Source organism: Lolium perenne, chromosome 7 (genome assembly GCF_019359855.2).
Source record: "Lolium perenne isolate Kyuss_39 chromosome 7, Kyuss_2.0, whole genome shotgun sequence".
Taxonomy (NCBI): domain Eukaryota; kingdom Viridiplantae; phylum Streptophyta; class Magnoliopsida; order Poales; family Poaceae; genus Lolium; species Lolium perenne.
The window spans coordinates 111,740,955-111,812,585 of NC_067250.2; the positions used below are offsets into that span (position 1 = coordinate 111,740,955).

The 71,631-nt window shown below is 44.3% G+C and overlaps 5 protein-coding genes across 5 annotated transcripts; 3 read left to right on the forward strand and 2 right to left on the reverse strand.

Annotated features, from left to right (window-relative positions):
• The first annotated feature begins 34,215 nt into the window (after positions 1-34,215).
• Positions 34,216-36,987, forward strand: LOC127315409 (superoxide dismutase [Cu-Zn], chloroplastic). Its single transcript, XM_051345902.1, has 8 exons — positions 34,216-34,507; positions 34,970-35,031; positions 35,107-35,146; positions 35,393-35,488; positions 35,616-35,647; positions 35,752-35,827; positions 35,912-35,965; positions 36,805-36,987. The coding sequence occupies exons 1-8, from the start codon at positions 34,282-34,284 to the stop codon at positions 36,828-36,830; spliced, it is 612 nt and encodes a 203-aa protein (XP_051201862.1). The 5' UTR covers positions 34,216-34,281; the 3' UTR covers positions 36,831-36,987.
• Positions 36,988-37,621: 634 nt separating this feature from the next.
• LOC127315408 (expansin-A32) lies at positions 37,622-38,668 on the forward strand. The gene has a single exon (XM_051345901.2). It carries the CDS (start codon positions 37,684-37,686, stop codon positions 38,497-38,499), a length of 816 nt encoding a protein of 271 aa, XP_051201861.1. The 5' UTR covers positions 37,622-37,683; the 3' UTR covers positions 38,500-38,668.
• A 3,655-nt stretch (positions 38,669-42,323) lies between these two features.
• LOC139833672 (uncharacterized) lies at positions 42,324-42,782 on the reverse strand. Its single transcript, XM_071824010.1, has one exon. The coding sequence runs from the start codon at positions 42,780-42,782 to the stop codon at positions 42,324-42,326; it is 459 nt and encodes a 152-aa protein (XP_071680111.1).
• A 1,266-nt stretch (positions 42,783-44,048) lies between these two features.
• On the forward strand, positions 44,049-47,587 carry LOC127315407 (malate dehydrogenase [NADP], chloroplastic). The gene is made up of 14 exons (XM_051345900.2): positions 44,049-44,272; positions 44,386-44,491; positions 44,910-44,996; positions 45,169-45,253; positions 45,439-45,620; positions 45,947-46,017; positions 46,101-46,191; positions 46,288-46,362; positions 46,469-46,570; positions 46,657-46,779; positions 46,863-46,931; positions 47,016-47,084; positions 47,172-47,225; positions 47,308-47,587. Exons 1-14 carry the CDS (start codon positions 44,124-44,126, stop codon positions 47,359-47,361), a joined length of 1,317 nt encoding a protein of 438 aa, XP_051201860.1. The 5' UTR covers positions 44,049-44,123; the 3' UTR covers positions 47,362-47,587.
• A 191-nt stretch (positions 47,588-47,778) lies between these two features.
• LOC127315406 (uncharacterized) lies at positions 47,779-52,900 on the reverse strand. The gene is made up of 5 exons (XM_051345899.2): positions 52,312-52,900; positions 51,373-51,582; positions 48,830-49,576; positions 48,604-48,730; positions 47,779-48,292 (listed from the first exon to the last, which is right to left on the reverse strand). Exons 1-5 carry the CDS (start codon positions 52,786-52,788, stop codon positions 47,949-47,951), a joined length of 1,905 nt encoding a protein of 634 aa, XP_051201859.1. The 5' UTR covers positions 52,789-52,900; the 3' UTR covers positions 47,779-47,948.
• Positions 52,901-71,631: the final 18,731 nt, after the last annotated feature.

Genomic DNA, 71,631 nt, shown 5'->3' on the forward strand with positions numbered 1-71,631 from the left:
CATAAGACAAGCATGCTTATCATTGTGTAGAATCTTAAGAGGTGTTTCTACTTGTATTAGAGATAGATTTAGTAGAAATGCAACTCAAATTATATTGAGAAGCATTTTCTCGTTCCTAAGTCATTGTGCAAATAGCCCAATCGTTGATTTCAAGGCGTCATATAAAGAAACTCCACACTAGTGAACTATTTCTCAGACCTATTACACTTATCTATTTGATTTATGAACACAAGGATACTTTTAAATATATGGATGGGTACACTCTTCTTATAACTACCTTTTGATTTGTAACAATTAGATACTATGTATACGGAGGCCTAGGAAACCTGAATGGTGCAATATCAAATACAAGCGAGCATCTTTGGCATTATCAAATATGACCATCATCATGGATGTAGACTATGTGCGGGAAGCAATTGTTTGTCGCCGCGTGGTCGAAAAGATATTCACATTTTGAAAATAAAACTATACATTTGATCATTCTAACCAACGAATAAGCATAGATTCACACTTCAGGTATTGGGTAGAGTAGCTGCACCAACTGTGTGCCATGAGGACTAGCTACGAAGGCATGCAAGTTTACGATTGGTAATGAGAAACTTGATAGACTTAGAGGAAGGCCTTATTAGTGTGGTGGTACCCTAACTTGGCACAAACGCTTGGCGGGATGGCGAGGACTCTTAGAGAGGGGAGAGAGAAAGAACGAGAAAGAGAGAAAGTGGCAAGGACCCGACGATTGTATGAGATACCCCGTGGGCAGGGGTTAGGATATACCTTAGGGAGAACAGAATCTCACGGTGTGCAAGGTGTGTATGGAGGCATGAGACATATGACAACATTTTGTGTCTAGAGAAAATTGATAAATAGAATGAGAACATATCGAATAGTGTATTCATATGGTATTTGGTTTATCTAGAAAATCATACATCAAATATATGCATATGGGTTTGGTCTTTCGTCAAAGTTTGAAATGGAAATTTTTGATTCAGTTTGGTAACTTCATTTGTTCGTTTCATGTATGAATTTTCTTGTGACTTGCATTTTTTACCTGGCAAATGATTCTTTGAAAGAATATGGAATCTGTATGAGAACACAGGCACATTGTATATATTCACAATCAAGCCCTAGATTTGACTGGTGTAGTAAAAAAAGGGATGGACATTAAGGTTGCAATTGGCACAAACTAGCCAGTCATGAGTGCAATTTTTTATGCGCATTATTTTAAATGTGTGGAGAGAAAAGAAATTTAAAAAGCATAAATTGGGAGTCATCGGGAGCAAACAGAAGTAAGGCGATAATGGTTGCAACATGGTCATAATGCATATATCGTAATTAAAAATATTTGACAAATGCATCAAACCGTAGCAACACACGGGCATTCAACTAGTTTTCCTAGTTAGCAAGTTTTTGCCTAGAAATTATGGCTATCACATGAGGAAGAGGTTCTTTAATGATTTGAAATATTACTTTTGGGATGATCCTTATTTATATTGACATGGTCTAGATGGGATTATTAGAAAATTTGTGCCCAATCAGGAAATGAATGCATCCTGTAGACTTGTCATGATAGCTCGTATGGAGGGCATCATGGTGTTGATTGGGAAAATTCCAAAGTTTTACAATCATGATTTTATTAGCCCACTTTATTGGAAGAATCTAATAAATTTGACAAAAGTTGTGATGCATGTCAACGAATAGGTAACATAGGTTAGAGAAATGCTTATGAACTATAATTTAGTCATAGAACCATTTGATGCATGGAGAATGGATTACATGGGGCCATTCGTGTCGTCAAATGGAAATACTCATATACTTGTAGCAGCTGAATATGTTACAAAATGGCTAGAAGCTCTACCCACTCCTCTTGCAGATGCGGCTTCGTCAATCAGGATGATTAAAGACACCACTTTCCCAAGGTTTGGAGTTCCTTGCTTCCTTATGTTGGCGGATCTCACTTTTTGAAAGGAACTTTTAAGAAAAATATTACATCATTACGGAGTCACGCATCGAGTTTCTTGACCCATACCATCCGCATACTAGTGGTAAAGTGGAGTTGTCCAACACGGAGATCAAGGGGATCTTAGAGAAGACAATTGCTAGATCAAGAACAAGCTAAATGATGCTTTATGGGCATACCGAGCTGCCTTTAAAAATCATATGGGAATGACGACATACAAAATGGTTTACAGTAAATCTTTTCATTTGCCTGTAGAATTAGAACGCAAAGCTTATTGGGCTATTAAATATTTGAATTGTGACTACAAAACCGCCGAAGAGAAATTCTTACTAGATATTCATTCTCTAGATGAACATAGAAATGAAGCCTACGAGAGTGCCAAACTTTTTAATGAGAAAGTAAAAAATATGGCATGATAGAGTAATTAAGAAACATGAATTTAAAGAAGGAAATAAAGTGTTGCTATACAATTCTCGTCTGAAGTTATTTGTAGGAAAACTTAAGTACAAGCGGGAAGGACCATTCGTCGTCGAAGAAGCCTATAAATCGGGTGCCGTAAGACTGAAAGGGAGTAAGGATGCTCCTTGGATTTTTTATGAACAATGCTTGAAGCACTACCTTGACATGGTCTACCAATGGCACTTTTTTTGTCAACCACTTTTGGTTATGATTATCTTTTCGATCAATTCTTTCTTCCTTGAACGTAGTGATAGCTCCAAAGATTGATGCTTTTTACTGTGGATTATTCCCTATCTATCACTTGGTTTTATTGGATTTTTATTGAATTTTGTGTTTCAACTAATGTTAATATCGCAATCCAGGCGAACCTTGTTTTGATATGTATTGCAAGTAACCATCACCTATGGAGGACACCTGTACGGGTGGGGCTGACCGTACCACCCGCATATACTATGCGCCGCCTTCCTCATATCAATACAAGCCTCTTTCGTAAAGGGACATACATAAGAAATAGAACGCAACAACCACCATTCGTACCAGAACAGAGGAGATCAGATTTGAAGAAGAAGAAGAAGAAGGCCATCATCGACTCCCGCAAAGATCTACCCCCTCAATATCATCCACTCATCCATCACATCCCACTTGTACTGAGAGAGAGATTCATACTTGTAAGATTAGGGACTGAAACATCTATTCCATTCCAATTTGTATTTGATTTGATCTTTAACAATTGTGGCTTGCTATGGTAATATAAAGATAAACTCCATTTACATTTCTATGATATCATTGTGCTTTTCTCCTCTCATGCGTGAGTAGATCCTATATGCGTGGGAGATGTAGGGGATTAGTGAGATGTGTTGTGTCCATTATATTCCATCTATTTGTGAAATTATGGTTAAGATGATTATGTATGAGAATGAATATCTGCGTGCACCTAATGTTGTTATCTAATTTAAGGGTATAGGCAACATGATCACAAGAACTCATAGACAAGAACTTGTTTGCTAGTGAATCGGTGACCCTTGAGTGACATGACCGATATCAAAGAGGAACTAGCAATACTCAAGGAATCACAAGGAACCACCAAGCTTAAAGCTTTGATCTGGTTTAACCATCTTAATAGATGCGCTCATCATGGATTTGGTAACAGGCAGAAGGATCATTGGAGAAAGATGAAATCTACCAACAGGAGTATTTTTCTCTTTTGGGTTGCTTGCCTTCTCAAATATAAATAGGAAGAATCATATTCACTTATCATATTTATTCCACCAGACACATTCACTATCACCATGAATTGAATCTCCCTGCGCCTACCTTTTCATCTTCAGAACTCGTTTTACTTTCTAATAGTTGTTTACTTTTATGCACTTTACTTTATTGCACTTTCAATACTGAAAACTCCCTTATTCATATTCACCGTTTTCAATTCCAATCCTTGCAATCAATTCACCTAAGACTTGTGACACCTTGGGTGCGATAGAAACACCGCAGATAAACGTGCTCCTACGCTCCTCGTTGGGATACGATATAAAAACCGGAAATAATACTTCCATGAAAACATGCACGAATGACCCTATGTTCTTGCAGGACATCACGTAACTGTGGTATGCTAGCTATACTGCCAGTAGAGGTGTTCATGGACAACATCTACAAGTTGCATGTTATGCCACTATCCCTTGTTTTTTATCGAGATCCAGTCTTCACAAGCCAGCTTTGGCAAGATGTTTTTCATGTTGCGAATGAGCACGACAAACCATCCAGAAACGGACATGCATATTGAGAGGATAACTCAATCCATTGAGTGCTATCTGAGGTGCTTCATCAGTTCCTAACCTCATCAATGGCCGAAGTGGTTGTCCTTGTGTGAATTTTGGTATAATACCAATTGGCATTATTTGTTGGGGAAGTCTCCATTCCTTGTGTTCTGTGGCAGGGATCCTCGTTACTTTGGAATTACAACTTCTGACAAAATTGCTCTAGCCGACATTCAGTCATGGCTCTAGGAGTGACATAGGCATCCCCAATGGGCCTACCGAAGATGGTACCCGGGGTTTACTGAAGGCCCACGACCCGAAGGATAAGAGGAACTCGGAAGCCCAACTTGCTAGTTAAGGAAAGCTAGAGTTGTATTAGGAGGGAACACATGTAATATTACGGGAAGAGTTAGAAACCTTCCCGGACTCTGTAACTTGTACATCATGAATCCCTCAGCTTCGCCTCCTATATAAGGGGGAGTCGAGGGACAAAGAAAGCATCGATTCATTGTCTCACAAACCCTAGTTTTCATATCGTCGAGCACTTTTCGGCTAAAACCTTCGAGATCTACTTGCCCTCTACTTCTAACTAAACCCTAGTCTACAACCCGTAGGCATTGACAAGTTAATCCCTTGTCAATTGGCGCCGTCTGTGGGAATTAGAGGCGTCAAGGATCTGATCTCGATGGCACGTTCAAGATCGTCGACTTCATCAATAGCAAGCAACGCGATGGATCGAGGTAAACAGGTCGCAACTGGTCTTGTCGATTTTGTTCCTCACCCGCCCCCCCCCCCGTTTGGATGCATATGCGTATCTGGAGGAGCCTATGGAGATGACGTTCGGAAGGTTCCACTTTCGCGTCGAGAAGGAGGGAGCGTATCGTCTCGAAATTCCGATCTCGTCGGGATTATCGGCGGTCGATTCCGATTTTTCAAACTCAACATCGTCAATCGAGCCAGGCGAAGAGGAGACTTCATCGCCACGCTTCATCAGCACCAGGGCAAGCGAAAAGCTCGCCAAGATCTTCAGCGACATGTCCTTCGAGTCATCTGCGGACTCAGATATAAGCGATGACTCGAATAGCTTCGACAGCTTCAACTTCGTCGAAAAATCCACTACCATTGGCGAGGTCTTCACCAATCTTTATGATGGTGTCACCAAACCCAACATGGTTCAGTATCCAAAATATCATCAGATCTATGCAATCGGAGATCCGAGTCGCCCACAAGAGGAGACATCAGAAAACTTCGACGAGGCAGGGAATCCATATGTCGATCCTGCAGATCTTACAAGAGGTCTAGGGACAAAATATATCGGACCAGGGACACGAGAGATGGTGCGATTTCCACAAGAAGTGTGGGATCGAGTCGCAAGAGCTATTAATGGTACAGAGCCAATGACTGTAATGGCGACACCTGAGGAGTTATAAGCATACCAGTATATGCTCGCACGTACCAGGCGGGAGCTCGAGAAGCAAAAAATCGAGTTGGATAGAAGGCAGGAAGCAGCCTCCGCATCAAGCAGGCGAAGGGCGGAGTTAAGTCGACATTCAGGAACTTCGGGAGATAGCCACAGGGAAGCTCGGAACAGAGCAAGATCAATGCTGCAAAACATACCTGAGGGAGAAAGAGAGCACCTGGTTCAAAACCTCGACATGTCTTTTATGTCGATAGACACGAGAGGGAACATTATCCCCAAGACACCAGAAGCTGGGTATATGGCGACACAGGCCTTTATCCTTGCATCCAGACCACCTGCCGGAGATCCAAGAGAGGCATTGTACAACATGGCGATGGCAGGAGTCGGGGCCATGGGAACGGCGTTTGCAGCAACACCTCCTGAAGGAACAGCAAGGCAAAATAGTCCACGGCCTGCGGCAGCAGCGACAGTTCCCGAGAGAACAAGTGGAGCAAGAGACACAGCAGCGCAAGCGAGGGTGGACAGAGCACGACAAAATAGAAGGGAACATCGGCACTCCCCAGAGCTAGATGACGAGGATATGTGTGGGCTACCGTGCTTCACAAGGAGGGTCCGAAAAACTCGAGTTCCTTCGGGGTTCAAATTGCCTGATAACTTCAAAAAATTCAACGGCCTGCAAGATCCAGAGGATTGGCTAGTTGATTACCTCGAGATGGTGAAGCTGACAGGAGGAACCAAAGCAACAGCTATGCAGAGCATCCAGGTACATTTGAGTGGAGCTGCGCGATCTTGGATAAAGAAGCTTCCTCCAGGATCTATCGACAGCTGGGATAGCTTCGCGGATGTGTTCGTCAAGAATTTCCGGTCCACTTGCAAAAAACTTACATCACTAGAGGAACTGAGGGCGTGTCGACAAAAGCCAGACGAGTCAATGAGAAAATACATCCAAAGGTGGAATATCATTAAAAACTCGGCAAAAAATATATCTGACGAGAGAGCGATAGATGCGTTTGTCGCAGGAATCAGGCGGCGAGATTTCGTCGAGGACCTGGGTAGAACTAACCCAAAGACAGTATCCGCACTAATGGAGATAGCAAACAGATGGGCAAATGGAGAAGATGTTGTTCACAACAAACGGCATAGGTCACCAGAGGAGGACCGCGGTCGAAATTATCAAAATAGGCGACGATTTCCTCGGCAGTACTCGAGCTATGATGCTCCTGGACAAATTTCGGCTGGCTTCCGAGCAAGTGCTGGAGGAAGCAATAGAGATGACTATCTGATACGTCTCCAACGTATCGATAATTTCTTATGTTCCATGCCACATTATTGATGTTATCTACATGTTTTATGCACACTTTATGTCATATTCGTGCATTTTCTGGAACTAACCTATTAACAAGATGCCGAAGTGCCAGTTGCTATTTTCTGCTGTTTTTGGTTTCAGAAATCCTAGTAAGGAAATATTCTCGGAATTGGACGAAATGAACGCCCAGGGGCCTATTTTTCCACGAAGCTTCCAGAAGTCCGAAGACGAAACGAAGTGGGGCCACAGGGTGCCCAAACCCTAGGGCGGCGCGCCCCCCCCTGGCCGCGCCGGCCTATGGTGTGGGGCCCCCGTGCCCCCTCCTGACTTGCCCTTCCGCCTACTTAAAGCCTCCGTGACGAAACCCCCAGTACCGAGAGCCACGATACGGAAAACCTTCCAGAGACGCCGCCGCCGCCGATCCCATCTCGGGGGATCCAGGAGATCGCCTCCGGCACCCTGCCGGAGAGGGGAATCATCTCCCGGAGGACTCTACGCCGCCATGGTCGCCTCCGGTGTGATGTGTGAGTAGTCTACCCCTGGACTATGGGTCCATAGCAGTAGCTAGATGGTTGTCTTCTCCCCATTGTGCTATCATTGTCGGATCTTGTGAGCTGCCTAACATGATCAAGATCATCCATCTGTAATTCTATATATTGCGTTTGTTGGGATCCGATGAATAGAGAATACTTGTTATGTTGATTATCAAAGTTATATCTATGTGTTGTTTATGATCTTGCATGCTCTCCGTTACTAGTAGATGCTCTGGCCAAGTAGATGCTTGTAACTCCAAGAGGGAGTATTTATGCTCGATAGTGGGTTCATGCCTGCATTGACACCTGGGACAGTGACAGAAAGTTCTAAGGTTGTGTTGTGCTGTTGCCACTAGGGATAAAACATTGATGCTATGTCTAAGGATGTAGTTGTTGATTACATTACGCACCATACTTAATGCAATTGTCTGTTGCTTTGCAACTTAATACTGGAAGGGGTTCGGATGATAACCTGAAGGTGGACTTTTTAGGCATAGATGCAGTTGGATGGCGGTCTATGTACTTTGTCGTAATGCCTAATTAAATCTCACTATACTCATCATGATATGTATGTGCATGGTCATGCTCTCTTTATTTGTCAATTGCCCAACTGTAATTTGTTCACCCAACATGCTGTTTGTCTTATGGGAGAGACACCTCTAGTGAACTGTGGACCCCGGTCCAATTCTCTTTCTTGAAATTCAATCTCTTGCAATATCTTTGTTCTACTGTTTTCTGCAAACAATCATCTTCCACACAATACGGTTAATCCTTTGTTACAGCAAGCCGGTGAGATTGACAACCTCATTGTTTCGTTGGGGCAAAGTACTTTGGTTGTGTTGTGCAGGTTCCACGTTGGCGCCGGAATCCCTGGTGTTGCGCCGCACTACATCCCGCCGCAAGGGGAGTCTCCATCAAGCTCTTTTTCTGGCGCCGTTGCCGGGGAGATCAAGACACGCTGCAAGGGGAGTCTCCACTTCTCAATCTCTTTACTTTGTTTTTGTCTTGCTTAGTTTTATTTACTACTTTGTTTGCTGCACTAAATCAAAACACAAAAAATTTAGTTACTTGTTTTACTTTACTTAATATCATGCATGTTTTTATTACACTAGTTTGGCATAATGGACAAGAATGAGCTTCTATTTCTATTTCCTGATTTAAAACATGGATTGTTTGATGCGAAAATTAAAAAACCTGTGGAATCTTATTTGCATGCTGGTAGTAATATTAGTATGAACGCTTTGAACACCATTGTTGATAATAATATAGAAAGTTCTAAGCTTGGGGAAGCTGGCTTTCATGATCTTTTTATTCCCCCAAGCATTGAGGAGAAGATTTACTTTGATGATACTTTGCCTCCTATTTATGATAATGATATTGGTCTTTTAGTACCGCCTGTTATGGAGGATAAATTTGATTATGATTACAATATGCCTCCTATATTTGATGATGAGTACAACTAATAAAATTGATTATGCCTATGTGGAGAGTAATAATTTTATGCATGAGACTCATGATAAGAATGCTTTATGTGATAGTTATATTGTTGAGTTTGCTCATGTTACTACTGAAAGTTATATGAGAGAGGAAAATATGGTTGTGGAAATTTTCATGTTACTAAAACACCTCTCTATATGCTGAAATTTTTGAAGCTACACTTGTTTTATCTTCCTATGCTTGTTACTTTGCTCCTCATGAACTTGTTTATTTACAAGATTCCTATGCATAGGAAGCATGTTAGACTTAAATATGTTTTGGATTTGCTTCTTGATGCTCTCTTTTGCTTCAAATACTATTTCTTGCAAGTGCATCATTAAAACTGCTGAGCCCATCTTAATGGCTATAAAGAAAGAACTTCTTGGGAGATAACCCATGTGTTATTTTGCTACAGTACTTTGTTTTTATTTTGTGTCTTGGAAGTTGTTTACTACTGTAGCAACCTCTCCTTATCTTAGTTTAGTGTTTTATTGTGCCAAGTAAAGTCTTTGATAGTAAAGTAAGTACTAGATTTGGATTACTGCGCAGTTCCAGATTTCTTTGCTGTCACGAATCTGGGTCAACCTCCCTGTAGGTAGCTCAGAAAATTAAGCCAATTTACGTGCATGATCCTCAGATATGTAGGCAACTTTCATTAAATTTGAGCATTTTCATTTGAGCAAGTCTGGTGCCATTTTAAAATTCGTCAATACGAACTGTTCTGTTTTGACAGATTCTGCCTTTTATTTCGCATTGCCTCTTTTGCTATGTTGGATGAATTTCTTTGATCCATTAATGTCCAGTAGCTTTATGCAATGTCCAGAAGTGTTAAGAATGATTGTGTCACCTCTGAATATGTTAATTTTTATTGTGCACTAACCCTCTAATGAGTTGTTTCGTGTTTGGTGTGGAGGAAGTTTTCAAGGATCAAGAGAGGAGTATGATGCAACATGATCGAGGAGAGTGAAAGCTCTAAGCTTGGGGATGCCCCGGTGGTTCACCCCTGCATATTCTAAGAAGACTCAAGCGTCTAAGCTTGGGGATGCCCAAGGCATCCCCTTCTTCATCGACAACATTATCAGGTTCCTCCCCTGAAACTATATTTTTATTCCATCACATCTTATGTGCTTTTCTTGGAGCGTCGGTTTGTTTTTTGTTTTTTGTTTTGTTTGAATAAAATGGATCCTAGCATTCACTTTATGGGAGAGAGACACGCTCCGCTGTAGCATATGGACAAGTATGTCCTTGGTTTCTACTCATAGTATTCATGGCGAAGTTTCTCCTTCGTTAAATTGTTATATGGTTGGAATTGGAAAATGGTACATGTAGTAATTGCTATAAATGTCTTGGGTAATGTGATACTTGGAAATTGTTGTGTTCATGATTAAGCTCTTGCATCATATGCTTTGCACCCATTAATGAAGAAATACATAGAGCATGCTAAAATTTGGTTTGCATATTTGGTTTCTCTAAGGTCTAGATAATTTCTAGTATTGAGTTTGAACAACAAGGAAGACGGTGTAGAGTCTTATAATGTTTTCAATATGTATTTTATGTGAGTTTTGCTGCACCGGTTCATCCTTGTGTTTGTTTCAAATAAGCCTTGCTAGCCTAAACCTTGTATCGAGAGGGAATACTTCTCATGCATCCAAAATACTTGAGTCAACCACTATGCCATTTGTGTCCACCATACCTACCTACTACATGGTATTTTCCGCCATTCCAAAGTAAATTGCTTGAGTGCTACCTTTAAAATTCCATCATTCACCTTTGCAATATATAGCTCATGGGACAAATAGCTTAAAAACTATTGTGGTATTGAATATGCAATTATGCACTTTATCTCTTAATAAGTTGCTTGTTGTGCGATAACCATGTTCACTGGGGACGCCATCAACTACTCTTTGTTGAATTTCATGTGAGTTGCTATGCATGTCCATCTTGTCTGAAGTAAGAGAGATCTACCACCTTATGATTAAGCATGCATATTGTTAGAGAAGAACATTGGGCCGCTAACTAAAGCCATGATCCATGGTGGAAGTTTCAGTTTTGGACATATATCCTCAATCTCAAATGAGAAAATTATTAATTGTTGTTACATGCTTATGCATAAAAGAGGAGTCCATTATCTGTTGTCTATGTTGTCCCGGTATGGATGTCTAAGTTGAGAATAATCAATAGCGAGAAATCCAAATGCGAGCTTTCTCCTTAGACCTTTGTACAGGCGGCATAGAGGTACCCCTTTGTGACACTTGGTAAAAACATGTGCATTGTGATGATCCGGTAGTCCAAGCTAATTAGGACAAGGTGCGGGCACTATTAGTACACTATGCATGAGGCTTGCAACTTGTAAGATATAATTTACATGATACATATGCTTTATTACTACCGTTGACAAAATTGTTTCATGTTTTCAAAATCAAAGCTCTAGCACAAATATAGCAATCGATGCTTTTCCTCTATGGAGGACCATTCTTTTACTTTCAATGTTGAGTCAGTTCACCTATTTCTCTCCACCTCAAGAAGCAAACACTTGTGTGAACTGTGCATTGATTCCTACATACTTGCTTATTGCACTTATTATATTACTCTATGTTGACAATATCCATGAGATATACATGTTATGAGTTGAAAGCAACCGCTGAAACTTAATCTTCTTTTGTGTTGCTTCAATGCCTTTACTATGAATTATTGCTTTATGAGTTAACTCTTATGCAAGACTTATTGATGCTTGTCTTGAAGTGCTATTCATGAAAAGTCTTTACTATATGATTCACTTGTTTACTCATGTCATATACATTGTTTTGATCGCTGCATTCACTACATATGCTTTACAAATAGTATGATCAAGATTATGATGGCATGTCACTCCAGAAATTATGAGGTTTATCGTTTTACCTGCTCGGGACGAGCAGAACTAAGCTTGGGGATGCTGATACGTCTCCAACGTATCGATAATTTCTTATGTTCCATGCCACATTATTGATGTTATCTACATGTTTTATGCACACTTTATGTCATATTCGTGCATTTTCTGGAACTAACCTATTAACAAGATGCCGAAGTGCCGATTCTTTGTTTTCTGCTGTTTTTGGTTTCAGAAATCCTAATAAGGAAATATTCTCGGAATTGGACGAAATCAACGCCCAGGGGCCTATTTTTCCACGAAGCTTCCAGAAGTCCGAAGACGAAACGAAGTGGGGCCACAGGGTGCCCAAACCCTAGGGCGGCGCGGCCCCCCCCCCTGGTCGCGCCGGCCTATGGTGTGGGGCCCCCGTGCCCCCTCCTGACTTGCCCTTCCGCCTACTTAAAGCCTCCGTGACGAAACCCCCAGTACCGAGAGCCACGATACGGAAAACCTTCCAGAGACGCCGCCGCCACCGATCCCATCTCGGGGGATCCAGGAGATCGCCTCCGGCACCCTGCCGGAGAGGGGAATCATCTCCCGGAGGACTCTACGCCGCCATGGTCGCCTCCGGTGTGATGTGTGAGTAGTCTACCCCTGGACTATGGGTCCATAGCAGTAGCTAGATGGTTGTCTTCTCCCCATTGTGCTATCATTGTCGGATCTTGTGATCTGCCTAACATGATCAAGATCATCTATCTGTAATTCTATATGTTGCGTTTGTTGGGATCCGATGAATAGAGAATACTTGTTATGTTGATTATCAAAGTTATATCTATGTGTTGTTTATGATCTTGCATGCTCTCCGTTACTAGTAGATGCTCTGGCCAAGTAGATGCTTGTAACTCCAAGAGGGAGTATTTATGCTCGATAGTGGGTTCTTGAGTGGATTGACACCTGTGACAGTGATAGAAAGTTCTAAGGTTGTGTTGTGCTGTTGCCACTAGGGATAAAACATTGATGCTATGTCTAAGGATGTAGTTGTTGATTACATTACGCACCATACTTAATGCAATTGTCTGTTGCTTTGCAACTTAATACTGGAAGGGGTTCGGATGATAACCTGAAGGTGGACTTTTTAGGCATAGATGCAGTTGGATGGCGGTCTATGTACTTTGTCGTAATGCCCAATTAAATCTCACTATACTCATCATGATATGTATGTGCATGGTCATGCTCTCTTTATTTGTCAATTGCCCAACTGTAATTTGTTCACCCAACATGCTGTTTGTCTTATGGGAGAGACACCTCTAGTGAACTGTGGACCCCGGTCCAATTCTCTTTACTGAAATTCAATCCATCGTGCAATACTGTTTTATCGTTTCGCAAACAATCATCTTCCACACAATACGGTTAATCCTTTGTTACAGCAAGCCGGTGAGATTGACAACCTCATTGTTTCGTTGGGGCAAAGTACTTTGGTTGTGTTGTGCAGGTTCCACGTTGGCGCCGGAATCCCTGGTGTTGCGCCGCACTACATCCCGCCGCCATCAACCTTCAACGTGCTTCTTGGCTCCTCCTGGTTCGATAAACCTTGGTTTCTTTCTGAGGGAAAACTTGCTGTTGTGCGCATCATACCTTCCTCTTGGGGTTCCCAACGAACGTGTGAGTTACACGCCATCACTATCAGAGGAGCAACGAGCAGCGAGGCGACAATAGAGATGACTCCCGAAACAACAGGCAAAATAATGGGCCAAGGTTCCAGAGACCTTTCGTGTCCCCTGAGGAGATGATGAACGGGCCGTGTCAGATACATTTTTATCTCGACAACAACAGAAAGAGGCAGTCAGAACACTTGCAAAAGGATTGCCGAAATTTTCAGGCAATGTTAAGGTGGGCAGGGCACGCCAATGCCCAGGCAACACATAGAAACCCTCAAGGGCCCAGGAGTGAGATCCACCTGCCACCTCCTCCCGCAATTACGGACGAAAATCGACACCAGCTTAGAATAGCGGCAGCACCTGCACCACCACCTTATGTTGATCCCAATTCCAACGGAGCGGTCTCGATGATTCAGAAAGGCAGGCCATCCAATATAACTCAGAAAGTAATCTCGCGACAGGTGTTCATGGCAGAGAAAATGCCTCCACCAACGGTTGAGTACCTTAATTGGTCAGGGCAAGACATTGGCTTCACAATAGCGGATCATCCACAGATAGTTCCTCGACCAGGGCAGTCAGCACTTATCTTACCAGCAGTAATTGCACGATTCGACGTATCTCGAGTATTCATAGATGGAGGCAGCAGTTTAAACCTTATGTATGTAGATACACTAAGGAAGATGAACATATCTCTAGCAAATCTGAAACCAACTGACACACGTTTCCATGGCATCACACCGGAGAAGCCAAGTTATCCGTTGGGGAAGATCAATCTCGACGTTCAGTTTGGGACCCGAGAAAACTACATAATAGAGAGGCTGGAATTCGAAGTCGTGGATTTCCCATCACAATACCACGCTTTGTTGGGACGACCAGCATATGCCAGGTTTATGGAGGTACCACATTACACGTACCTGTTGTGGAGGATGCCTGGACCTAAGGGACCAATCACAGTCAAAGGAAGCTTCGCGCTAGCCGATAAGTGTGACAAGGATTTTCATCGACTATCAGAAACCTTCGGGATGCAAGCAGAGTACATGGCGTCAAGGCTCACGACTGATTATGATGTACTGCCAGATGTAGGAAGGCCCAACAAAGAATCAACCTTTAACACTGAGAAAATTCTAAGGAGGTGCAGATTCACCCGACAGATCCAAAAAAGACGACGTCCATTGCGACAGACATGGACCTCGCATAGGAAAGCGCGCTCGTCGAGTTCCTCCGTGAGCACTGGAAAATCTTCGCATGGTGTCCAGCTGACATGCCAGGAGTACCTAGGGAATTTGCCGAGCACCACCTAAACTTGGATCCATTAGCAAGACCAATAAAACAACCTTTGCGGCGTTTTTCGGAGCCAAACCGCAAGGCTACGCTGTCAGAGATTGATCGACTGAGAGAAGCTAGTTTCATCAAGGAGCTGCATACAGAGGCCACGTGGGTCGCAAACCCAGTATTGGTCCCAAAGAAAAACACTAAAGTCCTTCGCATGTGTGTCGACTTTACGTGTCTCAACAAACACTATCCAAAGGATCACTTTCCCCTCCCGAGGATCGATCAAATTATCGACTCCACGGCAGGATGTGAACGTCTTTCCTTCCTGGATGCATATTCTGGTTATAACCAGATCAGATTGAAAGAAGAGGACGAGGTCAAAACAACGTTCATCACACCCTATGGTGTGTTTTGCTATAGAACAATGCCTTTTGGTCTGAAAAACGCGGGAGCAACGTACCAGAGGATGATGCAGAAGTGTTTAGCAACACAGATCGGAAAAAACGTACAAGTTTACATTGATGATGTCGTGATAACTTCAAAAAAGGGGACAACGCTAATCGAGGACCTGAAGGAAACTTTCGACAACCTCGACAAGTTTTGCCTCAAGTTAAACCCAACAAAGTGTTCTTTCGGCGTCCCTGCAGGAGAACTTCTTGGGTTCCTAGTCTCAACGAGAGGGACTGAAGCTAATCCCGAAAAAATTCAAGCTATCGTAACAATGAGGAAGCCAACAAAGTTGAAAGAAATACAGCAGCTAACTGGGCGAGTCGCAGCTTTAAGCAGATTTGTCGCCAGACTAGGAGAAAAGGCGTTGCCATTCTACGCTTTAATCAAGCAAGGGGAGAAATTCCAGTGGAACGAAGAGGCAGATAGAGCCTTCGAGGATCTAAAGCGCACAATGCCGAAAGAGAAGGAACCTCTCCTGTTATACATTGCAGCCACACCTCAGGTGGTCAGCACGGCGCTAGTCGTCGAAAGAGAAGAAGGAAAACTCCATGGAGTGCAAAGGCCGGTATATTTTATCAGTGAAGTTTTATCGCCTTCAAAACAGCGGTGCCCGCAGTACCAGAAGTTAGCATATGGAGTGTTCACAACAGCAAGAAAATTGCGCCACTATTTTTCGGCACACCCGATAATATTAGTCAATGAAGCACCTCTATCAAATATACTGAACAATCCAGAAGCTACAGGACGTGTCTCCCTTTGGGGAATAGAACTTTCTCCTCGGGACATCACGTATGAAAAAATAAAAGCAATAAAGTCGCAAATTCTGCCAGATTTCATCGCAGAATGGATGGAACTGCAAAATATAGGACCCCCAGATTTATCGAGAACTTGGACTATGAACTTTGACGGGTCAAAAAGGGTAGAAGGAGCTGGTGCAGGTGTGATACTTATATCACCTGAAGGCGACAAACTGAAGTATGTCCTACGGATGATGTTCCCAAACGCATCTAACAATGAAGCAGAATATGAAGCTCTCATACACGGGATGAAGATGGCGAAAGCTTGTGGTGCAACTCGATTAAAAATCTTTGGCGATTCACAGTTGGTGGCTCAGCAAGTCATGAACCAATGTGATGCAGTCAATGACAGCATGGTGTCATACAAGGAAGTGTACAACGAGCTCGAGAAGTTATTTGATGGATGCGAAGTAAATCACATCAGCAGGCTGAGTAATGATGAAGCCGATGTTCTCGCAAACATCGGGTCGCAGTGCCTCGCAATTCCGCCAGGAGTGTTTTGGGAAGAGATAACCGAGAGATCCACCAAACCAAAGAAAGCGCAGAAGAAGGAGAAGGAGGAGAAAATTTCGACGGCTCTCAAAGAAGCATCAGAAGAAGAAGAGGACCAGGAGCTGGTGATGATGGTGGAAGTCCCATGGATGCAAGCATACATATCATATATCTTAAGGAAAGAAATACCCGACGACCCAGTTGAAGCAAGACGAGTTATTCGACGATCGAAAGCCTTTACAGTGGTCAAAGGGGAGTTATACAAGCGCAGTATTTCGGGCGTGCTACAACGGTGCGTCACACCCGAAGAAGGAAGAGTAATCTTAAAGGATGTACACGAAGGAATATGTGGTCATCACGCGAGCAGTCGAGCCATTGCGGCCAAGGTTTTTCGGGCCGGATTCTACTGGTTGACAGCAATCGAGGACGCAAAGGAGATAGTACGAACCTGCGACGCGTGCCAGAGATTCACCGCAAAACCCCACTCTCCAGTGGCAGAACTGATGCCAATACCATTGTCTTGGCCCTTTGCCCAATGGGGTCTCGATATGGTGGAAAAATTACACAAGGCCTCGCCAGGAGGATACGAGTATATGCTTGTTGCTGTCGACAAATTCACCAAGTGGATAGAAGAAAACCGATAAATTCACCCGATGCAGCTGATACGTCTCCAACGTATCGATAATTTCTTATGTTCCATGCTACTTTATTGATGACACCTACATGTTTTATGCATACTTTATGTCATATTTATGCATTTTCCGGCACTAACCTATTAACAAGATGCCGAAGAGCCAGTTGCTGTCTTCTGCTGTTTTTGGTTTCAGAAATCCTAGTAAGGAAATATTCTCGGAATTGGACGAAATCAACGCCCAAGATCTTATTTTTCCACGAAGCTTCCAGAACACCGGGGGAGATACGAAGTGGGGCGACGAGGCGACGCCACACCAGGGCGGCGCGGCCCAGGCCCTGGCCGCGCCGGCCTGTGGTGTGGGCCCCTCGTGGCACCCCCTGACCTACCCTTTCGCCTATAAGAAGCCTTCGTCGATAATAACTCCAGTACCGAGAGCCACGATACGGAAAACCTTCCAGAGACGCCGCCGCCGCCAATCCCATCTCGGGGGATTCAGGAGATCGCCTCCGGCACCCTGCCGGAGAGGGGAATCATCTCTCGGAGGACTCTTCACCGCCATGGTCGCCTCCGGAGTGATGTGTGAGTAGTTAACCCCTAGACTATGGGTCCATAGCAGTAGCTAGATGGCCGTCTTCTCCTAATTGTGCTATCATTGTTGGATCCTGTGAGCTGCCTAACATGATCAAGATCATCTATCTGTAATGCTACATGTTGTGTTTGTTGGGATCTGATGAATATGGAATACTATGCTATGTTGAATATCAATCTATTATCTATGTGTTGTTTATGATCTTGCATGCTCTCCGTTACTAGTAGAGGCTCTGGCCAAGTTTTTGCTTGTAACTCCAAGAGGGAGTATTTATGCTCGATAGTGGGTTCATGTCTCCATTAAATCTGGGGGAGTGACAGAAACCTCTAAGGTTGTGGATGTGCTGTTGCCACTAGGGATAAAACATCAATGCTATGTCTAAGGATATATTTGTTGATTACATTACGCACCATACTTAATGCAATTGTCTGTTGTTTGCAACTTAATACTGGAGGGGTTCGGATGATAACTTTGAAGGTGGACTTTTTAGGCATAGATGCATGCTGGATAGCGGTCTATGTACTTTGTCGTAATGCCCAATTAAATCTCACAATACTCATCATAACATGTATGTGCATGGTCATGCCCTCTTTATTTGTCAATTGCCCAACTGTAATTTGTTCACCCAACATGCTTATTCTTATGGGAGAGACACCTCTAGTGAACTGTGGACCCCGGTCCATTCTTTTACATCGAATACAATCTACTGCAATACTCATTCTACTGTTCTCTGCAAACAATCATCATCCACACTATACATCTAATCCTTTGTTACAGCAAGCCGGTGAGATTGACAAACTCACTGTTACGTTGGGACAAAGTATCTTGGTTGTGTTGTGCAGGTTCCACGTTGGCGCCGGAATCCCTGGTGTTGCGCCGCACTACACTCCGCCGCCATCAACCTTCAACGTGCTTCTTGGCTCCTACTGGTTCGATAAACCTTGGTTTCTTACTGAGGGAAAACTTGCCGCTGTACGCATCACACCTTCCTCTTGGGGTTCCCAACGGACGCGTGTTGTACGCGTATCAAGACTGTTTTCTGGCGCCGTTGCCGGGGAGATCAAGACACGCTGCAAGGGGAGTCTCCACCTCCAATCTCTTTACTTTGTTTTTATCTTGCTTTACTTTTATTTACTACTTTGTTTGCTGCATTATATCAAAAACACAAAAAAATTAGTTGCTAGCTTTACTTTATTTGCTATCTTGTTTGCCATATTAAAAAAAACACAAAAAAATTAGTTACTTGCATTTAGTTTACTTATTTCATCATGTTTCCTCCTAATTTTACTTTAAAAGATATACATGTGGGACAAGGGTCTATAATTGGAAGGGATAATATAGAAGAATTTTTCACCCATGTTAGTATGCATGAAGATCTTGAAGATATACCCCTGGCAAAAGCTGTCCCTACTTATGAAGATGCCTCTGTCTGTTTGGTACGCATGATGGAAACTAGATTTATTAGTCTCAACCCCATTATACAACACATGTTTCTTACACTTTCTGATATGGAGAGGGGAGAAAAGAGATATTTTGTTTTAAAAGTCCTTGATAGGGAATTTAAAGATATAGCTAGAGAGGCTAGAAAAGTTTTCATTAAGCATAAGCGGCTTGGTATGTTCACCGATTTTAAAAGAACACTTGAAAAGATGGACATGGATAGAATAAGGTATACTAATAATGTTAATGATGGTGGGGAAATTAAAGCACCAATACCTTGCAAACTCCTAGGAATACATGAAGCGCTAGATGATAATTATGCTTGGCTTGTCCCTGAAAATTTGTTTGATGATAATAGCAAGCCTAAGACTAATGAAAAGGGAGCCTCTGAAATTTATAAAATACAATGCATGGTTGAGACTCCAAACCCCGCTGTAGATGCATCATCTCTTGATAACACTTGATACACACTTTCTGCGCCTAGCTGAAAGGCGTTAAAGAAAAGCGCTTATGGGAGACAACCCATGATTTTACTACTGCACTTTTGTTTTATATTTGAGTCTTGGAAGTTGTTACTACTGTAGCAACCTCTCCTTATCTTAGTTTTGTTGCATTGTTGTGCCAAGTAAAGTCTTTGATCGTAAGGTTCATACTAGATTTGGATTACTGCGCAGAAACAGATTTCTTTGCTGTCACGAATCTAGGCAGAATTCTCTGTAGGTAACTCGGAAAATTCTGAAAATGTACGTGAGTGATCCTCATATATGTACGCAACTTTCATTCAATTTGAGCATTTTCATTTGAGCAAGTCTGGTGCCTCTTAGAAATTCATCTTTACGAACTGTTCTGTTTTGACAGATTCTGCCTTTTATTTCACATTGCCTGTTTTGCTACGCTTGATGGATTTTCTATTCCATTAACTTTCAGTAGCTTTGTGCAATGTCCAGAAGTGTTAAGAATGATTATGTCAGCTCTGAACATGTGAATTTTGATTATGCACTAACCCTCTATTGAGTTGTTTTGAGTTTGGTGTGGAGGAAGTTTTCAAGGATCAAGAGAGGAGGATGATACAATATGATCAAGGAGAGTGAAAGCTCTACGCTTGGGGATGCCCCGGTGGTTCACCCCTGCATATTTCAAGAAGACTCAAGCGTCTAAGCTTGGGGATGCCCAAGGCATCCCCTTCTTCATCGACAACATTATCAGGTTCCTCTAGTGAAACTATATTTTTATTCCATGTGTTATTTTGCTACAATACTTTGTTTTATATTTGTGTCTTGGAAGTTGTTTACTACTGTAGCAACCTCTCCTTATCTTAGTTTTGTGTTTTGTTGTGCCAAGTAAAGTCGTTGATAGTAAGGTTCATACTAGATTTGGATTACTGCGCAGAAACAGATTTCTTTGCTGTCACGAATCTGGGCTAAATTCTCTGTAGTTAACTGAGAAAATTATGCCAATTTACGTGAGTGATCCCCAGATATGTATGCAACTTTCATTCAATTTGAGAATTTTCATTTGAGCAAGTCTGGTGCCTCAATAAAATTCGTCTTTACGGACTGTTCTGTTTTGACAGATTCCGCCTTTTATTTCGCATTGCCTCTTTTGCTATGTGGGATGGATTTTTTTGTTCCATTAACTTCCAGTAGCTTTGGGCAATGTCCAGAAGTGTTAAGAATGATTGTGTCACCTCTGAACATGTGAATTTTTGATTATGCACTAACCCTCTAATGAGTTTGTTTCAAGTTTGGTGTGGAGGAAGTTTTCAAGGGTCAAGAGAGGAGGATGATATAATATGATCAAGGAGAGTGAAAGCTCTAAGCTTGGGGATGCCCCGGTGGTTCATCCCTGCATATTTCAAGAAGACTCAAGCATCTAAGCTTGGGGATGCCCAAGGCATCCCCTTCTTCATCGACAAATTATCAGGTTCCTTCTCTTGAAACTATATTTTTATTCGGTCACATCTTATGTGCTTTGCTTGGAGCGTCTGTATGTTTTTGTTTTTGTTTTTGTTTCAATAAATGCTTGTGTGGGAGAGAGACACGCTCCGCTGGTTCGTATGAACACATGTGTTCTTAGCTTTTAATGTTCATGGCGAAGGTTGAAACTGCTTCGTTAATTGTTATATGGTTGGAAACAGAAAATGCTACATGTAGTAATTGGTATGATGTCTTGAATAATGTGATACTTGGCAATTGTTGTGCTCATGTTTAAGCTCTTGCATCATATACTTTGTACCTATTAATGAAGAAATACATAGAGCTTGCTAAAATTTGGTTTGCATAATTGGTCTCTCTAAGGTCTAGATAATTTCTAGTATTGAGTTTGAACAACAAGGAAGACGGTGTAGAGTCTTATAATGTTTACAATATGTCTTTTATGTGAGTTTTGCTGCACCGGTTCATCCTTGTGTTTGTTTCAAATAACCTTGCTAGCCTAAACCTTGTATCGAGAGGGAATACTTCTCATGCATCCAAAATCCTTGAGCCAACCACTATGTCATTTGTGTCCACCATACCTACCTACTACATGGTATTTCTCCGCCATTCCAAACTAAATTGCTTGAGTGCTACCTTTAAAATTTCCATTCTTCACCTTTACAATATATAGCTCATGGGACAAATAGCCTAAAAACTATTGTGGTATTGAATATGTACTTATGCACTTTATCTCTTATTAAGTTGCTTGTTGTGCGATAACCATGTTCCTGAGGACGCCATCAACTACTCTTTGTTGAATATCATGTGAGTTGCTATGCATGTACGTCTTGTCTGAAGTAAGGGAGATTTACCACTCATTTAATGGTTAGAGCATGCATATTGTTAGAGAAGAACATTGGGCCGCTAACTAAAGCCATGAATCATGGTGGAAGTTTCAGTTTTGGACATATATCCTCAATCTCATATGAGAACATTAATTGTTGCTACATGCTTATGCATTAAAGAGGAGTCCATTATCTGTTGTCTATGTTGTCCCGGTATGGATGTCTAAGTTGAGAATAAGCAATAGCGAGAAATCCGATGCGAGCTTTCTCCTTAGACCTTTGTACAGGCGGCATAGAGGTACCCCTTTGTGACACTTGGTTAAAACATATGCATTGCAATGATAATCCAGGTAATCCGAGCTAATTAGGACAAGGTGCGGGCACTATTAGTATACTATGCATGAGGCTTGCAACTTGTAGGATATAATTTACATGATACATATGCTTTATTACTACCGTTGACAAAATTGTTTCTTGTTTTCAAAATCAAAGCTCTAGCACAAATATAGCAATCGATGCTTTCCTCTTTGAAGGACCTTTCTTTTACTTTTATTGTTGAGTCAGTTCACCTATCTCTCTCCACCTCAAGAAGCAAACACTTGTGTGAACTGTGCATTGATTCTTACATACTTGCATATTGCACTTGTTATATTGCTTTGCATTGACAACTATCCATGAGATATACATGTTACAAGTTGAAAGCAACCGCTGAAACTTAATCTTCCTTTGTGTTGCTTCAATACCTCTACTTTGAATTATTGCTTTATGAGTTAACTCTTATGCAAGACTTATTGATGCTTGTCTTGAAAGTACTATTCATGAAAAGTCTTTGCTTTATGATTCATTTGTTTACTCATGTCATTTACATTGTTTTGATCGCTGCATTCATTACATATGCTTACAATAGTATGATCAAGGTTATGATGGCATGTCACTCCAGAAATTATCTTTGTTATCGTTTACCTGCTCGGGACGAGCAGAAACTAAGCTTGGGGATGCTGATACGTCTCCGACGTATCGATAATTTCTTATGTTCCATGCCACATTATTGATGATATCTACATGTTTTATGCATACTTTATGTCATATTTATGCGTTTTCCGGAACTAACCTATTGACGAGATGCCGAAGGGCCAGTTGCTGTTTTCTGCTGTTTTTGGTTTCAGAAATCCTAGTAAGGAAATATTCTCGGAATCGGACGAAATCAACGCCCAGCATCTTAGAAATACACGAAGCTTCCAGAACACCCGGGAAGGACCAGAGGTGGGCCACAGGGGCCCCAGGAGGGTGGCTGGCGCGGCCCAAGCCCTGGCCGCGCCGCCATACCCCCTCACCGCCTCGTCGCCCCTCCGACTCCGCCTCTTCGCCTATATAAAGGTCCCTGACCTAAAGCATCGATACGGAAAAGCCACGGTACGAGAAACCTTCCAGAGCCGCCGCCATCGCGAAGCCAAGATCTGGGGGACAGGAGTCTCTGTTCCGGCACGCCGCCGGGACGGGGAAGTGCCCCCGGAAGGCTTCTCCATCGACACCACCACAATCTTCATCAACGCTGCTATCTCCCATGAGGAGGGAGTAGTTCTCCATCGAGGCTCGGGGCTGTACCGGTAGCTATGTGGTTAATCTCTCTCCTATGTACTTCAATACAATAATCTCATGAGCTGCCTTACATGATTGAGATTCATATGATGATGCTTGTAATCTAGATGTCGTTATGCTAGTCAAGTGAATTTTACTTATGTGATCTCCGGAGACTCCTTGTCCCACGTGTGTAAAGGTGACAGTGTGTGCACCGTGTGGGTCTCTTAGGCTATATTTCACAGAATACTTATTCACTGTTATGAATGGCATAGTGAAGTGCTTATTTATATCTCTTTATGATTGCAATGTGTTTTGTATCACAATTTATCTATGTGCTACTCTAGTGATGTTATTAAAGTAGTTTATTCCTCCTGCACGGTGTAATGGTGACAGTGTGTGCATCCGTGTTAGTACTTGGCGTAGGCTATGATTGTGATCTCTTGTAGATTATGAAGTTAACTATTGCTATGATGGTATTGATGTGATCTATGCCTCCTTTCGTAGCGTGAAGGTGACAGTGTGCATGCTACGTTAGTACTTGGTTTAGTTGTGTTGATCTGTCGTGCACTCTAAGGTTATTTAAATATGAACATCGAATATTGTGGAGCTTGTTAACTCCGGCATTGAGGGTTCGTGTAATCCTACACAGTTAGTGGTGTTCATCATCCAACAAGAGGGTGTAGAGTATGCATTTATCTATTCTGTTATGTGATCAAAGTTGAGAGTGTCCACTAGTGAAAGTCTAATCCCTAGGCCTTGTTCCTAAATACTGCTATCGCTGCACATTTCTTGTTTATCTGCGTTACTACAAGCGTTACTACTGCTTGTTTACTGTCCTGGGCAAAGCACTTTTCTGGTACCGTTGCTACTACTTATTTATACCACCTGTATTTCACTATCTCTTCGCCGAACTAGTGCACCTATTAGGTGTGTTGGGGACACAAGAGACTTCTTGCTTTGTGGTTGCAGGGTTGCATGAGAGGGATATCTTTGACCTCTTCCTCCCTGAGATCGATAAACCTTGGGTGATCCACTTAAGGGAAACTTGCTGCTGTTCTACAAACCTCTGCTCTTGGAGGCCCAACACTGTCTACAAGAATAGAAGCACCCGTAGACATCACAATCTACTGCAATACTCGTTCTACTGTTCTCTGCAAACAATCATCATCCACACTATACATCTAATCCTTTGTTACAGCAAGCCGGTGAGATTGACAACCTCACTGTTACGTTGGGACAAAGTATCTTGGTTGTGTTGTGCAGGTTCCACGTTGGCGCCGGAATCCCTAGTGTTGCGCCGCACTACACTCCGCCGCCATCAACCTTCAACGTGCTTCTTGGCTCCTACTGGTTCGATAAACCTTGGTTTCTTACTGAGGGGTAACTTGCCGCTGTACGCATCACACCTTCTTCTTGGGGTTCCCAACGGACGCGTGCTATACGCGTATCAGCAGCGTCAGCAATAAAATTCGTGAAGAGCATGTTTTTCGGTTTGGAGTACCTCATAGCATCGTCATAGACAATGGCAGTAACTTCACGTCCAAGGAATTCAAGGCATATTGCGCAGAAGTAGGCATCAAATTGAACTTCGCGTTAGTTGGGCACCCGCAAACCAATGGTCAAGTCGAGAAAGCCAATGGTGTCATCTGCAACGGTATTAAGAAGCGCCTGCTAGGACCGCTTGAAAAGGCTCGACATACTTGGCCAGAACAGTTGCCAAGTGTTTTATGGAGTATTCGAACAACGCCAAATACAGCGACACAGGAAACTCCGTTTTTCCTGGTCCATGGAGCTGAGGCAGTTTTACCGATCGAAATAGAGCATGACTCCCCGAGAGTCACAGAATATGATGAAGAAACTTCCAGAAGAGCATTAGAGGATGATGTAGATGCACTCGATGAAGCTCGAGACGAAGTACTATCGCGGGTCACCAAGTACCAGCAAGACCTGAAAAACTACCACAGTCGACAACTACGGCCAAGATCCTTTCAGATCGGTGATTTAGTCCTATGGCTCAATCAGCAGAGTACCGAAAAACTCGAGTCGCCATGGTTGGGTCCTTACATCGTCACAGAAGTAATCGAAGGAGGAGCATACAGGATCAAAGACAAGAAGACAGGGGTTCCAGAGAAAAATTCCTGGAATGTGGCGCAACTCAGGCGGTTCTACGCTTAGAGTCGAAATATAGTCCTCCTTTGTAAAAATACAATGTACTGAAACGCCCGCGAGTTTTCAGACGCACTCTTTTCCTTTTCAGGGCACCGAGTGGGGCTGGAATATTTTTAATGAGGCGGGCTCGCGGTGCTGCAATATAGTAAAAGATATTGGTGATATACATCTTTTTCGTCGACAGGCTCGGGGGCTCATAACCCACGACAGCAAAATATATGTATTCTCGCAAAATAGTAAATTCATCGAGACGAAAAAACAGTATAAGCTCCGGCCAAAGGCTCGGGGGCTTCGCAATATAGATTACACTTCACAATATAGACAACTTCATTAACACAAAGAATTCGACAAAAAATATAGACATGATTTCTCCCAAATATAGTACAACTCAGTCAATGCCTAATATACTATCTATGGATAGAACTTTGTTATTTGCAGCAGTCGTCGTATGATCAGCATAGCTCCCCTTGACAAAGAATTCAGAATCCATCCGAAGAAGTTCGTCCATCATTTCTTCGGCTATAGGAGTCACAACGTCATTGATTTTATCGATGTTACTTTTTCGCTTCGATTGCTTGGCCAGGCATTTGGAGACAATCGTCGTCAGATCTAACTTTGGATGACACATCTGTATCATGATCATGGCGAATCTTGCTCCAGCAGTCAACTGAGCTCGTATAAAATTATGAATACGAGGGGCATCCCGAAACTTTTCCATCAAACCAAGAAGAGTGTCGGGCGCCTCATCCCGAGGAAACATCGTCTTATAAACAAGGGACAATGTTCTAGTGCAGAAATCAAGGAATTCGCGAACCTGACAGGCGCGGTCTTGAAACCTGACAATCTGTCGGGTCCGTTCTAGAGTGGCCCAGAATAGAGAACCGTGGTCAAGAGAAAGGTTAACGAGAAGATTTGTCCTTACGTTTACCCTTTCATCTTCAGCAGCAGCGTCGAGAAAGGAACCTATTTGGCGACGACACGAGAAATTCAAACAAGGATACAACAGAAAGATAGAAGAAGTTCTTGGTTGAAAAAGTGTACCTGACATATCCACACTGGCTTCATTCATCAGTTCGAGCATACTATTCTCTCGAGTGGTTGCCTTTTCAGCTTCAGAAACGGCGGCTTCCTTGGCAGCTATGGCTTCTCGAGCTTGTTGAAGGGCAATTTTCTCTTTTTCGGATGCCTTGCGAGATTGCTCCATCATCACAAGTGTTTGCTTCTTCGCATGTTGAAGTTGTTGACGAAGTTCTTTCAAGTCTTGCGATAAACTTTTACTCGAGGAATCTTCATCAAGTTCACTATTCACCAGCGCTTTCTTCGAGCGAGAAGAGGAAGGCAAAACATCGGAAGGAGCAGGAGTTGGAGTATAGTTATCGAACGTCAACCGAAAGAAAAGGCTCGACATCAATCATCAAGCAAGATAGAATTCCATTGATTTTTTATTTACAAGACATTACAATGGAGAAAGCCCTGACAAATTAGTGTGGTAGGCGTCGCCAAAGCTACTTTGGCGACAACATCAAAAGAAACAAGAAAAGAAAGAAAGGGTGGTCTACTTGACCTCCGGCTTGGATGCGCTTGGAGCAGGAGTCGGTTTAACGCCAAGATAGGCAAGTATTGGCTTTGAGGGAGGTTTGTCAGCTCTAATTAGAGATTGCAACTTCTTCGTTTCCATCTGCCCTATGTCGCCAACCTTGGCCCAGTCGACATTTTGCTGGCTATCAACAATCAGCGCGATAGTGCCCTCTACGCCAACTTTCAGGCCTTCTTGGCGAAGTTTCAGCCCAAGATCTTCTGGAACGTTGAAGCTTTTGGCAAGAGCAATAAAGGTGTTGGGCTCCTCTTTCTTCAGGAAGAAGTAGGGGAAAAGCTTCGACAGACCTGCCTCAGCATCAGCAAGGCCTTCGCGTGCTTCATCCCCATGGATTTCAAGAAGGGTTAGCACGTCGAGAAGCTCGTCGCCTTCAGGACCATCCACTTCGTATTCTTGATGAGTTCTCCCTGAAAACAAGCAAAGGGTAGCTAGTAAATAAAGAATGCTCGGATAATGTGAAGCAACCCGAGGAAATGCACAAGGATCCGAGTACTTACTAACAAAACGTCGACTCTGTGCCTCCAAGCGACTGAGGATCTTTTCCTCTCGAGCAGCTTGCTCAGCTATTTTGTCGCTCAAAGCAGTTTCTGCGTCGTGAAGCCTCTTCCGAAGATCTTCAACACCAGCAGCATCTGCCTTGGCCTTTTCAGCATGTGCCTTGGCCTTGTTAGCATCTGATTCAGCCTTCTTACGAGCCTTTTCACTTTCCTCCAATTTTTGAGCAAGTGCATCAGCACGCTTGTTGGTTTCCGCAAGTTTTTCTGCCAAAATAGTCAAAACCAGTCAAAATAACGACAAGAAAGGAGTGAGAAGTCAGGGGTCAGGGGAAGCAGAAAAATATTACCTTCAGCTTTGCTAGCATTTTCACGGTACCCGACGAATTGGGCACCGAAGCGGAGGAATTCATTAATCAAAGGCTGATGAAGAAAGATAGAGAAAGAAGGCATCAATATAGTCAAAAGCTCGACAGCACAAAGCAAAAAAGAAGCAAACAATGAAAAAAAATCGACAGCATCGGACAGTACGCAGGGACTTACATCATCCAAAAGAGGAGTCGTCGAATCACCAAGTTGTGGAGCAGGCTCCTTGGATAATTCAACCCTTGTTCTCTTTGGCGAAGGGGCAAGGGGGCTTGCAGGAGGAGTTGGTTGATCGGTGTTTTGTTGAGGAGGCGACGATTCTTCTCCTTCAACTTGTACTTCAGACACAACTAAAGTACGCGACGTACTCGTTCGAGCAGTCGCGTCAATAGCTTGCGCCTCTTCCTCGTCACCACTACAGTAAAAATGACGACAGTATAAGAAGCAAGATAGACAAAATATGCCAAGAGCAAAACAGTAAGAAGTAAGGGGTAACTTACGAGCTGACGAGGGCATCATCATATGGATTGAAAGCTGTCTTCTTATCGGAAGGACCAGCTTCTTCGGCTTTGGAGGCGCCGGAATCTTCGACTTCATCCCTCTTCCTATTGTTCCTTGGAGAAACAACAGGAGGAAGAGAGTGTGTCGAGGCGGTGGCCTCAGACTCAGCGTCTTTTTCAGAAGAAGCCGCGGATTTGTGAGAACCCGCAACTTCACTTTCAGGACGCGAGGTGCCTTGGTTGTCATCATCGACAACAGCACGGTCTTCAACTTCTCCACCCTCAGGAAGAGGAGGAAGAGAAGCGAGAACAGGGTGGTTTTGAGAAAAAGTGTCGATAAAAAAGAAGTTATGCAAAAGAAGCTAGCAAGACAGTAGTCGATAAAATATTAAAACTCGACGAGACAATATAGCAACTAAGAGGAAAAATTACCTCGGGAAGAGGATTGGCGCCACTGTATGGCGTAATGCGGCAAGAGGATGGAATTGGATCCTTCTTGTTGAGCGATGAGATTTTGCGGATAAGCTTTTCAAAATCCTTCAAAGGAAGGTCTTTTGAGAGCCTGTCGACATCTTCTTCACCAGCATACTTCCAGAGGGGATTTTTGCGAGCCTGGAGAGGCTGCACTCTAATCCTAAGGAAATAGGCAGTAATCTCAATGCCCGAAAGTTCCTTGCCGCGGGTGTTCTGTAGCTCGTGGATGCGAGTCATCAGCGCTTCTGTTGCCAACTTCTCAGCTTCGGTAGCTTCAACATCCCAGGAACGGCGGCGAAGGATTTTGGCCTCTCCGTTGAGAGGGGCGATGTTGTCCTCCACGGGATTGGCGCTTTCTTCGTGGATATACAACCATTTCTTCCGCCAACCTTGGACAGAGTCGGGGAATTTGACATCGAAATATTCGACGTTAGAGCGAACACAGATAACAATGCCGCCAATGTTGTAGGCGACGTTGTGAGAGCCATTACGGCGAAGGCAGAAGATACGCTTCCACAGAGCCCAATTAGGTTGGACCCCGAGGAAGCACTCACACAATGTGATAAAAATCGAGACGTGGAGGATGGAATTGGGCGTCAACTGATGTAGTTGAAGCCCATAGACAAACAAAAGACCCCGAAGAAACTCGTGGATTGGGGGAGAAAGACCTCGGATGAGGTGGTCAACGAAACTGACCCGATACTCGATTGGAGCCTTTGGATAGCTCTCCTCCTTGGGGAAGCAGAGCGAGTTCTCCTTCTTGTTGAACCCCATCTTCTTCAGCAGATTGATGTCTTGGGCGGAGATCTTAGATCTTTCCCACTCCGCGCTTCCCAGATCCGCTGTCGCCATTCTTGACTCCGGAGTGCTATGCCTTGTCAAACGGATGCGAGGCGGCATCAATGAACTTGGCGGCGAAGAGTGTGAGTGTGGTTGCGAGCTTGAAGCAATGGGAGCAATGGAGGATTTGGCAGAGGAGAAGCAGAGGTGCGGCGCGTGCGAAAAGACTAAAGGAGGAAGATGATACCTTTATATAGAGGTGCGGTGAACCGACGTACCGTTGGATTGAAAGATTGCGGAACAGATGGTGTACACGTGGACAAGTGGTAAAAAGTAATTTCATACCGGCGCGAAAGCACAGGAGCTACAGTACGTGCGCCACGAAAAGCGGAGGACGTGTGTCCCCCACTTGCACGACGTGTCAATACAGTGCGTAATTTGGGCCCGCAAGGCAGCGAGAGAGAACTTCTCGCGTTTTCCAGGAACAACGGTTGTGGCTATCGTCAGCAGTGATGTCACTTTGGCAAGAGAAAATTTTGACTCAACAGTTTCATAAAAAAGGCGACAGTAGAAGATTATGGATCATTTTGAGAGCCTTTGATCAAATACAAGTTTTTGATCAAATGCTCGGGGGCTACTTTGGAAAAATGAAAAATTCGAGAAAGACAAAATAGAAATGGCGAGAGTCTATGATTAAATACAAGTATTTGCTCATAGCCTCGGGGGCTACTCCCATCGGGAGCGCTGTTCGCGCACCCGAGAGATTTGAAAATTTCGAGAGAGAAAAAATATAGCAACATAAGGCGTGGAGCCTACACCCAAGCACAAGTACTTGGATGTAGCCTCGGGGGATACTCCCATCGGGAACGCTGTTCGCGTGCCCGATGAAAGTATAAAAAAGAAAGAAAGAAGAACAAGAGAGTATATTTCGAGTTATATAAATAACTCTACATATACTCCCATCGGGAGAGAAATATAAGTCATCCGTTGACTCAATAAAATGTGCTATTCCAACAGCCGAATAAGCACTCGATAATATATTCTCAGAACGCCAAAGTTGCGAACAATTTCTGAATGCCGTAAAACTTTGCGAAGGTAAGACCCCAGATCCGTTCTGTGTGGCGTGGCGCCGTCTCTGACGTCGATTTGCTACTTTTTTTCCGTATCAACAGATACGAAGAAAAATCCTAACAGACGCGTTAGGTACCCGATAAATATGACTGGGACTCGATAGAATGGTAAGACCTTAAGCGGCACCTGTCGAAGTTTACACCAGTATCCCGAGATCATGTCCAGGGACGTGATCTTGAAGTAGGTTTTTGCGGATTGCCACTAAGAGCAGTTAACTAGTACCTGATCCGTCAGATGAACTAGCCCCAACTACCATTATGCCTGTACAATATATAAATTTGTATGCAAAGATATGTGATAAAGTTCAGAGTTATCGAATAAATATAAAGGTGGAGATTTTCCCTGACTCTGCGATTCAAGCAAAATCTCGGGGGCTACTGACATAGGCATCCCCAATGGGTCTGCCGAAGATGGTACCCGGGGTTTACTGAAGGCCCACGACCCGAAGGATAAGAGGAACTCGGAAGCCCAACTTGCTAGTTAAGGAAAGCTAGAGTTGTATTAGGAGGGAACACCTGTAATATTACGGGAGGAGTTAGAAACCTTACCGGACTCTGTAACTTGTACATCATGAATCTCTCGGCTCCGCCTCCTATATAAGGGGGAGTCGAGGGACAAAGAAAGCATCGATTCATTGTCTCACAAACCCTAGTTTTCATATCGTCGAGCACTTTTCGGCTAAAACCTTCGTGATCTACTTGCCCTCTACTTCTAACTAAACCCTAGTCTACAACCCGTAGGCATTGACAAGTTAATCCCTTGTCAAGGAGCGCTCTCTAGTTTTGGAATCTGTCAGACAACACTTGTTACACATATAACAAAGGATGAAGCGCCAAGCGAACAGGGGGAGATCTGAAAGAGTCTTCTTTGTTGGATATAAGGTTTTTCTAAAACTTCAACCGTACATGCAATCTTCAGTGGCTTGCCGAGCTAATAACAAGTTGGCTTACAAGTTCTTCGGGCCTTTTCACATCATTGCACACATGGGAGAAGTGACATACAAGTTGGATTTACCATCATCAAGCAGGGTTCATCCTATCTTCCACATCTCCGAACTCAAACCGTGTTTAGGCCCTAGACAACAGGTTCTTCCTCAACTTCTAGCTCATGGCGATATGTTTCAGATTCCTGTTGTAGTTCTTCAACGTCGACTTTTTCAGCAAGGCTTGCACACGGTGATTCAAGTGTTGATCCAGTGGAGTGGGAGTCCAACATCCATGGCTACCCGGGAGGACATCGACATTCTTTGCCAAAAGTTTCCAAGAGCATTTGCTTGGGGACAAGAAGACTTACACGTAAAGGGGATTGTCAACGACCCATCTCCTTTTGTCAACGTCGATACTCCTGAAACTAACGATGAACAAGGCCCAACCCAAGAAACTCGCCCAAAAAGAATGAAGAAAAAGCCAGATAGGACTTGGGCCGTAAGAGGGCCATGCAATATCTTAAGATGGGTTTTGAGTTATATTAGCTTTTGTAATGCTTCATCTAGATTTGGATAGTGTGATATCTTGGCCCAAGGCTTAATAGGATTGATAGAGTACTCATACTAACAAGTTGCAACTTCTTTTCCGCAAGCTCATCCCCAAAGAACTTCAAGATTAAGCGTGCTTAGCCCAGAGCGATTTGAGGATGGGTGCGTGGATGGTGGAACTTGCTCGGAGGTGGTTGGGAGGGTAGCAATACATTTCAAATTCTTCCTAGTTCTAGAGAAATTCCACTGAAGTGTAGATCCTTAGGAATCCTACATATACATAGTCGCTTTGTCTGAACTTACAAGGCAGTCATTTATTAAAATAAAAACTTTAACCATTATTTTAATCATTAGTGTGAATCATATATGAAAACATATTATTAGATTGTATTTTGTCGATCAAAAGGTAAATGATCAATCTTCTTTAAAGTAACCTTACAAACCAGAGATAGCTTTTTTTCTTTGATAAAGAGCATATATTATTATCGCGTAGATACCAATTACACCAAGCCTCGGGAGGTCGGGAGCACCTACTTCTTCTAAATATGTCCAACATAGACCGGAAAAAACCGAACCGGCGTCTCCACTAGTCTGTTAGGCGTACTGGACCGGACAAGGAATCGAATCGGATTTTTTGCGGTTGAACCGCCGGTTTTCACCCGAACCAGCGTAAACCAGAGACTGGTCCAACCGATCAAACGGAATTCCTATGCCGGCGAACGGGAAAAGAACACATGACGTGAAGTTAGAGTGCATGCTCTGCTCCTGTACGTGGTGACCATCTATTCCATGCACCTTTTTTGATTATAATACTGAAGTCAATCTATTTGACACAATATTTCCCTACTATATAACTAAAAATAATAATAAAATTTTCAATTACCGGTTCAACTATTGAACCGAGTAGACCAGCGGTTGGACCAGTGAACCGTGAACCGAGAGCCTCGCCGGTTCGGTCACCGGTCCGGTTTTTAAAACTAACAAGACGGAAGATACTTGTGCAACTAGAGATAGCTCAACATGGGTGTAAGCCCACCCGTTTATTCAAAACTGGAAAAAAAATTCTATTTAAAAAAAGTTGAAATGAAATTTTGAATGTACATATTATCTTGACACTTACTCATGCCAATTCTCAAGAAAAAGGAATATGATTGTACGTGACCTGAATAAAAATGATAAAATGTGAAAATGACACTACAATGATTGGATTCATATTGTTCAAAGAAATACAAATCTTAATTCTCTCTTGTTCGTATAGGTCACATATGGTCGTATTTTCACTTGAGATTTGGTATGGGTATGTACCAATATAATATGTACATACACAAATTAATTTTTCCAAAACTTTCAAAAAAAATTAAACCAGGTACGCCTACACCCATGTTTACTAAATCCATATCGCCTTATAAACCCACATAAATGGAGTAAAATGATAGTCTTATGGGGGTCGTGGCACGAATGTGCGTGCCCCTCCCCTGTTCGACAGTTCCAGAGGATGACACTTGTAGCTTCCATACATGTCACGACCACAAAATTTATAACCATAACAGCGACACAAATCGTTTAATTTGTTTTACAACACCTTGCGAAGGTACCATCCAAAATGACACGATCGCGTGGAAAGCGAAACACACGAACAGAAAAGAAAGTTTCCGATGAACAGAACTGAGAGGCTTCTGGAGAGGCAGAGTGGCATAGCCAGGACAAAACAAAGCGATAGTGTCTGACGATGATGATGAGCCACCTGTGGCCTAGGTAGGCCTCAAGGGCCAAGCAGGGTATAATAGAGCCGCGCGGGCCGAGCCCACCTTATCGCCAGTCGCCACCACCAACCCCCGCAAGAGCTCCTCCGCTCCGCCGACGACCGCCATGGCCGCCCAGAGCATCCTCTTCGCCGCGCAGCCGGCGCCTCTGTTCCAGGCCCCTTCCTCTGCCCGCCCTTTCCACTCGCTCCGCCTCGTGTCCGCCCCCGGAGGCGCCGCCGCGGCCGCAGCCAGGGCGCTCGTCGTCGCCGACGCCACCAAGAAGGCCGTCGCCGTGCTCAAGGGCACCTCCCAGGTCGAGGGCGTCGTCACGCTCACCCAGGAGGACGACGGTGCGTCACCCCACCCCTCTCTATATCTTGTCATCACTAGTTCTACCTGTTGAATGTTGAACCCTCCTGAAGCTTCGTCAGTGGCCTGGCTCAGCAAGTTCTGCCTGACATCAGATTGGTGCTTCCAACCTTAATATAAACCCTGAATTGATTAGTAGCATTGTGCTGCTGTAGATTTTATGATACGCTCGAGTTAGTCTAGTTGCTAGTTATTAACTCTCACTAAATCGACTTACTGTCTCCAGTTTTCTTCAGTTCACATGCCAAAATGTTGGGTGCCGAGCTTGCCCGATGAGTTGATGCATTGCTAAAGCTGCCGTCTGGCTAAAATTTCTGTTGCATTTCTAAGTGTCACCATCACTGCAGACACATTAACTTTTTTTTTAAAAAAAACGCAATTACAAATCTACGGTTCCATCATCTTACTCCTCTATAACTCGTCTAACTTCTCATCTATTGCAGGTCCTACATCAGTGAGCGTCCGCATCACTGGACTTACTCCTGGAAAGCACGGCTTCCACCTCGTGAGTGTTCTTCTTTGGGCTGCTCCGAGATATGTTTCTTCATTTCTAAGAATAACACGGTCGTTCGTTTTGCAGCATCAATTCGGTGACACAACTAACGGGTGCATTTCGACAGGTTGGTTTTATCACTCAATCATGTAATGCGAAATGCCAACAATTCATAATGGAACGTAATCATGTTTTTCTTTTCTTTTCTGTTGTAAACATCATCAGATTGCCATGTACATATGTTTGTTCTACGTTTTCATGTTTATTCTATCTTTTACTTTCCCATTTGACTTACAGAAATTATGAATCCGCTAATCAGTTGCGCTTTTGAATCACATCTTTCTTACAGATCATTTTTTTTTAAATCTTGCAGGACCACATTTTAACCCAGATGGCCTGACACATGGTGCCCCAGAAGATGAAGTCCGCCATGCGGGTGACCTGGGAAACATTGTTGCCAATGCTGAAGGTATAGTAGGCGATAATCCATTGTGAACTTCCACCCCAAAGAACGTTTCTGATGTTTGTTTTCCTAATCTATCTTGCTGGATGTAACTTACTTATGGGTTGTGTGTTTATTTATGGTGGTGATCTAGGGGTGGCAGAGACAACCATTGTCGATAGCCAGGTAATGTTCAAACATCATATTCTTAATCTTTGCATAAGTTGCTGTATGTGTAGTTTTAAGTTCCAAGATTCAGTACACTCTTTCTCATTATTTCTTCTACACAGATTCCTTTGAGCGGTCCTAATGCAGTTGTTGGGAGAGCATTTGTTGTACATGAACTCGAGGATGACCTGGGGAAAGGTATGCCTAGTTGGCTAGTTCTAATTGTTCTACACTTTTCCCCCTTCAGTTCATAATGTTTCATTTTTTGCTCTTTCCTTATAGGGGGGCATGAGCTTAGTCTCAGTACTGGAAATGCCGGTGGAAGACTTGCATGTGGTATGTTCTCAGATACATTTCTTATTTGTTGACATTGTTCCTTGATTATACATGAAAGCGCATATCGAAAGATATCGGTATCAGTAATGACTGATATAAGAACGACTGATATGAGAACCGTCACATGGCACATTATTTAGATTCAGCCTGTTATTGATTACTCCCTCCATCTCATAATATAAGATGGTATTACAACCAATTAACTTGTGTATTAGTTGTAATAACATATTATAATATGGGATGGAGGGAGTAGAATATTACAAGTAGTAATAAATTGATTGTTTCTCTTTTAAACTCACTGCCATCTGTGCTGGTGGTATCAGGCATCAAATGCCCAAATTGCTACAGGGTAAATATTAAAGGTCCACTGGATAAGCATAAAAGAATGGTGCAGAAATTTAATGCAGTTTATTTACATGATCATAAACAAAAATTACTCCCTCCTTCCCAATTTAGGGTGCATATTAGCTTTGGTCAAAGTTAAACTTTATAAAGTTGGTCCAACTATATATGAAATTATATTAAATTTTGTAATACTAAGTGCATATAATATGAAAATATATTTCATGATGATTCTAATAACATTGAGATAATGTTATAGATGTTGCTATAATTTTTCTATAATTAATCAAAGTTTGACTTTGACCAAAACTAACATGCATCCTAATTTGGGAAAAAGGGGGTTATATGTAGAGTTGTGTACTATGAAGTGCTGTAATACTTCAGTCAGCACCCATCGATGCAGCTAGTGCTTAGCATTTACTATGTTTAATGCTTCAACTTTCAAGTGCATAATTGCCGCGGAAGTGCATCTGTTTCATCACTGCTTTGCTATGCAGGTGTTGTTGGCCTGACTCCGTTGTAAGTTGTGGGCCTTCAGTTCCATTGTCCCTGTCACACCTGTTGAGACAGCATGTTTCTCGTTGTACCTGGATTTCAGACCATGGGTGCTTAATAGCTTATGATGATCGTTTGTATCAGAGTGTAAAGTTCGGTTTAGCAAATAAGTGTTGGCACACTCACATCTTGTTGAGCTATGAAGCATAAACTTCAGAATTTTGATTTGTCCAGTTTGTTATAACATTACAAAGGATTAACTCTTTATATATATGACCTTTGTGTCAATTACTGCTGGTTCAGCTATCATAAGCATACTATCGTTGTTGTGCCTAGTTAATCCGAGGGGAATATTCCAGCTTCTAGGTCAGCGTTTGCTGTGGTTCTTTCTCAAGCTTATGTTGATCTTTTGTATCATCAGAGTGTAAAGTTCAGTTTAGCAAATAAGTGCTGTCACACTCGCATCTTGTTGAGGTATGAAGCATGAACATCAAAATTTTGATTACTAAGATTATCATAAAATGCTCAACGGATTATCATGGTGGGATCTCCTTATATCTGATATTTGGTGTCGATTACTGCTGCTGAGCTATCATGACCATAATAATATCGTTGTTGTGCCTGACTAATTTAAGGGTAATATTCCAGGTCAGCGTTTGCTGTGGTTCTTTCTCAAGCTGCCTACCTGTTGTTGCTGCTTGTTAGTCTTGGATGGTCGTCCTCGAATTGCTCAAGTTCTTACAGCTTTGCATGGCCAGATTCACAAGCAAGCTAAAAATAGGCAGTCTCGGAGGTTTTATCGCGTATTTAAGCAAATCCCAGACAAAGCATCGGAAAACTAGCTAGTAGTAATCATTGTAACTGTAATTAGCTGTTGATCCATGTCTGGTTCGTGGGCGCCTCTCGTCGTCCTGGCGCTGCTCGCCTCGGCGGGCAATGTCGCCGTGGACGGCAGGGCGCCTGCCGCGACGGTGCACCGCAACCACGGCAGGTTCAAGGCGGGGCCATGGAAGCCGGCGCACGCGACCTTCTACGGCGGCCGCGACGGGTCCGACACGCGCGCCGGGGCGTGCGGGTACAAGGACACGGTGGCGGAGGGGTACGGCCTGCAGACGGTGGCCGTGAGCACGGCGCTGTTCAACGGCGGCGCGACGTGCGGGGCGTGCTACGAGGTGCGGTGCACGGACAGCCCGGGCTGGTGCAAGCCCCCCGCCGGCGCGCCGCCGCTGATCGTGACGGCGACGAACCTGTGCCCGCCAAACTACCAGCAGCCGAGTGACAACGGCGGGTGGTGCAACCCGCCGCGGGAGCATTTCGACCTGACCATGCCGGCGTTCCTACAGATCGCCGAGGAGAAGGCCGGCATCGTGCCGGTCTCCTACCGGCGGGTGCCCTGCGCGAAGGCCGGCGGGATCCGGTACACGATCACGGGGAACAAGTACTTCAACATGGTGACGGTGACCAACGTGGGCGGCGCCGGCGACGTGGCCGGGCTGACGGTGAAGGGGAACAAGCGCGTGAAGTGGACGCCGCTGAAGCGGAACTGGGGCCAGGTGTGGCAGACCGGCGAGGACCTCACCGGCGAGTCGCTGACGTTCCGCGTCATGACCGGCGACCACCGCAGGCACACCTCCTGGCACGTCCTCCCCCGCGACTGGCAGTTCGGGGTCACCTACCAGGCGCCCAAGAACTTCTGAATGAATGAATCATCGTCGCCGTGAATATCCATCACCCAGTGATTCAATTTGTCCGCCGATCGAGATGTAAAACTGATCGATCGCTGATGCTGCCAGGCGCTCACGAATCTGTCTATCGCTGTAAAACCTAAACGATACGTGCATGCAGAAACAAGAGAACGTTCAGATACGTCCTCGTCTGTGCTGCAAATTGCGATGCCGATGGCCGAGTACTGACAACCGACACAGAAAATTCCAGGGAAAGATCGTACTCCCTAAAGAACGGGAAAGTAGTACGAAAGCTAGTTGCACGAATTGTGTCCAACGTTGCAGGGCTGGGCACTTTCATGCTGCACCTCGAGAGAGAAACAAGAAATAAACCTAGCAAGCATATGAGGCGGCACAGAAGGGGACGTCCGGTAACGTTGGGCGCACACACACAACTCCATCATCGTCAACAAAGACACCCGACCGTCGTTCCCTTCTCCTTGGAAGCTCTGCTTTTTTCGTCCACGATGTTGACATTGCAGATGAAGGATGCGCCCTTCATCCTCACAGGCAGGCTGTGGACATGCTTGGCGCAGCGTCAATGGAGGTACAGCGGCAATCTTGGTAATCCTTTTGATCCACACAAGAGATCGTTGTTTTTGGCGATTTTTTAATAATACATTTTCTTTTGTTAATTTCACGAATAATACTCAGTTTACTGCGTCGGGGAAGTGTACCCCCCCAACTAGGCCTTGTCAGGTTATGTTTTCCCGAAAGGTGGAATTCTGAAGGCCTGGTTGGCTGACAGGTCGGGCGTGCTTCCTCCAAAAGGTCCTTGTAGGGTTGGGCTTTCCTGAAAAGTCATTCTGTCAGGTTAGCCTTTCCCAAAAGGTATACCCTATCCCAAAAGGTTTCTATCAGGTTGTGCTTTTCCGACTTGTTCTGCAACAACTTGTAGCCTAAAATTGGGTTGGGGTACTACAACCCGATAGGCCCTAATCGGGTTAGCCCACCCCGACACAGTATTTTTTTTTTTGAAAAGTTCAAAAACAATTATATTCGTGAAATTTTCAAAAAAAGAATGTACTATTATTTTTTTTGCTTGTTTTTGTTGGTAAAAGTCCATTTTGATTCACAACTACTCTCTCCGGCTTAAAATAATTACCTAAAAATGAACATATCTACGCACTGAAACATGTCCAGATCAAGGTTTAAAATAGCGTGCTAAAAGAAATAGCCGCAGCCTCTTCCAAACGCTATACACGCTATATCACGATAATAGCATGTATTTCAAATAGCATTTTTTTTGCTAGATATAGCCTAGAAATAAAAGATTACAATCCAAAGTGATAGATTCATGCATATAACCGTGTACAAAAAATACTTCTCCAATTTTGTAGAAGCATAATATCAACATTCCATGAGGCAAGAAAGTAGTATAATTTTTTATTGAAAATCATCAGTATTAGAAGAATTATCTTCCGATTCAAAAGAAGAACCAACAGATTGACATTCATCACCACAACAAATATAAATCAATTTCTTCTTTTCTTAAGGAGAAAAGCTCGGACCCTGTACCATAGACCGGAGAAAATATCGTGGTAACGCTACGATGTTTTGGGGTGATATAGCATAATATTTCACAAATAACGACATAGCGAGAAATATCACTAAAATTTAGCGTAGACTGTCCATATATGCTACAACGCGTTATTAGCGAAGAAACAACGCACTTTTAAACCTTGGTCTAGATACATCTATTTTGGATAATTATTTTGAATCACAAGGAGTATTTTGTCTAATTAGTCAAACTAGAGCCTCTAAAGTACGAGATAAGCGCATATTGATTTGCGGGGCTTTGAAAACATGGGATTAGAAAATACACGCGTTTTTTAACAGATGAAAATGCTATTTTTACTAATAATTAAGAGAATTTTATTTTGCGGGGCAATTAAGAAGAAAATTTAAAGGTCTTATAGGCTTAGAAAAAAACCTACGCTATTAGAAAGGAGCCTACTCGATCTCCCGGTATTATGCTACCCAAGAATTTAGCACCGGCTATCCTCCGAGCTCTCGCCTCATCTTTCGCCTTCGCAATAATGGTTATTGCCGTGGATGAATGATTTCAAAATATTCTCGCATTGCGTTCCTTACTTCCAATGAAATAAGCACAGCCAAAGAAACCAGAATCTTCCTATTTCGTGCATTTTGTAAGGTGATCCTCGCCCACCAATCTACCGTAGCTTCATTTACCCATTGAGCCGGTTGTATGTCACGTAGACCACACCAAACAAGCATAGCCGTCCAAATACAACTTGTGAAGCGGCATTTGAAGAGGAGAATACGCATGATTACAGTGACATGTTCATTGGAATCCTATAGGGTTATTGTTTATTTGATTACTATCATTCAACAATCTTGACTGAATACAAACTTTCCTTTAAACTTTGGTTCAAAGGAAATCCTTAGCAAAAAGTCCTATAGGATTCAATATATCCTGTAAGGCTGTAACGTTGGACGCACACAACTCCATCACTCGAGGAAGACACCCGGCCGTCGTTCCATTCTCCGTGGAGGCTCTCCTTTCCTCAGAGACGTTGACACTGCAGCAGATGAAACACGAGGAGCCCTTCATCCGTGATCCTCCTTCACAAGCAGGCTGTGGACATGCTTGCCGCAGCTAGCGTCAATGGAGGTACAACACTACAACGGCAACCTCGGCAATCCTTTTGATCCACACAAGAGGTCGTTGTTCTTGTCCGAGAAAAAAATGCGTTTTCGAATCTCAAGTATTTATCTATACGGATTTGTTGAAAATCAGGCGTCTGATACTTAATAAGTTTAAGTCGAGCGTTTGAAGATTCGTATTTTGTGCTTGTAGATTCGTGCTCTGACATTTGGGTTGTTTGTGTGTTTTTGTGTTGTTGTTGGCCCAACGCGTAAGCATGCTGCCTTGTTTTTTGCGAGCCTTGCGGAGTGGGCTTTGTGGAGTGGGCTCGTGGTGACGGTTTCTATCTACAATGCGTCTGTCTCTCTCCTATGAAACCGCTTACCGCACATTTCAGTTGCTTTCGTTTGTTGTAAACCACATATTCTAGTTGCGTGTGTTGTAAACGACATATTCTAGTTGCGTCTTAATAAGCTATTGATGTTTTAAGTCACTAATGTCAGCAGCGACTGATCTCTAGACACTCCCTTATTTATAAACTTCAAGTATTTTCTATAAACTACTAATCCAGAAAATCGTTTGTACTATTAAACTTAAATTATTTTAAATGTAGGAACTATTGTGCATGGTAGCCTAAAATTTTCATCCAAAACATATGTTATTTATGACAAGAGAAATCCATTAATTTTTTGTATTTCTGTATAGAATGCCGATGATATTTCTCCGGTCCTCACTCTTCACACCTTTCAGGTTTTCGAGGAAATTAAGCCACCAAATCACTTTACACAGGGTGGTTTCGCACTTAAAAAATTCCACATAGGAGTTTAGACAGAGTGGTTTCACACTTTAGGAATTTCACTTTAGATAATATGGCTTGTCATATGCATTGTCATTGATTTCATAGCTCACCTTAGGAGCAGTGCCTTCCATAAGCCGGTTGAACACCAGATACCACTTCAACATATTGACATCAATGAGGGAACCGACCATGCTAAAGAAAGAGTGCCAGACCAATAAATCTTGCGATGTCTCTGCGTCAAGATTAACGGTGCATCCCTCGTCATGGCTTTTGTACTGACCCTGTCATGCAAATGGACAGTTCTTCCACGACCAATGCATACAATCAATGCTACCGATCATGCTCCGGAACCCTCTAGTATCACCGATCGATAATAGCCGTCTAGTGTCATCAACAGTTGGGGCTCTCAAGTACAGTTCGCCACACCCCATTCACGGCTCGACAAAACCGGTACATGGATTCATGGCAGGTGCTCTCACACATTTGCAGGTACTCGTCGAAGATATCACCAAACATTCCATAAAAATGCATGCGAATGGTTGTGGAGCATTTCTGGTAAGAGGTGAAGCCTAGCTTACCAGTGGCATCGGGCTTGCAATGGAAGTAGGCGTCGTTGTCTCTGACGTCCCATAGAATGACCATGAAAAGGTCTCTTGACATCCGGTAGCGGCGCCGGAACATTTGCTCCTTGTACACTAGATCGGTGAGGTGGAAGTAGTCTTTGTAAAGACGGGCATGCCCACTGACACGGTTGCGGGACACGTTGCCCTGGCGGCCCTTCTTCGAGCCCCGGTACACCGACATTTGCTTTCCATGGTGCTCGTGGAGGATGGAGGCCGCATCAACCATGAGTTACAACGTCTCCTCGGACTCTTCGTCACAAGAGGTGTTAATGCATTCGCTGCGGAACCTCTCGAGCGACTGCCTGAGGTCCATCTGGGAAGCACCAACAGTGGATCAATAGCAAGTCAAGTTGGCGCAGAATGGCCGCAAATGGTTTCCGAAAGGTTCGACGGGATCATACCGAACAATTTACCGAGCGAGTCCTGGGGGTCGAGGCCGGCCGTCGCTCCCAGTATATGCGCGGCCTACAAGGACGAGAGTGATGCGGGCATGTCCTCTCCACTACCCTAGCTCCGAGCCTGGACCGAGGAGGAGGCGTGGCACAGAGAAACCTAGTCAACTACGGCGGTGTGGCACAGCGGCAGTGGGGTGGTTGTATTACCCTAGGGCTGCAAAGAAGGGGAGGGGGACGCGAGCGAATGCTGTTCGATTTCGATGTCCCTAGCGGGAGGGTTGACTAGGAATACAAGGTCACGCGCAACGTCCGCGCAGATGCATTCACGGCGCAAATTTAGGCCGCGTTTGTATCCCGCGAACATTCCGAACATCTTACGTCGACGTCGAGTCGCTAGGCTGGGTGCAGACCCGTTTTTCGTCCGCGCGAACTTCAAGTCCGTTTGCGTCTGCGCGAACTTCATGCCCTTATTTGTAATTTTTATTACCTTTGAGGTTTTTTACCGATATATCCATGGACCTTTGTGAAACAAAATAAATAAAAATACAATGCAGATTCATCAACTAAATAACAAAAAAGGCACAAATTCCACTTTTTTCGAACTAGAACACATTTAGAGCATCTCCACCGGCGCTCCGAATAGAGCTCTTAATAGGCTCTATTGGGATTCTAGTGAGAGAAAGCGTCCGCACCGGCGCTCCCCAAAGAGCGCCGGCATGTTTTGAACCCCAATAAAACAGCCGACACTCCCGAAAGGATCTCTATGTTAAGAGCTTCGATTGGGAGCGCCGGCACCAAATTTCTTCACAAAAGATGCTAGCCGGCCGCTATATGGGGGGCCTCGGTGTGGGAACATCATCCCCAAATAGAGAATGTTGTGCCGGCGCCCCCATACCGTAGTGCCGGCGCTCCTGCCGGCGCATATTTGGGGGGCGCGGGTGGAGATGCTCTTTACATGGGCGTGCCAGACAAGCACGCCGGGCCACCATTCGTCCCCTAGTACGGTCGTACTATCGCTATCTTGCCACGTGTCAATGTTCGCGGCCTTTAAACGCAGGGTATAAGTACCGCGGGCTAATCCAACTCGTTCGCGCTCTAAATTATCTCCTCCACTCCCTCCCCTGCCTATCCACTCTGCTCCAAGCTCCAAGCTCCACACTCCGGCGCCCGCCATGGATCTCTCCTCCCTAGCGCGACCGCAATCGCTCCGCGGCGTCTCGCCGGGCCCTCTCGGCGCCCACGCCGCGCGCCGCCGATCCGTCCAGCTCCAGCTCCTCCGCCCGCGCAGGCCCGCCGTGCGCTGCTCCGTCGACACTGCCAAGTGAGTGCACGGCCAACATACTGTACTACCCAGCTAGTTTGATCATGCCTCTTTTGGCGCTGGGAAAGATCATGGGTATGTGTAAAGCGCGCGATTTTGGTTGCAACCACCAGGCAGCAGGCGCAGGGGGTACCCTCTGCGGTCGCGGCGGCGGCGGAGGCGGAGGCCGCGCGCAAGGAATGCTTCGGGGTCTTCTGCACCACCTACGATCTCCAGGCGGTGAGTCCATGCTGTCGTCCTCGGTTCCCTCCCGCCACGTGTTTGTTGAAATGATCGGCGACGTACGGTTCCACTGGCTGGGTTGGTGCCGGGAGCCCGATCGAGACTGCGATGTCACGTCTGAATCCGTGTTCTCGATTGAGGTTGATTAGGATCATGGCTTCCGAATTTAGGTAGACAACAAAGACACTTAGGTTTCGTGAGGTTTTCTTCGTGAGCCTGATTTCGCAAAGAAAAAGAAAAAGAACACTGCAGCTGATGTTGATCTGTTACTTTGTGATGGAGCCACGGCATTGCTTGATGATTGCACTCGCTCACTTTATTTCTCACTGGATATTGATAGTTACAACTTAGATGTGCTTAACTAATACAGAGTTTCTTGTATTAATCCGTGCTCCTCGGGTCAAATGGAATGCAGGATGAAAAGACCAAATCCTGGAAGAAACTAGTGAACGTTGCTGTGTCGGGGGCTGCCGGGATGATATCAAACCATCTGCTTTTCAAAGTAAGTAGCACCGAGTAACAAAAAAAAAATCGTCTCCATCCGAATTTATCCAATGTTGTCTATGTAAAGGTGATGGCCAACATGACAACTGATTGACTGAAGCTACTGTGCACCAAACTGATTGTATTGCTTTTCTGTTCCTTTCTTTTACTTATTTTATTTTATTTTGTAGCTTGCCTCTGGTGAGGTTTTTGGACAGGACCAACCAATAGCACTCAAGTTACTGGGCTCGGAAAGATCATTACAGGCACTAGAAGGTAGCTTCACTAACTTATTTGCCTTGACATTTGAGAAGCAACAACAATCCGTCTTAAGTTTCTACATGATCCACATTAACTACATTCCAGATTCCAATATTGATATACTCCTAGGCATGTATGAATTACTGAGGCAGACATATATTTCCCTTCTTCCTAATTCTTTCTTATAATTACAACTGCAGGTGTAGCTATGGAACTGGAGGATTCACTCTATCCATTGTTAAGGGAAGTCAGCATTGGAATAGATCCTTATGTGATCTTCGAAGATGCGGATTGGGCCCTTCTAATTGGCGCGAAACCCAGAGGACCTGGAGTAGAGAGAGCTGCCTTACTTGATATCAATGGTCAAATCTTTGCCGAACAGGTTTCCTTTTGCATTATTCCCCTCATTTCTTCTGAAGTATACCATCATAAAACTGCAAGGAGCCCTTTCTATAAGAGAGACATATTTTGTTTTGATCGCAAGGAAGCATTTCTTAAACTTTGAATTTTTACAATGAGATCCCTTTCATACAAAAGATGTGATGTTCTTTTGTGTATTTGAGGGAAAAAATAATTATGGGGTTCCTTACTATGAAACTGGCTAATAATAACCTTGAACAACAACCTAATATTAACACATATTTGATTACACAAATGGATCATGGAAATAGTTATATTGTTATTCGCTGAAATTTTGAATTGTCTCAGGGGAAAGCACTAAACGCTGTGGCATCTCGGAATGTGAAAGTCATAGTTGTTGGAAACCCCTGTAACACTAAGTATGGACAGGTTTTGTGGTTGCTAAGTGTGTTTCTGATTTATGCTATTATAATTTCTAACTTGCAGTATATGTTGCATGTAGTGCTTTGATTTGCTTGAAAAATGCTCCCAACCTATCAGCAAAGAACTTTCATGCATTGACAAGGTTGGATGAAAACAGAGCCAAGTGTCAGGTACTTGACCTTGAGCCTTAATTATTCAGATGTCTTCATGTTATTTCATTTCCCACAAATGACAATGCTGATCTTTCATTCACAATCGTTTTCCAGCTAGCGTTAAAAGCCGGCGTGTTTTATGACAAAGTATCAAATATGACTATCTGGGGGAACCATTCAACAACTCAGGTAATTGAAGATATGATTACAGATAGCAGGGTACTCTGTTTGCAGTAGCCGCATCTTTGCAGATGCATGTCTTGGTGATCACTAGTACTGGTTTCCACCTAAGTAGGTTCCTGATTTCTTGAATGCCAAAATTGATGGGAGGCCCGTGAAAGAAGTCATCGATGATACAAAGTGGCTAGAAGAAGATTTCACTATAACTGTTCAAAAGGTACACGCCGTTTAACATCTATTTGCAATTTATCCATCTTAGAAGAACAAACGTGGTGCCGTGCATTCATTCTTATGATTATGCAGCGTGGAGGCGTGCTCATCCAAAAATGGGGCAGATCTTCAGCTGCATCAACCGCTGTTTCTATCGTCGACGCAATGAGGTCTCTTGTGACTCCTACCCCGGAAGGAGATTGGTTCTCTACAGGGGTAATTTTTTTCAGACTTTTGGATGGTTCATTTCTCTCTTTTGCTTTGTTGTGCCTCTGAAGCAACGCCAATGTTAAACCTAGGTTTATACGACCGGAAATCCTTATGGCATAGCAGAGGACATTGTATTCAGCATGCCATGCAGATCGAAGGTACAGTTTTGTTCCGAAATTCCCCGGCTTTTCTTCCTGATATTAGACAATGCAGTAACTGGGACTATGGCATAATGCATACAGGGTGATGGTGACTATGAGCTAGTTAAAGATGTGATAATGGACGATTTTCTCTGGGGCCGAATCAAAAAGGTATTACGAGTTGTAATATAATACGACGACAGATAGAGCACAGTCAGTATAATGACTTGATAAATGATGCTGTAATCATTCTTTCAGAGTGAAGATGAACTGATCGCTGAGAAAAGATGTGTTGCCCATCTTACAGGGGAGGTAAGGGGTCGTGAATATACTTAAACCATGCATAAACATACTACAGTAAGTATTAATGTCGCTTATGTTGTTCCAACTGCAGGGCAATGCATTTTGTGATCTTCCTGGGGATACAATGCTTCCTGGAGAGATGTAGTGCTACCCAGCCTAGCGTTCTGCCAATCTCTACATCGTCTATGTTATCACTAGAGGGGTCACATACTCGCAATGTTTCCAACGGGGACAATTGATTGTTGAGAAAAACGACTGCTTGCAAGCAGTCCACAGCAGCAATTTATCTTCTGTATACCGAATAAGGACACAGACTTTGTTCTACATTATTCATTATTCATAGTATATAAAACAAAATGTAATGCTAAAAATACTTCTCAAGCTTTATGCATTAAGCACTGTCAGTTTGCAAAACGTGAGAAATAACCAAAGAGCAGAAACATCCTGATTGGATTCATTTGCAAACTTTGATTCATATTTACAGCGGTTCTGCACTAAAACTACCAACTAAAACCATCAACATGGATAATAGCGGCAGCACCATGCACTGATTATCAATCAATTTCCGAACTGCAAAACGGTACTGCTAATTAGGTTAAATTTAACAGCCACATACGGAGGTCATGTCATGCCATTTAATACATTTAGGCTAGCAGGAGAGGTCCCCAGTTCTCACCTCAATACACATACGATTAACTAACGTCATAATCTTTTTACCCAATACAAGGCAGGCTACTTGCCATAGATGCACAGGCCAACCTCGTAGCTCACCAGGAGCATTATGGCTGACAAGAAGAAAAAGAGGCAGAAGCCACCACGCAGCACCGCAGTCACTGTGTTGCAGCCACCGCAGTGTATGCGGTTATTGGGCTGGATAGCTGTGGAGAAGAGCAGCTCCACACCTTCATCCTTCTGGACGGACCACTTGTCTTGTCTAGATATGATTACTTCAGTAGAGAAGCTGACTGTGTTGCGAAGGTTGGCTGGGAACTCTGCTGCAAAGGCAGGGGGTGCCGAGATTGAATCCAGCATCCTTACAAAACGCTTTCCAATAGAGCTATTCTTGGGCTGAGAATCTGTTGGAACACAATATCAAAACATGTCAATAATGTTCAATTATAGGTACAACATCCAAGTTAACAAGCAGGAAGCTGAAGACCAGCCATTGGTAACATTGCCCTGATTAAGCCGAACTAAGCTTGATTTTCTTCGTAACACGAATGATCTAATACTTCATTCTAGCTTAATCAGGGCAAGTAAATACAACTGAGAACATTCCCTCCAAGTAACAAAGATAGAAGTACTGGTAAAGGAGGAACCAACAATGAATGAATATATGAAACAAAACATATATCTGGCCTACTGTATTTTTCCATAGTAAAATCACCTGGCAAAGCAACACAATTTAACTGACTACCAGCTTCAGGTAACCTAGTGGCTGATGGGGTACCAACTACAAAATTAGGTTCTAAAACCTTTTGAGTTGGACCATATGTATAGGTGGTATTGTTGACCTGTAAAAGTAGAAAATTTGTAGGTGAACTCCAATTATCACATCAATGATCTGCACTCTGTGCAGCAAGTTGATCTCTTACATGTAACTCAGAGCATACCTCTTGAGTAAGAACAGGCCCCTTAAAAACATGGGAACTGCTCCCAGCTGACTGGTGTACAGAGCACATCATATCATTAAATAAGTTATCCTCCACTGCATCATAGTATGGCATACCATCATCCACCATGTCCATGCCAGATAGATTGGTTGCTGGGGAGCTGAGAAATCTATTTGGCTGTGTAAACGCATCACTCAACATTGTGGAGTCAAAGGGTGCATCAAAGAACAACAGATCATCTTCTGGCTTAAAGGAATTTGTAACAGAAGAATGTGGGAGATCAGTGATGGTTGAGCCCAAAGGAGAGGAGTCATCTTGTAATGTCTGCAACAACTGCGCCAACTCATCTGGCTGGAAAGGCTGTTCACCCATGATTGGAAGAACCTCATTGTTGGCCCCATTTACAGCATCTGAGGCGTAAGGTGTTTTCCAGGCCCAAGCATCAGAAGGCCAGATGGTGGAACCATTGTCTAAAGGAAACTCCAAATCCTTCAGTTCCAGGAATTCATCACTGGGGGTAGAACTATTTAGAAACTCTCCACCATTGGCATTAGAAAACATATTTTCATTAACCGTTAGATTGTTTTGTCCTGCAGGATGAACATACTGAAGAAAATTAGATCCAATATTTGGATCATTCAAAATGTCCCCTGAATTTCCTTCCACATCTTCAGATTGGTTGCTATTGTTTGAAGTGTCAGAAACTGGCAAAGCAACACCACCATTCTCATTATGGCCAGCCAAGTCCTGCAAAGGGAAAATATAGCATGTTAGAACAATGGACATATTAGTGGGGTTTAATTAGGTAAAGAATGAAGAGAGCAAAACAACCAAAATCACCCATAAAGCAGAATTACACACGAAGAAAGTAAAATATAGTCAGTTAAAAAAAGTAAAATATAGTCCTGCACGGATAGTGTGCTCCTATTTAGACAGAACCAATCTTTTTATATCAAACACTAATATGTTCAACAACATTTTAGCTAACAACATTTTCTTATCATATCAGACACCCGAGACTTGTGAGTTGTGAATTTCATGTCATACAGTTAAAAGACAAAAGAGAAACACAAAAATTCCAACCTTTTAATGCTCATAGACATGAATACTATGACATCATGACTCTTGCGGGTCGTGATCTCATATGACTTGCTACCTAATCCTGACAGAAATATGAAGATGTATGTCAAAGAGCCAATGACTGTCAGCATTCTTGCTAGACAGCATGGCAGAGAAATTCATCAACGCAAGTTAGAACAAGCTAAACATCAATGCTGGCGGAAGTGGAGCATCTCTCTGAAAGAGATACACAATAAAAGTGACACCGAAGCTATTTTCAGTACTATTTTTTAACCCTTTATTCTCAACAAACAAAAAAACGATAGATTAGAGTGACACCATGTCCATCAACAAACATTCTACAAAGTTATATATTTTTCATTAACAAACCACTTCTTGTTTTACCCTGGAAAGTAAAAGACGGAACAAATGATGTGATAGCAGTTATATAGATATAGAGCATACTTACTGGCAAGATAGTGAAAATTTTCCTAACTCTGGCTATGCAAAAGCATCACCATCTCACTCTGACCATAGCTAATACAAAGGCACCCAAAAAAACTGGAAAGATTGTGCATTTCTTTTTCTAATTCCAGCTGTGACAAAGCATTATCTCACTCTGAACGAATCTAATACAAAGGCACCGAACAAAAGTTCCAATACTAATGGCAAGTAAGCTGTTCTTTGCAATTATTTTCACTGGTGTGGTGACAAGTATTGTCCGTGGCCATGAAAACAAGTAAAGCGTCAACAAGTCCATACAAAAGATTGAACATTTGGTTGTTGTCTACCAAGCAGGATAAAACCAAGCACTGTACCATAATTGAACATATTGGCCCAATAAGGTATATCAATATATGAAATGAGCAGTATGTAAGAAAAGGACATAGGTTGCCATATAAATATGGTGCTTCCACATTTTAGGTTTCCATGTGTGTGTTTTTAAGACTGGCAATGGTGGCACATTTTAACATGGAAGCCATCACTGTATGACAACGGCCTCTTGCTATGAATAATAAAGAGTCCCAGACAGCTAGTTATATGCTCGAGCACCTGTGTGGCATTTATATGGAAGATTTATCAGAATATTGTACATATAGGAACACACTAAGAAAAAGAGATGTAAAATATTTGCAGAAATTTTCATATGCTAATCGGTTAAGCTGAATAAAAAGGCATACAAGGACAAGTGTGGGGTAATGATACTTTGAGCGCCAACTCAAATTGATCTTTTTACAGCTCAAGCTGTAAGCATGAAGCTCAAACTGATTCTTTTTTATTTTAGCATTTCCTACTCAAGTAGACGTGCTTTTACTGAAACAAGCCATGAAAACTTTTACTGAACCGTGCTATTATGTTGAGATACAGAAGGTAAGCAAACTCAAGTTGATCTTTTTATAGCTCAAACTGATTCTTATGGAATATAGCTACACAAGTAGACGTGCTTTTACCGAAACAAGCCATATGCAAGCTGCAGGTAATACCTGAATTAGATCGGTCATCTGAAGATACCCTTTCTCCATAGCGCCAGGAGCCTCATGCTCGACAACAGCGTCTCTTTCCACGGGCAGCAGACCAACGTCATCATCCTCGTCGGCCTCCCACTCCTCCTCAACAAAGGGCGCTCCGTACTGCGCCCCATTCTGTGGACCAGGGCCGGCTTTCTGGAAGATCCGGCACACGACAAATGAATCCTGCGCACGCACACACAACGGTTCAGAAATCAGCATATTCCATTTATAAGCAGTATTAACCAGAAACTAAAATATCCGGCACACAACAAACGAATCCTGCGCGCCCACAACGGTTCAGAAATCGGCATATTTCATTTATAAGCAGTATTAACCACAAACTAAAAGATCCGGCACACGACAAACAAATCCTGCGCGCTCACAACGGTTCAGAAATCGGCATATTTCATTTATAAGCAGTACTAACCACAAACTAAAAGATGCGGCACACGACAAATGAATCCTGCGCACACGCAGTGGTTCAGAAATCAGGAAATTTCATTTATAAGCAGTATTAACCACTAACTAATTTATCCGGCACACGACAAATGAATCCTGCGCACGCGCAACGGTTCAGAAATCAGTATATTGCATTTGTAAGCAGTATTAACCACTAAGTAAAAGACCCGGCACACGACAAATGAATCCTGCGCGCACACACACGATGGTTCAGAAATCAGCACCGGTATATTTTGCATTTAAGCACTAGCTAGTATTAACCACTGATGAAACAGATCACTGGCTGGCTCCCTAGTGACAGGAAAAAAATGTAAGCATGCAAAATCATCACATTTTACTTGGGAGAAATGTCAGAATCCCCACTCGGACTTGGTTCTAATAAAGGTACGCAGGTAAAAACGGACAACATCTGATCTACAAGAGTCGTCGCCCTCGAGGCAAAAAAAAAGGTACCTGCGGGATCCCAGCGGCGCCGTCGCCCTCGAGGCGGTACTCGTGCATGACCCAGTTGGTGCGTTCGCCCTTGGGCGCGCGCCCTGCGTGGAAGACGAGCGTCTTCTTCATCCCCACGATCCTTGCCCCATGGCGCACCTCCCTGTCCTTGCCCGTGGTCTTCCAGTAGCCCCCGGCGGTGGCGCGGTTGGTGCGCGCGCGGTTGGCGTGCTTGCGGTCGAGGCGGCTGAAGAAGTACCACTGCGAGTCGCGGCTGCGGAGGCGCGAGCGGGCGGGCAGGTCCCAGGGCTCGAGCTTGTAGAGGTCGACCTCGGCGATGGCGTCGACCTTGAGCGCGCGGCCCAGCACCTTGCGCTTGAGGTAGTAGGAGACGAGCTCCTCGTCGGTGGGGTGGAAGCGGAAGCCCGGGGCGAGGGACGTCGGGTCGTCCGGCGCGGCGGCTGGCGCCGTGGAGGAGGACGGCGAGGGCTGGGTCATGTGCGGCGAGGGGGGCGGTGGCGGTGGCTAGGGTTCCGGCGGAGGGGATGGAGGAGATTGGATTGGGGAAAGTTTGGGTCTTTTTGGAAGGGGGTCGGCTCGCTCCGGGGAGAAGGGATTGATGGTTGGTTGGCTTGGGCTATAAGAAAGGCCAGGGGCTTTTTCGGAACGTCGCGGTATTCCAGAAGTAAAAATCTGATTAGAATACTCTGGTTGGGCAGTTTTGCAGGGCAGTCCTTCTGTTTGTGTAGAATTTCTGTTACACTCTGTCAGTCACATCTCAAATGTAGCCTTGGTCTCCAATTGGTCGCCAAATAGCATCGGTCGGCTTCAGACATGTCAAATGACATGGACTCGTTTGCGGACCTGGAGTTATCCCAGGTGCACTATTGCAAGATGTCCATTTATATGTGACGCAACAAAAAGACTATAATTGGGGAGTGATGTACCACTAGACCAGCGCCACCACGACGGCAGAGAAAGAAATGGATTGGGACGGGTGGAGCGACCAAGTCCACCGCGAAATTTCCCATCGGCATCTTATTAGAGCTCCACCGAGCTTGGCTCTTCCCTTGACCGTGGACTTTCCCGCCGAGAGTGCACGAGTTGTCCTGTCTCTGCTCACCTCACCTCAACCACGGATTCCTCTGTGGCACGCACGGCGTCACTCAGGGCCCCACATACCAGCCTCTGCCACTGAAATCTGACCCATTTTTTTAAAACTTTTTTTTTTTGAAACCAGGGCAAAAGCTTTGCCTTTCATTGATATAGGAGAAAAGAGTTGACTCGTTTATGAGGGAAACTGGCCGAAAAACCGTACAACACGACACCACACACCAGCCCCGAGGCTGCGCTCCACACGGGTCGACGACCAACCAGGTCGACACCACACCTCAACGCAACAGGCGGAGGCGAAAGACCGGAGCCACCGCTCCTACTACCACGCCGACCCCAAGGCCGCGCCCCGCCTGGCCGAAGACGAACCCGCCTCCACCGAACCACCAAAACACTGCACAAGCCCCTCTGACCGGTGGACGTCCAAAGCGAGGCCCCAAGAGGCAAAGCGACACAAGAGCGCCGCCCACGCCCGATCCCGCGAGGGATCTAGGGTTTCCCCCGGAGAGCCCGGGCGGAGATCATGAGACACCCACTTCGACGACGCCTTCAAGAAGGATGCGACGCCCACGGGCGTCACCGTCGTCGGTCCTAGCCGGCTGCCAAGACAAAGCTTTCGCCCAGCAAGAGTCCCAAAATCTCGCGCCCGCCCAACAAGGACCGGCACAGACCACCACCTGCATCCGCCGAATCACGACCCCCGGAGCAACGCGCCTGAAGCCAACGGAGCACCGCCGAAGAGCACCGTGGGCGCCGCCGGAACGCCACATAGAGGAGACGCCGACCAACACCAACGCGGGGCTCGATGACGAACGCCGAAGACTGCAGACAAGAGCTCCTAGAACACGCGGCCACCGCAGCCGCCGCACCGCCGAGGATTCCGAGGACGCCTTCCCGTCGCGCCCCTCACCCAGCTCCTTCTCCAGGCACACCTCCACCATCGAGCGACACCGCCCCTGGCCTGCAACCGCGGCGCGCCGCGACATCAGCAAGCAGACCCGCCGCGGACGTCCCGCAGCAACCTCGCCGCCATGGCTGTCCACCTGCAGCAACTTCGTGGCCAACCAAGGCCGCCGCCGCGCAGCCCTCCCGGTCCAGGGCCAGGCCAGCACGACGCCGCCACCGCGCCCTTGGCCTACACGGCCCTAGCAGGCCCAGATCGAGGCCCGCCCATGGCGCGGCCGCCGCGCCGCCGACCACCGCTGCGCCTCCGACTCGGCCACCCGACGCCACACCGCAGGGCCCCGCGCCGGCCGGCCGCCGCGCCGCCACAGCCAACCGCGCCCGAGCCGGCCCGCCCGGCCTAGATCTGACCCGGCCGACCTCGACTGCCGGAGTTCCTTGCGCCGCCAGTGGCTAGAAACGCCCCGCCGCAAGCAGCCACGCCCGCAGCACACCGCCGAGGCCACCGCACGCTGCCCTGAGCCGCGCCCGAGCGAGCTCCTCCTCGCCAGGGACGCGGGAGGGGAAGAAATGCCCCGCCGCCACCTTCCTCGGGGAGCGCGCGGCTTTGCTGGCCCCCTCCGGCGGCGGCGAGGTAAGGAAGGGAGGAGGTGGGGGCCTAAGGCGGCGGCGGCTAGGTTTGCCCCTCGGCCGCCCCCCCACTCTTTCCAAAAACAAGTAAACCTCTCCTTTAGCACCGTGTCACTAGCTACCTTTTCTAAAACAAGTAAACCCCTCCTTTCTAAAACTTCAGCACAAAATGAACCGATTTTAGGAAAATTTCATAATCTACCTCATTTGCAGGATAAGCCAACGGGGTACAAGAGGGAAACGAGAAAAGGAGAAAAGAAAGGCAATCTCCCAAGCGGGTAGGGCTCCGTCCACTCCGTCGGCGCCGGTCCGCCCGACTCCGAACGATGCGGACATTGACCTCTCGCCGGTGGAAGGGCTCTCGTTTCTTGTTTTAGATTTTTTTCGTATCTTGTTTGGGATGGTGAGGCCATGGCGATATCCTCAAGTCGGAATAAGGTCATACCCGCTCTACCCTCGCGTCGGTGGTGCGCCTAGCGCCGACAAAGGGTGCGCGAGTCGTGTCCGGCGGATCTCCTACGATCTGGTCGGTTTCCGTGTTTGTTTATGTACGTGGGTTGAGTCCGGTCTCTTTGGATCTACGGTTCTTATCATCGGTGCTAGTTGATGATTTGGTGCACTGGTCTTTTGAGGCCTTACACGACGACTTCATGTCTGTCTGCTCCAACAAGCACTGCTGAGACAATCTTCGCACGGCTCCGGTTATGGAAGGGCGAGGACGACAACGCGCCTTCAGCTAGCGCTAGTGTTTGTAGTTGTCGCTAGGTGGTCAAATGACCTATTTGTCTTCTTTTTTACTTTGAAACTTTTTATATTGTTATTGATGATTATTGATATGTCGGTGGAACTTACATAAAAAAAACTCATTTGCACGACATTCCATTCCATAATGTCATGGTTACATTGCACGACGCAATGGGCTAGGTGCCATGACCACGGACCATGACGCTCTACCCGATGCGTCATGTAATGTAACCAGAGCATCGTGCCGTAGAACTACATGCAAAAAAAATGTCAGTTTATGACTTTTTTTTCGAAAACTGGTTATGTTGGAATTTCATAAAAGGGTAAAATTGGTCTACCGTGGTAGACTATTACCATCCATCATACTACCTCTGTCCATAAAAATTTATCTAAATTTTGATGTATCTACGTACTCTCTAGTGTAAAGATATATATGAATTTAAACAAATGTATGATATCTCGGACAGAGGGAGTATATGTTGTCCATTGTGACCTGAGATTCAGTTTGCACAATAGCCTTCGATATATTCTGTTCGCTGCACACTAGCTACTCGATTTGGAGGATCGCCTATGTTCAGTTTGTACTTAACTTGCACAAAATACAAACCAAGGAGAGCCTTCGGAGCTAAGTATGCATGATGTATCCTTGGATCGCTTGCTGGTGGTGGTTACTGGTTAGCGACCAGCTAAGCTTAGCTAGCTGCTTGGAATCAACGCTGAACCGATCGATTAGTTTAGCCGAGAGCATGCGGTTCCAGCAAACAGGGTCTTGATCTGCTCCGTCAACGAGCTGCGCTAGCTTAGCGTACGGATCAGGCAGACAATTCAACCACCCGCTGATTAAGAACTGATAGTTCGTTGACAGTGTACAGCATGAAGCCAGCGCTGTTCGGTTTTACTTATAGTGCTAGCTAAGAAGATAAAATTAATCAAGGTCAAAAGGCTCCACCAGACCACGACATGGAGTATGTGGTAGTAGCCTGGCTACCAAGTACCACCCACCCTGAAATTATTTCCTGGAAAGAGGCAGTCAGACACGAAACGCGCACATACATTTGTGCTTCCTCCAACGCGACATGTATGTACTCCATGTGTCCTTAAGTAGGTGTACTTTTACCTCTTCTTCTAACTTAAATATTTTTAAGTGACAATTTTAGGAAAATGTAATAATCCCTCCGTCCCATGAAAATGTCATAGATAGTTAGATAAATCTAAATTTAGATAAATCTGCGATGTTCTTTTTTTACAACAAAGGGAGTAATATTTATGACAATAATTTAGTATGGACCAGCCTAGCTCTCGGGTCATCTAGATTTAAGCTAGAGCTTGATAGACGTCGCCGCCACCCTTCCCTATAGCTTTTCATCTCCTCCTCCGGCAAGCCCCCACAACCACCACCGGCTGAACTGCTTGCCTCCCAACACATGGCTGGTACGCTGCCGTGACACCTGGCCGCCCTGCCCTGCCCCAAGCTCCTCCTCCGTTGGTCCGCCGCCACCACAGCTATCCCTCTAAACTCCACCGCCATCCCTTTCGTCTTCGGCGGCCACGACTTGCCCTGCCCCAAGCTCCTCCTTCGTTGGTCCTTAAGTACCTGTATTTTTACCTCTTCTCTTCTAACATAAATATTTTTAAGTTTGACAAATTTTATGAAAAAGTAATAATCCCCTCGTCCCCCAAAAAATGTCATAAATAGTTAGATACAACTAAATTTAGGTAAATATGGGACATCTTTTTTAAAACGAAGGGGGTAATATTTATGACATTAATTTAGTATGGACCAACCTAGCTCTTAGGTCATCTAGATTTATGCTAGAGCTTAATGGGTGTCGTTGCCACCCTTCCCTATAGCTTTCTCCTCCTCCGGCAAGCCCCCACAACCACCACCGGCAGAACTGCCGGCCTCCCAACTCATGGCTGCTATGCTGCCGTGACGCCTGGCCACCCTGCCCTGCCCCAAGCTCCTCCTTTATCGGTTCGTCGCCACCCCATCTATCCCTCTAAACTCCATTGCCATCCCTTTAATCTTCGGCGCCCATGATCTGCACCCCCTTCCCCACTGTAAGGTCTCCTTCCTTGCCTTTCCTGGTGCCATTGCTACCGTATCGAGCACCACTTTTGGTCAGGTCACGGCTAGCAGTCGCCGTCTCCATAGTGGACAGCCACGGTGTCACCGGCCCGGCTCGGTTGCCTTCCCTGGTCTTGCTAGTCTCTCCTCAGCCTCCTCTTTCGATTGCTTTTAGTATACCAAGGAAGAAGGGGGGCCTGGAAGAGATATGGAGCAATCGACCGAGCTACAACCAAGTTCTTGATCAGCCGAGATCTAGCAAAAACGTTTAGTATTACTACATCCGTCTTTAAATGTTGATTCATATTATACCAATTTTTTTTACAACATATACCAATTTGATGTTATATATGTGTTGCTAATCATTTCAATAAAATTGGATATTATTTTTAAATAAGAGTTAAAAGTATATTTATTTGCGGATGGAGAGAGTATGTATTAGTTGCTGGTCAGTTTGAATCGTGGGCAAATTAAGATTAAAAACCGAATTGACGCGTCAGACAAGTCCATGAGCTCATTGATTAGTTCGTCATCGCTTTTATAGTTAATCTATTCTCCAGGCGGAACGGCATTGAATAATCGAACATAGACAGACAGAGAGAGCTTAACAGCACGTGATGATGTGAACGGGGCATTTGACAAAGAGTTGACAGTGCCATGTAGTGAGACCAGATTTGTTTTTTGTTTTGGCGTGACATGTCACTATGTCAGCTAGCTTCGTCGTGTCACCCTAGCCAATCAGCTGCCGATGCCTCTGGCGACGAGTGCCGTATTGTCGCTCCCATTCGATCGCTTAGCCACGACGCAGCCTTTCTAACTTGGTGAACTTGGAGTATATTTCAACTCTTACCAACCTTGTGACAATCTTGACTTCATTCAAACTTTTTTTTGCCACATTTTGACCATCACTTCTTTTTCTTGTGATATTCTTTATCCGTATCCCCTTCCCCTTATCCAAAGTGATGAGGCTGACCATTTGTGTTAGGATGACCTGCTGAATGGGAAGACATCTACGCCGTGTACCACCTCCTTTCCGAAAAAGAAGGCGTAAATTTTCATCAAAGGTCAAACCATGTAAAGTTCGGCCAATTTTATTGAAAAAACTGTCAATAATTATAATACTACATATATATAGTACGAAAATTTATTTAATAGTATATATAATAAGATTAATTTGATATTACAAAAGCTAATATTTTTCTACAAGTTTGGTTAAACTTTACATGATTTGAGTTTCGACAAAATTTATATGTCTTATCTTATAAAATAGATGGAGTATTTGCTAAGGGTGTGTTCCTACGTACGTAAATTGAGTAGTCGGTAGTGGAGCTTGATATAAAGAGCATATATTAATATCGCGGACATACCAATTACACTCAGCCTCTTCAACAACATCATGCCCTAATGGCATAAATGATGCACACAACAACAACAAAAAATTAAAAAAAGAAAAGTCCCGCTATAGAGATCGAAAACTTGAAACATCAACATTTGCACCACCAAGACAACACCAGAAGATCAGCTTCTTTATAAGCGACGCCTCCAAGAAGCAAACAGTGCACAAACGTTGTCATCGCCCAATCATAGATCTTAGGTTTTCACCGTGAAGAAATTCCTCACTCTTAAAACAATGCCTTCAACAAAAACATTGCCAAGCACAATCAATTAAGGTCAGACCTTGAATTTTCACCCTGAAAGATAGAACTCTGAAATTCTCATGTGTAGTTGCCCCCACGTACAAGTCGTTGTTTGAAGTCACGGAGCACCAAGCCAAATCCACCTCACCACTAAGATCTGATCACCATTGCTCTTCCACCGATCTCGGCTTTCATGACCTTCTCCACCAGCACCATGGAAAGAAAACGAGCTCAATGATATTAACAGCCGACAGAGTTCCGCTCCCTCTGAAACCAAATGATCAGATAAAAAATATGGGTGCGCACGACCGAAAACACCCAATCCGGCAATCTTCAGGCATTGATCGCACAATGAATTTCGCCGGCAGGGTCTTCTGGAACACGACAATCCAGCCAACCCGGTGTGAAGAAGCTTCCGACCGATCTTCACTTGGCGCGAGAGGAATCCGAGGACCACCACCATTACTCGCAAGACTAGCAGCCCGGCCCCTCGCCGCCAGTCAACTACCAACCAGATCGGAAGACATGGAGAGGGCAGTCCAGCACGGCCCGACGGTGTGGCAAGGACCAACACTAGGACCACACCTGCCCGAACTCACCTGGTCTAGATCTTGGCCGAAACCCTAGATCAGATCGAGGCGGCGCAGAGCACCACCGCGCGGAGGGCGCCGGTGACGCACCACCCCTACCATGTCGTCGATCCGGTGGAGGCGCTCAGGCCCCGGCCACGCCCAGCCGTGCCGCTGATACGCGTACAGCACGCGTCCGTTGGGAACCCCAAGAGGAAGGTGTGATGCGTACAGCGGCAAGTTTTCCCTCAGTATGAAACCAAGGTTTATCGAACCAGTAGGAGCCAAGAAGCACGTTGAAGGTTGATGGCGGCGGGATGTAGTGCGGCGCAACACCAGGGATTCCGGCGCCAACGTGGAACCTGCACAACACAACCAAAGTACTTTGCCCCAACGAAACAGTGAGGTTGTCAATCTCACCGGCTTGCTGTAACGAAGGATTAAATGTATAGTGTGGATGATGATTGTTTGCAGAAAACAAGAGAACAAGATTGCAAAGAGATTGTATTTCAGTATAGAGAATTGGACCGGGGTCCACAGTTCACTAGAGGTGTCTCTCCCATAAGATAAACAGCATGTTGGGTGAACAAATTACAGTTGGGCAATTGACAAATAAAGAGGGCATGACCATGCACATACATATTATGATGAGTATTGTGAGATTTAATTGGGCACTACGATAAAGTACATAGACCGCTATCCAGCATGCATCTATGCCTAAAAAGTCCACCTTCAGGTTATCATCCGAACCCCCTCCAGTATTAAGTTGCTAACAACAGACAATTGCATTAAGTATTGCGCGTAATGTAATCAGTAACTACATCCTTGAACATAGCACCAATGTTTTATCCCTAGTGGCAACAGCACATCCATAATCTTAGAGATTTCTGTCACTTCCCCAGATTCACGGAGACATGAACCCACTATCGAGCATAAATACTCCCTCTTGGAGTTACAAGCATCTACTTGGCCAGAGCATCTACTAGTAACGGAGAGCATGCAAGATCATAAACAACACATAGACATAACTTTGATAATCAACATAACAAGTATTCTCTATTCATCGGATCCCAACAAACGCAACATATAAAATTACAGATAGATGATCTTGATCATGTTCGGCAGCTCACAAGACCCGACAATTAAGCACAATGGGGAGAAGACAACCATCTAGCTACTGCTATGGACCCATAGTCCAGGGGTAGACTACTCACTCATCACTCCGGAGGCGACCATGGCGGCGTAGAGTCCTCCGGGAGATGATTCCCCTCTCCGGCAGGGTGCCGGAGGCGATCTCCTGAATCCCCCGAGATGGGATTGTTGGCGGCGCCGTCTCTGGAAGGTTTTCCGTATCGTGGCTCTCGGTACTGGGGGTTTCGCGACGGAGGCTTTAAGTAGGCGGAAGGGCAGGTCAGGAGGCGGCACGAGGGGCCCACACCCTAGGTCGGCGCGGCCAGGGCTTGGGCCGTGCCGCCCTATGGTGTCGCCACCTCGTGGCCCCACTTCGTCTCCTCTTCGGTCTTCTGGAAGCTTCGTGGCAAAATAGGATCCTGGGTGTTGATTTCGTCCAATTCCGAGAATATTTCGTTACTAGGATTTCTGAAACCAAAAACAGTGACAAAGAATCGGCACTTCGGCATCTTGTTAATAGGTTAGTTCCAGAAAATGCACGAATATGACATAAAGTGTGCATAAAACATGTAGATATCATCAATAATGTGGCATGGAACATAAGAAATTATCGATACGTCGGAGACGTATCAGCCGCCCATGGCCGCCTCCGCCCACCAACTCCCCTGAACAGCGGCGAGAACCACCTCTCCTGCCCACCACCGCACCTGACAGTTATGCGCCGCCGTCACCGCCGGCATCGGCGGCAACGATGGCCAGGAGAGGGAGGAGAGGAGGGCCTCTTAGGGTTGGGGAAGGATGGATCCTCCGGAGCCGTCTGGGAGGAGAGGCGACTCGGGAGGTCGGGAGGTCCAACTAGTGGTTGTATAGCAACAACACTGAAAAAAGGAATGTCCGATCTACTTGTGAGTTATGATAGTTTACTTTATACTCCTTCATATCAGAGTGCATCTAGACATCTAGTCGCATCTTTCAAACCATTTAACAAAGGTTGTTGGGGCACGTCGGAAAGAAAAACGCCCAGACCTGCGTGCCCCAAAGAGTTTTTCGGTCCGGCGTAACCCAACAGCGTGTCCTGCGCCCCTAGGCCATCCCCGCTCCACAGGGCTCTTTGCGGGCGCGCCAAACCCAAAAGTTTGGCACGTGGCGAGTGGCGGACTAGCCGTGTTAGTGACACAAAAAAACATGTGGTCAATTTTTCATTATAGCGAAGTCCATGCGTCCTTGCCATGTGCCTCCCCACACGACGGCGTTAATGACACACCGGTTGTTGTGCGGGTACCACGTCAATGTCCATGGATTATGGACTTGGGGTTTGGGGAAGAAGGCGATGTAGGAGAATCCAGGAGCAAGAGTGGTACACGATGTACCCAGGTTCACGTCCCCTCGGTGGAGGATGCTAGCTCCATCCTGCTAGCAATCTAGTATATGATCATAATTCTGTTACAAGATAGCAACCTCAGACGGAGGGAGTTGTTTATGTCTAATATGATGTCCCCCAAGGGATACCCTGTCTGGCTTTGTATATGCAACCACGCTATGTTGACAAGAGTTACTAGAAAGACTTTGCGTGCCTTGCTACGCCCGTTTTTCTTTTCCAATCATCTGTTTCCTACGACAATTTTCTTAGATGTGCTGCAGCGGCACATGTCGCCGATAACATCAGAAAGTAAATTGAGCACCCACAATACCCCATTTCCTAGGGAAATATCAATTTATTTCCATCATATGACATTACATTTGAACACCAATTTAAATTTTCTTCTATAGATTTTCTAAAGCTATGTCAAAATATTCGAAATTTGTTTAATATGGCAAAATTCTCAAGCTTTACTTTATATTGTTTTATGTATTTTCATATTGATTACACTTGCAAGCAGAGACACATGGACAATGAGAATTAATTTGCTTTAACATTGATGATTTTTTGTACAATATGGAACAATCTGAAAAATAGGTAATTGTGTATACCAGCAGTGTACTGAACTGAAGTTTAAGGCATACATGATCTAGTGCAAGAGAGATAAAGGGCACACTACACTTGTATGTCTGCGCCCAGCAAATTTTTGTTTTTAACACGCAACTAAATGAGTGTCAATGTAGAACAAATCACCAAGATGGTATGTGTATGTGTACAGCCCGAAACAGAAAAGCAAACGGAGAAAATAAAAAGGAAACAAAGAAGCAAAATGACCAGCAGGAAAGCTTTTCCGTACTATGTACAGAGCAAAGATATCTCAAGCATAGGGGAGGACGGGCATGTGCCCAGCAGATGTTTGTTACGTCCAGAAATATTACAGAACAACGGATTGAGAAAATAAATCAATCAGACATCTTTTATGAAATGTGAGATAGTCACACCTACAGCTATGCGTAGAAGATAAGAATCACCCGTACGTTTATGCTTAGGATTTCAGTGTTCAGGTTCCTCTTACGTACATAAGAAGATGTGTGTGTTACGTAGGTGGTTTTGACTCCTTTCAACCACTCACCGGTGACAGACAGAGGGCGAGAGATTGTGGCGCGTGCTAGGGTGGAGTCTCCTCACCTGGTCGCTTCGCCGCCGATGTCTTCTCGGGCTTCTCCTTCTAGAGTCCGGACGTTCATGCAGGGGCGAACTCGACCAGCTTCATCGACTTCTCCTCGGTCCACTTCGCCATGCACTCCGTAGGGGGCTTCGATTCCGTCTTCTTCTTCGACACAGGCGGAATCGGTTGGACGGGATGCGCCGCAGCCGATGGCGCAGCCCGCGGTTCCGACGCGGCCCGAGTTGCAGTCGCCGACTACGCAGCTTCAGCAGGCGGCACCGACGCCAACGCGGCAGCCGGCAGCGGCACACCACCCGCATCAGCCGGGGCCGGGGTCTTCGTACGTGCAGCAGCCGACCATGGAGTTGTCGGGCATGGTCCACCTGCAGCAGCAGCCGTCGATGGCTGCCACGGCTGATGGCGCCCAGCCGGACCGCGCGGGCGTCGAGGAGTCGCGCACGCCGATCGTCTCTCTTCCGAGCCGGACTGGAGCGGGGCGGGAGGAGTGATGCTGGCGGGCAGTTGACGTGCCCGTTGGGAACCCCAAGAGGAAGGTGTGATGCGAACAGCGGCAAGTTTTCCCTCAGTAAGAAACCAAGGTTTATCGAACCAGTAGGAGCCAAGAAGCACGTTGAAGGTTGATGGTGGCGGAGTGTAGTGCGGCGCAACACCAGGGATTCCGGCGCCAACGTGGAACCTGCACAACACAACCAAATTACTTTGCCCCAACGTGACAGTGAGGTTGTCAATCTCACCGGCTTGCTGTAACAAAGGATTAGATGTATAGTGTGGATGATGATGTTTGCAGAGAACAGTAGAACGAGTATTGCAGTAGATTGTATTCGATGTAAAAGAATGGACCGGGGTCCACAGTTCACTAGTGGTGTCTCTCCCATAAGAATAAGCATGTTGGGTGAATAAATTACAGTTGGGCAATTGACAAATAAAGAGGGCATGACCATGCACGTACATGTTATGATCAGTAGTGTGAGATTTAATTGAGCATTACGACAAAGTACATAGACCGCTATCCAGCATGCATCTATGCCTAAAAAGTCCACCTTCAGGTTATCATCCGAACCCCATCCAGTATTAAGTTGCAAACAACAGACAATTGCATTAAGTATGGTGCGTAATGTAATTAATAAATACATCCTTAGACATAGCATTGATGTTTTATCCCTAGTGGCAATAGCACATCCACAACCTTAGAACTTTCTGTCACTGTCCCAGATTTAATGGAGGCATGAACCCACTATCGAGCATAAATACTCCCTCTTGGAGTTACAAGCAAAAACTTGGCCAGAGCCTCTACTAGCAACAGAGAGCATGCAAGATCTTAAACAACACATAGATGATACATTGATAATCAACATAACATAGCATTCATTATTCATCGGATCCCAACAAACGCAACATATAACATTACAGATAGATGATCTTGATCATGTTAGGCAGCTCACAAGATCCAACAATGATAGCACAATTAGGAGAAGACGACCATCTAGCTACTGCTATGGACCCATAGTCCAGGGGTGAACTACTCACACATCACTCTGGAGGCGACCATGGCGGTGTAGAGTCCTCCGGGAGATGATTCCCCTCTCCGGCAGGGTGCCGGAGGCGATCTCCTGAATCCCCCGAGATAGGATTGGTGGCGGCGACGTCTCTGGAAGGTTTTCCGTATCGTGGCTCTCGGTACTGGAACTATTATCGACGAAGGCTTAAGTAGGCGGAAGGGTAGGTCAGGGGGCGCCACGAGGGCCCCACACGCCAGGGCCGCGCGGCCCAAGGCCTGGCCGCGCCGCCCTGTTGTGTGGGCGCCTCGTCGCCCCACTTCGTATCTTCTCCGGTGTTCTGGAAGCTTCGTGGAAAAATAAGATCCTGGGCGTTGATTTCGTCCAATTCCGAGAATATTTCCTTACTAGGATTTCTGAAACCAAAAGCAATGAGAAAACAGAATCGGCTCTTCGGCATCTTGTTAATAGGTTAGTGCCGGAAAATGCATAAATATGACATAAAGTATGTATAAATATGTAGGTATCATCAATAAAGTAGCATGGAACATAAGAAATTATCGATACGTTGGAGACGTATCAGCATCCCCAAGCTTAGTTCCTACTCGTCCCGAGTAGGTAAACGATAACAAAGATAATTTCTGAAGTGACATGCCATCATAATCTTGATCAATACTATTTTAAGCACATGTAATGAATGCAGCGATCCAAAGCAATGGTAAAGACAATGAGTAAACAACTGAATCATATAGCAAAGACTTTTCATGAATAGTAATTTTAAGACAAGCATCAATAAGTCTTGCATAAGAGTTAACTCATAAAGCAATAAATTCATAGTAAAGGCGTTGAAACAACACAAAGGAAGATTAAGTTTCAGCGGTTGCTTTCAACTTGTAACATATATATCTCATGGATAGTTGTCAATACAGAGTAATATGATGAATGCAAATATGCAAGTATGTAAGAATCAATGCACAGTTAACACAAGTGTTTGCTTCTTGAGGTGTAAGGAAATAGGTAAACTGACTCAACATAAAAGTAAAAGAATGGCCCTTCGAAGAGGAAAGCATCGATTGCTATATTTGTGCTAGAGCTTTTATTTTGAAAACAAGAAACAATTTTGTCAACGGTAGTAATAAAGCATATGTGTTATGTAAATTATATCCTACAAGTTGCAAGCCTCATGCATAGTATACCAATAGTGCCCACACCTTGTCCTAATTAGCTTGGATTACCTGGATTATCACCGCAATACATATGTTTTAACCAAGTATCACAAAGGGGTACCTCTATGCCACCTGTACAAAGGTCTAAGGAGAAAGCTCGCATTGGATTTCTCGCTTTTGATTATTATCAACTTAGACATCCATACCGGGACAACATAGACAACAGATAATGGACTCCTCTTTAATGCTTAAGCATTCAACAACAAATAATATTCTCATAAGATATTGAGGATTGTTGTCCAAAACTGAAACTTCCACCATGGATCATGGCTTTAGTTAGCGGCCCAATGTTCTTCTCTAACAATATGCATGCTCAAACCATTCAACTCATGGTAAAATCGCCCTTACTTCAGACAAGACGAACATGCATAGCAACTCACATGATATTCAACAAAGGTAGTTGATGGCGTCCCCAGGAACATGGTTATCGCACAACAAGCAACTTAATAAGAAATAAGATACATAAGTACATATTCAATACCACAATAGTTTTTAGGCTATTTATCTCATGAGCTATATATTGCAAAGATAAAGGATAGAAATTTAAAGGTAGCACTCAAGCAATTTACTTTGGAATGGCGGAGAAATACCATGTAGTAGGTAGGTATGGTGGACACAAGTGTCATAGTTTTTTGCTCAAGCATTTTGGATGCATGAGAAGTAATCCCTCTCAATACAAGGCTTAGGCTAGCAAGGTTATTTGAAGCAAACACAAGTATGAACCGGTACAACAAAACTCACATAAAAACATATTGCAAGCATTATAAGACTCTACACTGTCATCCTTGTTGCTCAAACCCTTACTAGAAAATATCAAGACTTTAGAGAGACCAATCATGCAAACCAAATTTCAACAAGCTCTATGTATTTCTTCACTAATAGGTGCAAAGTATATGATGCAAGAGCTTAAACATGATCCTTATGAGCACAACAATTGCCAAGTATCGAATTATTCAAGTCATTCTACCAATTACCACATGTAGCATTTCCCGTTTCCAACCATATAACAATTAACGAAGCAGTTTCAACCTTCGCCATGAACATTATGAGTAAAGCCAAGGACATATTTGTCCATATGCAACAGCGGAGCGTATCTCTTTCCCACACAATGAATGATAGGATCCAACTTTATTCAAACAAAACAAAACAAAAACATACAGACGCTCCAAGCAAAGTACATAAGATGTGATGGAATAAAAATATAGTTTCACTAGAGGAACCTGATAATGTTGTCGATGAAGAAGGGGATGCCTTGGGAATCCCCAAGCTTAGATGCTTGAGTCTTCTTGAAATATGCAGGGATGAACCACCGGGGCATCCCCAAGCTTAGAGCTTTCACTCTCCTTGATCATATTGTATCATCCTCCTCTCCTGATCCTTGAAAACTTCCTCCACACCAAACTCAAAAAAACTCATTAGAGGGTTAGTGCATAATCAAAATTCACATGTTCAGAGGTGACATAATCATTCTTAACACTTCTGGACATTGCACAAAGCTACTGAAAGTTAATGGAATAAAGAAATCCATCAAGCATAGCAAAACAGGTAATGTGAAATAAAAGGCAGAATCTGTCAAAACAGAACAGTCCGTAAAGACGAATTTTTAAGAGGCACCAGACTTGCTCAAATGAAAATGCTCAAATTTAACGAAAGTTGCGTACATATCTGAGGATCACTCACGTAAATTGGCAGAATTTTCTGAGTTACCTACACAGAATTCAACCCAGATTCGTGACAGTAAGAAATCTGTTTCTGCGCAGTAATCCAAATCTAGTATGAACCTTACTATCAAAGATTTTACTTGGCACAACAATGCAACAAAATTAAGATAAGGAGAGGTTGCTACAGTAGTAACAACTTCCAAGACTCAAATATAAAACAAAAGTGCTGTAATAAAATCATGTGTTGTCTCCCATAAGCGCTTTTCTTTAACGCCTTTCAGCTAGGCGCAGAAAGTGTATCAAGTATTATCAAGAGACGAAGCATCAACATCATTTTCACAATTTATCCCATCAGGTATCTTAGATGCTCCTTTTTCTATAGTGGTATTAAGAGCTTTATCAATTTTAGGCCTATAATAGATTTTTGGTTTAGGCACCTTAGAGACATACATGAACTTTTGCTCCTTACCCACATAAGCTTTCTCTCTAAACTTAATAGACGAAAAAGTTGAACCCAAGGTTCTCATAGCTTCTTCAAGTTCACTAATCCTTTGGGTTTGATTATCATGAGTAGCACAAGCTTCTAGGATGGCGATTCTCTCATTAATTCCACCTAGAGATTTGTCAAGTTTATCAGTGCTATTAAGTAATTCTCCCAGTTTAGTCTCAATACTTGGAAGGTTTTGCTCTATGGTTTCCAACTTTTTCATGACATCTTCAAGAGAGATTTCAATTTTAACTTCATTAACAGGTGGTATTCCAAATAGACTCTCAATAATGCAACAAGCTTCTAAGGCAGGAGTACCTAGGAAGTTACCTCCCGCGAGACAATCAAGAACATACCTATTCCAGCTAGAGATACCAACATAAAAATTCCTGAGTAGGATAGTGGTGGAGTGTTTCTTAGTGCACCTATTATGGGCATCACTAATTCTATACCAAGCATCTTTTAAACATTCTCCCCCTTGTTGCTTAAACGAACGAACTTCAACTTCAGGATTACTCATTTTAGCAATAGTAAATAAAGCAAACTAAATAAAGTAAATGCAAGTAACTAATTTTTTTGTGTTTTTAATATGGAGATTGCAAACAAGACAGTAAATAAAGTAAAGCTAGCAACTAATTTTTTTGTATTTTGATATAATGCAGCAAACAAAGTAGTAAATAAAATAAAGCAAGACAAAAACAAAGTAAAGAGATTGGAAGTGGAGACTCCCCTTGCAGCGTGTCTTGATCTCCTCGGCAACGGCGCCAGAAAATCTTGATGCTGGCGCGCAGTTGACGTGCCCGTTGGGAACCCCAAGAGGAAGGTGTGATGCGTACAACGGCAAGTTTTCCCTCAGTAAGAAACCAAGGTTTATCGAACCAGTAGGAGCCAAGAAGCACGTTGAAGGTTGATGGTGGCGGAGTGTAGTGCGGCGCAACACCAGGGATTCCGGCGCCAACGTGGAACCTGCACAATACAACCAAATTACTTTGCCCCAACGTGACAGTGAGGTTGTCAATCTCACCGGCTTGCTGTAACAAAGGATTAGATGTATAGTGTGGATGATGATGTTTGCAGAGAACAGTAGAACGAGTATTGCAGTAGATTGTATTCGATGTAAAAGAATGGACCGGGGTCCACGGTTCACTAGTGGTGTCTCTCCCATAAGAATAAGCATGTTGGGTGAACAAATTACAGTTGGGCAATTGAAAAATAAAGAGGGCATGACCATGCACATACATGTTATGATGAGTAGTGTGAGATTTAATTGGGCATTACGACAAAGTACATAGACCGCTATCCAGCATGCATCTATGCCTAAGAAGTCCACCTTCAGGTTATCATCCGAACCCCCTCCAGTATTAAGTTGCAAACAACAGACAATTGCATTAAGTATGGTGCGTAATCTATAATATCTAAATTGGAGCAATCCACTAAGTGTAATTCTCTCAACATGCAAGCATGCCACATCAGTTTTCAGTTTCATATTAGTTATATGCCCACGTCACCTAGCCATGTCAGCAAATTAAAACATTTTTTGCTCAGTTTTTATTGTTTTGATCATCAATGCATCTGACGAGAAACGTAGCATACCAAGCACCCACATCTTCTATTCTATTTATCTTGCCATTTATTAACCAGATGCATACCGCTTCCCATCCTCTTCTAGATCTTTTTTTAGATAAAAGGCCAGAGGTGGCCCGACTTTAAATTAATAAAGCCAGCAAGGTTCACGATAGCATACAAACCGCTGCGGCATACAGCTTAGCCAAGAGTGCAAAAGCATAAAACACACATACCGGGGGCGGCACCCCACAAAGACCGCTCTAAGAGTGACTGGAGAGATTACGCCGCGGTCTTGGACTTTGACTTCTTGGTCTCACGGACGCATAGAGCTCCCTCTTCTAGATCTCACTCCTCTTTCGTGCACTATCTTCCTATGGTGCCTCATTCCATCTCATCTGTTGCATCTAGCTTCCTCCGATCAAGCCTATGCAAAGCTCTTTACCCATCCTTCCTTCTCCACTCGAACGGTATGGGCCTTCTGCTAATCTCTCTCTCATATGGTTTTTGAGGATTTATTTATAATTTATAGTCTGTTTGTTTCTTCTATATCTATTTTGTTCTCAGGTATTCCGATAGAATTTGTTTTGGATACTTTATTCATCAAGATAGGTTGTAAATTGTTGTAAGTTCAAAAATTATCTCCACTATTTCTCCCCTTGCAGCCTTTCTATAACACAGATGAACACAGAACACAATAGCCCGTAAAAAAAGTGAATACTCAACAGAAGGTACGTCTGTCCAAATTCCTATTTTATTGCTTTTGATTTTGCGTCCTTCATCGAGTTCAACAGCAGGACTCTACGTGTAATCATCTAACATATTATGCCCTGGATGCATGTCTTTCCTCCTCAAATCATGCAGACGTTGAAAGAACTACATGCTCCTCACGGCCACGGTCTCAATTTTATCTCCATATGTTGCAGTCTGCTCCCACCCATTGGTGTCCTTTACAGCTTCTTTTATGAATCAAAGTATTTGAAAGATTTACTAATTAGAAGATAGTTTGTCCATGGTTTCTTATTTATTTTTATATGTGAAGATTACATATTTCAAGATTGATGACAAGGTATCAACTTGTCAATGCCTATGGATTGTAGGCTAGGGTTTAGTTGGAAGTAGAGGGTAAGTAGATCTCGAAGGTTTCAGCCGGAAAGTACTCGACGATTATGAAAACTAGGGTTTGTAGACAATGATTCGATTCTTTCTTTGTCCCTCGACTCCCCCTTTATATAGGAGGTGGAGCCGAGGGATTCGTGCCATACAAGTTACAGAGTCCGGGACGGTTTCTAACTCATCCCGCCAGATTACAAATAACACTTCCTATTACAACTCTTGACTTTCCCGAATCTTCTTATTCTTCGGGTAGTGGGCCTTCAGTAAACCCCGGGTACTATCTTTGGCAGGCCCATTTGGGATGCCTATGTCAGTAGCCCCCGAGATTTTGCTTGAATCGTAGAATCAGGGAAAATCTCCACTGTTTTTTATTCGAAAGCTTCAACTTTTTTATATTTCTTCACATAAAATTCTATATTGTACAGGGATAATGGTAGTTGGGGCTAGT

Excerpts from the sequence above, each read along its gene's own strand:
- LOC127315408 (XM_051345901.2), top strand. The coding sequence starts at position 37,684 with ATGTCTGGTTCGTGGGCGCCTCTCGTCGTCCTGGCGCTGCTCGCCTCG.
- LOC127315406 (XM_051345899.2), bottom strand. The coding sequence starts at position 52,788 with ATGACCCAGCCCTCGCCGTCCTCCTCCACGGCGCCAGCCGCCGCGCCG. Across the intron at positions 49,577-51,372 it reads AGATGACCGATCTAATTCAG|GACTTGGCTGGCCATAATGA; the intron begins GTATTACCTGCA and ends TTCCCTTTGCAG. Across the intron at positions 48,293-48,603 it reads AAATTGTGTTGCTTTGCCAG|ATTCTCAGCCCAAGAATAGC; the intron begins GTGATTTTACTA and ends GTGTTCCAACAG.
- LOC139833672 (XM_071824010.1), bottom strand. The coding sequence starts at position 42,782 with ATGGTTGATGCGGCCTCCATCCTCCACGAGCACCATGGAAAGCAAATG.
- LOC127315409 (XM_051345902.1), top strand. The coding sequence starts at position 34,282 with ATGGCCGCCCAGAGCATCCTCTTCGCCGCGCAGCCGGCGCCTCTGTTC. Across the intron at positions 35,147-35,392 it reads TAACGGGTGCATTTCGACAG|GACCACATTTTAACCCAGAT; the intron begins GTTGGTTTTATC and ends TAAATCTTGCAG. Across the intron at positions 35,966-36,804 it reads CGGTGGAAGACTTGCATGTG|GTGTTGTTGGCCTGACTCCG; the intron begins GTATGTTCTCAG and ends TTTGCTATGCAG.
- LOC127315407 (XM_051345900.2), top strand. The coding sequence starts at position 44,124 with ATGGATCTCTCCTCCCTAGCGCGACCGCAATCGCTCCGCGGCGTCTCG. Across the intron at positions 44,492-44,909 it reads CCACCTACGATCTCCAGGCG|GATGAAAAGACCAAATCCTG; the intron begins GTGAGTCCATGC and ends AATGGAATGCAG. Across the intron at positions 46,571-46,656 it reads TCACTATAACTGTTCAAAAG|CGTGGAGGCGTGCTCATCCA; the intron begins GTACACGCCGTT and ends ATGATTATGCAG.